This window comes from Mustela nigripes, chromosome 5 (genome assembly GCF_022355385.1).
Source record: "Mustela nigripes isolate SB6536 chromosome 5, MUSNIG.SB6536, whole genome shotgun sequence".
NCBI classification, from domain to species: domain Eukaryota; kingdom Metazoa; phylum Chordata; class Mammalia; order Carnivora; family Mustelidae; genus Mustela; species Mustela nigripes.
Window position 1 is genome coordinate 62440588 of NC_081561.1, and position 72089 is coordinate 62512676.

Sequence of the window (72089 nt, forward strand, 5' to 3'; positions counted from 1 at the left end):
GAGAATGAGGGAACCCGGGGAAGCAGGCTCTGCAGAGATGTAATGGTTCCAATCAGGACGTGTGGAGTTGGAGGTGGCCATGGGATGCCACATGGGACAGACCTACAAGCAGGGGAATGGGAGGCTGGAGATGCATGATTGAGAAGTGAGGGCTGAAGATGGCCACAGGCATAGCAGCGGTCTTTCTCCTGACCAGGCATGCGATCAGCTACATACCCTTAGGACTCAGCATCCCTGGCCTGGGCTATTCCAGTAGAACCCCGCCCGGACTTCCTGCCTTCAGTCTCTCAAGTCCAGTCATCCATTTCTCACACAACCTTCAGTACGATCTTCCTAACAAAATACTGTGATGCTCGAACTCCGTTTCGTAAAGCTCTTCCTTAGACTGCCACTACCGTGGAGAGGTTCTCAGCCTTGGTCACACATTCGAAGCACTTGCAGAAGTGTTTAACAAACTCTGGGCTCTGGGCCACCCTGACATCAGCTCCTTCAACTTTCTGATTTAACAGTTCTGGGAGGGCACCTGGGCATTGCTATTTTTAAAATCCTCTTCCAAAGATTCCAATGTGCAGCCAGAGTTGAGACTACGGACTCTCAGGATGAAGTCCAAACTCCTGGGCATGGTATCCTGGCTTATCTTGCCCAACGCATCTCCCCATGCATGTTCCTGGAGCTCAAGCCCTCTCTTCCCTCGTCATTCCCCGAACACACCATGCACTTTCATGTTTCTGCAACTCCACAACTACTCTTCCTCTGCTCAAAAGTCCTTTCTGTTTGTTGGGTCCATGGATGTCTTTATCCCAGGCTCACTCGATCTTAAGCATCATCTCTGTCTAGAGGGCTTCCTTGCTCTTCTAAGGTAGTGACTACTTTTTCTCGTGGTCCTGTTCCTGGTCCTGTTCCTCTCTCACTGAGCAGACAGATGTGTATTCATCTCTCTGATGGGCTTTGCTCACCCACTTACTGTGGGACTTTGGGTAAGTTGTTTCAGCCCTGCTGGTCACCACATTAGCTGTAAAAGAGATACTGATGTCTATTGTGTGGACTGCCTTCCTTCCCTGCTCCTTTCCTTCTTTCCTCTCTCCACCCCCTTCACACACACTCTTCCTCTTTCTTTCCTTCCTTCCTTTCAGACTTCTTTGTTTTATTTTTTTATATTATTTTATCATTATTATTTTAAAAGATTTTATTTATTTATTTATTTGACATTGAGAGAGAGAAGGAGAGAGAGAGAGAGAGAGGGAGGGAGAGAGAGGGAGCACACAAACAGGCAGAGAGAGAGAGGAGGAAGCAGGCTCCCCACTGAGCAGAGAGCCCGATGCAGGGTTCGATCCCAGGACCCTGGGACCATGACCTGAGCTGAAGGCAGACACTTAACTGACTGAGCAACCCAGGTACCCCTATTTATTTATTTTAGAGAAAAAGAGAGAACGAGAGTGAGCATGAGGGGAGGGGCAGAGGGAGAGGGAGAGAGAATCTCAAGCAGACTCAGAGCGAGCATGGAGCCTGACACGGTACTCAATCTCACAGCCCTGAAGTCATGACATGAGCCAAAAACCAAGAGCTGAATCCTTAACAGACAATGCCATCCAGGTGCCCCCACTGTGTGAGTTTCTTATGAGAATGAAATGAAACAATTTGTGTTCAGTGTTGAACACAGGGCCTGGCACAGAATAAGCCCTCTACCTCTCGACCAGTGCTGCCCAAGAGAAGTACAACAAGTCACACACAAGGAAAAAAAAAAAGGAAAATTAATCTCAGTAGTATATTTTATATTAACTCCAAATATCCCCAATATTACCTTTGAACATGTAATCAACATAAAAGTTATTAATGAGCTAATTTTACTTGTTTTCATAGAAACTTTTGAAATAGCTATTTCACAGTTTTAGCACATCTCATTTCAGACTAGCCACTTTTCAAGTGCTCACTAGCACTTGTACATGGCTGGTAGCTACTGTACTGGACAGTGCAGTTCAACATACCATATCTGATTTTCCCCTGCATCACTCAATGCTTTACATAGAGTAGTGTCTGACCCGCGTCTATGAGATATTACTGCACTAAGTCAGGTAGTTCCAGAGTCATATCATTGGACAGGTTGCCCAGGAGAATAATTGAGACACAATCACAAGTTATGATGAGAGGTTATGGAAACCAGCCAGTGACTGAAAGAAGGGCACAGCCAAGGTGGGGGAGCACCAGCCAGCTCCACGGCGAGTCTGAAGTTAGAAGTCTAGAATGGGGAAGGTCTAGATATTGGTCTTCATGCTGTGGTCACTAATATTTGGGTTCTCTTCAAACAGGTCTCGTGCTAAATTAGTGGCAATCAACCCTACCCAATGACAGCATGGGTGGCCCTTTTTGGGTTAGAATCTTGGGATCACTATGGGAAAATCACTTGAAGCCAGATACTTCCCTCACCAGGCTGAGTTTTAGGGAATTGTTATTAAAACAGACTTGTGTTTCAGTTCTGGTTCTACCATCAATGAGCTGTGTTATCTCAGACAACTTATCCTTTCTGAGCTTCAGCTTCTGCCATCTGTGAAATGCAGACTAATAGTAGCTTCTGTATCATAGGGCTGCCTTGAGGAGATCACACATGTGACCATGTCTTGAGGAGACCATATGCTTCTGACATGGCTCCCTACTCTTCTCACCTCCTGGTATTCACCTCCTATGTATCCCCTCCCTTTGGGCATGGGCTGGTCTTAGTGACTAAATGTTAACCAACAGAATATGGCAAAATGTTGGGGTGCACTTCTAAGAGTAGATTACAAAGACTTTGGCTTCTGTTTTGCTAGCAACTTCTCTTTCTGGTACTCTCTGCTCTCTAAGGAAGCAAGCTTCCAAGTTATAAGATGCTCTGTGGAGAGGTGCACATGGAAAGGAACAGTGGAGGTCTTGTGCCACAAGCTCATGACAGCTCCATGAGAAATGTACTCGCACAGCTCAAGGGGAAGTAAGTTTTGACAACAATGTGAGTGAGTTTGAAAATGGGTCCTTCAGGTGGAGATTTGAGATAAGACTGTGGGCTCCTGGGAACCAGAAGACCCAGCAAAATTGTGCTTGGAACCACAGGAACCATGAGGCAATACATGTGTGTTGTTTTAAGTTGCAAGTCTTGGGGTAATTTATTACACAGAATGAGTAGCAAAGGCATGCATGCAGCAATCTGACATAGCATCTAGAATATAGAGGTGCCCAGTAGCTTTAAATATTACTTTAAGCAGGCGTAGTGGAAAAGTTTGCTCTTGGTAAGGGATTTTTGTCTCATAACACAGAAATTCTCTAAGCTAGGCAGCCTACTGACAGCTTTTATGAACAGCCTGGCTGAAATCAGATTTGCTTAAGGGGAGTCATAATTTTATTTCTTAAATTACATTCATTCTTTCACACTGGAGTTGGCATATACCTACACACCCCAGGCCTGGTTTCCACCCCATCCCATCATGTCCCACTTTCAACCGAGGCCCCATATCATCACACTGTGAGGACAAAAATCAGACCCTTTCCTGGGATGGAGAGCTATAGCCTACCCAGGGGCTGAAATCAGCTTTAGGACCAAGAATAAGGTACAGTCAGCCCACAGGCCCAAGAGGAGAGTTTTGTTTTGTTTTGTTCCCTTGTTTCAGGATTTGGTTGTCCTCAGAGAGAAAAACTAGTAAGAAGAATCCATGCATAATGAAGTTTAGCATCTGTGATCATGGAGCCTGATCAATTGTGAAATGTAATCAATCCCAATGTGCCTTGTCTGGGAAACAAATGTGTTAACTAAAGGGGGGTGGTCCGTGTATCACTGAGAGGAAAGGAACTTGGAGGATCCATGATTTGTCATGTGGTTTTTTTTTTTTTTTCCCCCCCTGTGCTGTCCAGGGCAAAGGGGCCCATCTGGCTGACAGGAACATCCGCTCTGCTTGACAGGCAGGCCCGAGAGGAGCCGGAGCATCAGGCAATCATAACTCACCGACACGAGCCATTAAGTATCAGCCTGCTCATCTCTGGCAGAGTCCTTGCTTACTACGCAGTCTTCGGATGAGAGTCATTCATTTCCCACGTGCGCAGGCCTCCCACCAATGGACATGAGGTTCTGGTTTTCTCAGAAGTTACAGTTCTCCCTGGTACTAATGAGCTAATATTCTGGCTTATTCATCAGTCTCTTGAGAGTTTGCACAGCCTGGGCGGGTCCCTGACCTCTGAGGCACCAACCAGATATAGCTGCTGCCTCTCAAAGTGGAGGACACGTTCCTGGGACCTGGTGAGCTCCTGTGCTCCCTCCGTCTTTCCTGCTCTTGATCCCCACTTTCTCTTCTTTCTCTTCATCTTTTTTTCTTCTGCTGCACCCACCTCCTCTCTTTCTCTTCCTCGGTGTCATGTCTCTGGTATGAATCATGACATAGCATTCTTGGTTAAGCTAACGGATTTTGGAGCCTGTGGGGTTTGAGTGCTGGTTCTGTCATTTAGTAGCTGTGGGCTCTTGGGCAAGTTATTTTAAGGTCTTGGTGACTCATTTGCAAAATGGGAATAATAACACTTGCCTCGTAAGGCTGATACCAGGATGAAATAAATCAGAGCAGCCCCTGGCACTGGTGGGTACTCACTCACTCAGTGTCAGTTAAGTGACAAATCCTGGGTGCCTGCCACGTGACACATTTGTGCTGAGGGTTTGTATAGATGGTTGGGAGACAGAGACCTGCCTCCAGGGCACATGTAGGAAGAATGGGGAGGAGGAGGCAGGGACATCAACAGGTCATTTCAAAGTATGCACTTACCTGATGCTGGCTCACAGTGAGGGGTGATGTCCCCTGGGGACATTTGAGTCTCAATGCTGTCTGTCTTTTCACTGCCACATGGGTCACTGCCTAGTGCCAAGAGGTACACTATATGGGTCTAGGAGCCTTATGTGGGAGGGCGTTTGGGAGAGGAGTGACACCTACAAGGAGAGGCTCAGAGGGCATGGGGAATGAGGTTTGTGTCTGTTGCAGACTTTCAGACGTGCCTCTCATTGGGTGTTTGGGGCTGTTCCCCACATTCTGTACCAGTCATTTGATGAGACGTTCAGAGGTTCCTTCTTGGTTTATGGCTCCTGCAGTCCTGGTGGCCTGCAAATGGAAAGGTAGGTGTGTTGGTGAAGATGTGAATGTAGCACAATCCTGATGAATCAATGACTCCTGTACTGACAGTGGTCTGATTGCTGAGGTTGGAAGTGCCCAGGAGACCTGATGTCCTAACCAAGAATAAAGAAAGAGATAAGATTGTCTCCTTAGAGGTATGGGAAGGGATCCATAAATGTCACCGCTATTCCTTCCCAGGGGCTTTGCAACCTGTTGCCCTGAGTGTCCCACTAAGGGGATTGCTATTGAAGTCTGCTCTCTGAAGACCATTGTCATATTCTACTCTTTTCTCTTTCATCAGATGCATGGATTTGGTGTCTTTGCTAATAGGTGTCACACTTCTAAGCAATTTAAAAAGTTAAATTAATTTCTTTTTGGAACAGGTGAAGAGTTGGCGTGCATTAAAGTCAAAAGGTACTGAAGAATATACAGAAAGTTTCTCCTGCTCCCTCTTTAACCACCTGGTTCCTCTCCCCAGGGCAATTAGTGTTAGCAGCTTCTTGTGAGACTGTCAGATCTTTAGATAAAAGAGACCAGGATTTATAAGATTTCTATTAATTCAACATTTCTTTATTGAGCACCAACCAGGTGCCAGGCGGTAGAGGAGAACAACAGGGAATGGTCTCAGTTCTCTGAGATCCCATGGCGCACTAGGGGCGGAGGCCAACAATTATAATCTGATTTTATTAAAGGAGAAATAGAGAGAGGAAAATAAGCCAATAATGGAGACAGAGGACCGTCTGTAACCCACCTTTTGGATTTTCCAGGCCACCACAATTGGAGCGCTATAGAATTCATTTCTTCCCTGGTAAATGAGCTTTTGACTCTTTCTCTTAACTTAGTCTCATAGAATTGAAATCTATTTTGGATCATCTGCTAATTAAAAAAAAAAAAAAGCAGCTTTACTGAGATACAGTTCATGCAACACAAAATTTACCTTTTAAAGTGTACAATCTCTCATATTCTCCTACACTAGAATCATGCATTAACAAGACAATCAATTTTAGAACCTTTGCCTTACCCTAAGAGGAAACCTCATACCTCTTTATTATTACCCACAATCTCCCCATCCCCCCAGCTACTGGCAAATCTATCTCTATAGATTTGCCTATTCTGGACGTTTAAATGGATATACATGGAGTTATGTAATATATAGCCTTTTATGTCTGGCTTCTTTCATTTAGCATCATGTTTTCAAGGTCCACCCATGTTGTAGCATGCACAAGAGCTTTGTCTGCCTATGATGGCATAATACCCCACTGTGTGGATAGACAACATTTCGTGTATCCATTCATCAGTTGATGACATTTGGGTGGTTTCTATGTTTTGGCTATTATGAATAATGCTGTTATAATCATTCATGTACAAGTGCTTTTTTGAAAACTTGTTTTTAATTCCTTTGGGTGTGTACCTGGGTGTGGAATTGCTGAGCCATAATGTAATTTTATATTTAACTTATTAAGGAATCACCAAATGGTTTTCCACAGCAGCCACACCATTTTACATTTTCACCAGCAGCACATAAGGGTTATAATTTTCTCATTTTCCTGCTTTTAAAATTGGACTTTTCTCCTAGATGCTCCTTCTGGAATCATCTACTTCGCTGCTCACTCTGCTGCCTGTGGACTCACCTCAGGCCTCAGCCCCTACTTACCTGGTGGCTGACCTAGACAGAATTTGTAAATCATGTTTATCTTTTTTTTTTTTTAAAGATTTTATGTATTTATTTGACAGAGAGAAATAGATCACAAGTAGGCAGAGAGGCAGGCAGAGAGAGAGGGGGAACCAGGTTCCCCACTGAGCAGAGAGATTGATCTCAGAGCCTTGATCCCAGGACCCTGAGATCATGACCTTGATCCCAGGACCCTGAGATCGTGACCGAAGACAGAAGCTTAAACCACTGAGCCACCCAGGCACCCCTATTGTGTTTATCTTTAAACTTTACATGTGAGAGCTACAGGCCATCACACCTGTATTCATGTCTGGAGAATGGAAGAAAAGATCTTGGGAGGCAGAGAAAGAGAGGTCAGGTGTATATAGTAGTTGTACTAAGTTCCCTTTTGACCCCAAGGCAGTGACTAATTGCTTCTTTTTTTAGTTTCCCCACTTAAGGGAGGACTGAGTGGGCTCTAGGTGAGTCCAGTGGGCTGGAGAGAGAGAACTAGGGAGCCAAGGACAGAGAGAGGGAAGCAGAAGGTCAAGGACTTTGTCCAGGGTTAAGCCAGGAAGATTTGGAGGCCAGGTGGTATCTAGAGGGCACAAAGGTGTCAGCAGCAAGCCAGGAACCCCAGAGCTAAAAAAAAAAGAGGACAAAGCATGCTCCATACCAGGGGAGGACAGGTAAGCCAGGACTGACCATGCAGCCCCAGCAGAGTGCTTCACAGAGGCTGCTGGATCTTGAGCCCTGCTTGACCTAATCCCAAGCTATGGGCTGCTGGCTTTGCAGATGCAGAGGTATTGCAGATGTTGGGAAGGAAGACTTCTATTACTCCTGGCAGAGGCAGAGGGAGGGGATCTAGGGTGCTGAGGATTAGGAAGTGTGACCCTTAGGGAGGATGGTGGCCCTACTCTGCATTCCTGCAACCTCCAGTCATTCAGCCTTCAGTTGTGCTGTGTGGCTATCCAACAAAGCACTGACTGGTTGGGAAGTGGAAAACGTAGTCATTCCAGCAGCCTTGGAAGCTGGGAAGCTGGGAAGCCTCAGAAGCCAATAGATAGAGGTTGATGCCAAGGTGCAGACCTGTTCTGGCTCACCTGTACGTGCAATGGTAATTGACATACTTATGTACCTTTCACTGTTCTAGGCACTTTACATGTGTTGATCCATTTAACCCTCAGAAACCTCTGATTTGGGTGCTCTAATAATGCTAGTTTTCCAATGAGGAAAGTGAGGCACAGAGTGGTTAAGCAAGAGCTCCCTAAGACCCAGCTGGTAAATGCCAGAGCAAGGGTTTGAACATAAACCTGGACAGTCTGCTTCCAGGGTGTGTAGTTTTTTGTTTTTGTTTTTGTTTTTATTTTGTTTTGGGGGGAGAGAGAGAGAGAAAGAGAGAGAGAGGGAGAAAGAACAGGGGTGGGGAAGGGCAGGGGGAGGAGGAGAGAGAGAATATCAAGCAGGCTCCACACTCAGCATGGAGCTGGATGAAGGGCTTGATCTCACGACCCTGAGATCATGTCCTGAACCAAAATCAAGAGTCGACGCTTAATGGACTGAGGCACCCAGGTGTCCCTGGAGTGAGTAATTTTAACCACTAGGCTATGCTGCTTGTGTCTTTGAACCTTTGTTGTCTCTTTCCCCTGTCCCTTCCAAGGTCCTGAGGAACCAGGGTCCACTGTCTCCTAGATGTGGCTGAGATTGTTCCTCCTCTGCTGCCTTGGCCAACATCCCTCTCCGCCACAATTCTACAGACTCTAGATCTCTTCATCTATCTCTTTTAGCCACCGCCCCCCGCCCTCCACTCCCGCCATTTTTCCTTGTCTAAGCTTATCTGATTTAGCAAAATACAAACACAAAACTGAAAAAGCAAGCAAAGAAAAATCACAAAATTCCAAAACTGGAATGCCCAGTTACTACTGTGTTTTAGAGAACCAGCGAATGATTTTGTAGTGTAATTATGTCCCAGGGGCATACTTATGTTTGGGAAATACTTGTGCTACATAATTTTTTGTTGTCTCTCTCAAGTTAAAGTATAACTAGGGGCGCCTGGGTGGCTCAGTGGGTTAAGCCTCTGCCTTTGGCTCAGGTCATGATCTCAGGTTCTGGGATTGAGCCCCGCATCGGGCTCTCTGCTCAGCAGGGAGCCTGCTTCCCACCCTCTCTCTCTCTGCCTGCCTCTCTGCCTGCTTGTGATCTCTGTCAAATAAATATATAAAATCTTTAAAAAAAATTAAAGTATAACTAGCAGTTCCGTGTTTTATCTGACAAACTTACTCTGTTTTTTGGGCTTTGTGTTGGGGTCACATGTAGATGAAGAGTTGCTGTTGTGAACACTTCCTCCTCCAGATAGTCCCCAGAATGTTCAGTGTCTATCCATCTTATTATGATTCCTGGGGGACCCTGCCATTAGAAGATGGGTGTGGTGAAAAAATAATGAATACTGTTTTTCTGAAAATAAATAAATTGAAAAAATTAAAAAAAAAAAGAAGTCTCTATTAGGGACGCCTGGGTGGCTCAGTTGGTTGGGCGGCTGCCTTTGGCGGGTCATGATCCCAGCATCCTGGGATGGAGTTCTGCATTGGGCTCCTTGCTTGGCAGGGAGCCTCCTTCTCCCTCTGTCTCTGCCTGCCACTCTGCTTTCCTGTGCTTGCTCTCTCTCTCTCTCTCTGATAAATAAATAAATAATATCTTAAAAACCCCCATATGCTTATTTAATCTTATTTCTCTATTTCTGGATTTGAAGACATAGCCTTACCAATCCCAGAGCAGATGAATGTTTATGAGCCCGTGCTTTAAAACCACACCACAGAGTTTTTGAAATTCTGAAGATGTGCTGTTTACTGATCTTCTTCCTCTCCTTCCATTATGCTTCTCTATTTGCTCCCCTTTAAGAAAGAATTTTCAGATTAGTTTTTTTCTGAATCTCCTTTTGGAAGACCCATGCCAGCTTTCCACCAAGTTCATCTTCTTCAGGTGTCCTATGATCTCACATACAGATTCTATCAACATATTTGGAATAAAAGTCAGGCCCATTGCTCTTTGGTTCTTTGGCTCCTCTGTAGGCTTTTATAATAGGTCCTACATTTTGGCCAACATTTCTGCAATTTCACCCTTCAGAGCTCTTGGATGGATGCCATATAGTCAGCAGGATTTATTTACACCTAATTTTTCAATTAGGTCTAGACTGTCTCTACAACCCATGTCTTGCATGCTTCAAAAGATACTTTGAGGGGTAGAAAATTCTCTCCTGACCTTTCCCATCTGCTTGAAGTTGGCTGTCTAGTTTGGGCCTATAGTAGATCCTAGAAGAATCAAAGATGTAAAAAATATGGTCCCTGGCAACAAATAGCCTATAGTCTGGGAAGGAAGATGATAGAGTTAAAAAATCTTTCAGCGGCAAATTACAGAAAAATTAGCTAGAGGTGGATTAAACAAATGAGTTTTATTTATTTATTTATTTATTTATTTATTTATTTTTAATAATAAGTAGTCTGAGGGCAGGTGAATCCTGATGTTGGTTTAGCTCTTCAACAATGTCCTTAGGGACCAGGCCCCATAGGTCCATTTTTAGTTATTGGTTTCTCATCTTTGTGCTCTTTGCCTCATGGCCACAAAATAGCTGCTGTGGCCCCAAGCATTATGCCCCTGCTTGAGGCTGGAACAAAAAGGAAGAGTAGGACACCACCTGTTTCTGTTTCTGTCATTGGGAAGAAGCACCTCCCACCCTACCCCTGCCACTTCTCCCAACCAAACATACGAGACTTGAGCTCATCTATCATTGGCTACAACACATGTCATATGGCCACCCAAGCAGTAAAACAGGCTAGGCTAGGAACATGAGTGTTTAGGCTTTTCACACTCTTTGGTGGAGGTAGGCAAGGTTGGGAATGGGTGTTTGTTTAGCTAATGAATAGTATTCTCCTTGGAAGGGAAGCCATAAAAACATGCCAATGCCACTGACAGCCTAAGGCAGTTTCAATGCCAGAGGAGTAGCACAGATTCAGACCCAGCAAATCAGTTATTCCCCTAGCTTCTTGCTTTATGTGGAGTTTAGAAGGAAGACAGTTGCTCATGAACTGAGATAGCCATGGAACTTAAGTTGCAGCAGGAAGGCTCGATGAGATTTAGACGTTGTTGGGTTGAGGACATTCTAGGTCAGAGAAATAATGGAAAGGACTAGAGACGGGGACACAACTGTCTTGAAGGGCAGTGAGCATGGAGTGTGAGATCAAGTAGAGTAGAAATGTACCCAAAGGATTGATTTTGGTTAATTTTCCCGAAGCTGCACTCTTGAGTTTTTCAGAAGCTGCAGCTTGCCTTACATGCATGGAGAAGAGTAAGCACTGTGTATGGAGAAAGTTCCCAGCAAAGTTCTCTTCAGATGCATCGTGTTTCCCAACATCCTCTGCATGGGCTCTGAGCAAGCACATTTTTGATCTGCTCATGCTGAAGAGCCTCTTTGGCCCCCACTCCAGTTACTGTCCACCTGGTCCTTCTTTCTGAAGCCCACCCTCTACTTCTTATCTTTGTACTCCTTTGCATCTCTGGAATGGTTCCATTGCTTTCATCTACTTTGAGATGTTGTCCTTTGTGCTCAGATGTTGGCAGTTATGTTTCCTCTCTACACTTGACCTTTTTTTGGACATTAACAATCCTTCCACACTCATTGAGCTCTTGACAACTGATGACCTCGGGCTTCATGATTGAAATCTAATCCGGGCCACCATCCTTGACCCAACCCTACAACTAAACTTGGTCAAGCTATTATCCAGTCTTGTTCTTCATTCAGTAAGCATAAAGTAGTCATTGAAAGCCTTGGTTGGGAGAAGTCAGTAAAAGACATGTTAGGAAGCTCTCCATGACAGTGGCATTTAGAAGAGGTTGTGGGGAGGAGATCCAGTGGTGAGCAGAACAGTCAGGAGGCTGCTGCAGTAACTTATAAAGATTTGGACTGGGCAGGGGCAGGGCACATCCCTGATATCAGAAAAATATGAAAGGATGTGTCAGTGGCATTCGGGACATGATGATTTTGGTTTGGGAAGAGAAGAAGAAGCACAACAGGAAGCCAGTGTTTCTAGTGGGAACTGTTATTGGGAATAGCAGACGAGGAACCATTGAACCAGGTTTTGTTTGGTTCGTTTTTAAGAAGATGAATTTGGCTTTGGGCAAGCTTCGTGTGGAGTGGCAGCAGGGTTTCTAGGGGAAGACAGTGTGGGAGTTGAGAAAAGGATCCTGGTGAGAAGGAAAACTTGTAGGTGTTCACTGGGAACAGCAAGAAAGAGGGGTTAGGAAAGAGCAGGGAGAAACAAGGATGGTGGAAGGTCAGGAAGGGGAGGGGAAGTTGGAGAAGTAGTTGCAGGCAAGTAGAATATGTGAGGGTCTGAGAAACCAGAATAGGAGAGTTTCAAACCTGAGGGAATGGCCAGCCATGGCAGCCCACAAGCCTCTTCCCTCATAAGGTAGAGCATTCAAGTCCTTTTGCTGGGTCCTTATCACTTCTAATTTCAGTCCTGTCCTCATGATAATTAAGAACCTTTTCCCGCTCATCAGTTTTCTCCCTTGGGGTGCTTATTTTTACAAAGATAGTTTTCCAATACATTTTAACCTTAGTTAATTCTGAGTTTTTTTTTGTTTTTTTTTGGTTTTTTTTGGTAAAACAAGGGCAGAACCTCTTATGTGGCCGAACAGCAGTGCTGTGACATTTGGTTGCCTTGTAAGGCTTTCGTTTGTTTGTTTTTGCTTCTTAAACATTTTTCCTGGACTTCCTGAGAGATGCTAGTGAACATTCTTCAGGATTCCTGTGACCTTTTTCCTTCTTTCTGTACTTAGCAGCTCATTCTTGTATTTTCCTAGTTCCTACTGAAAGCCTGAGGTGTATCTTACTATGGATTTCTTTTCTCTCTGGTTGTTGGAGTTAATTTTGTGTTACAATGTTAACAGCAGCTAACATTTGTAAAGTGCTTTACAATTTACAAAGCACCTCGCATACATTTTCTTATTGTATCTTCACAGTAATTCTGTGAAACAGTTTAGGTACAATTGTCCTTGTTTTACCAATGAGGCCTCTGAAGACTCCAACAGTAATAGAAGGGGCCCTAGTGATTAAGATCCTTGACTTACTTTCCTTCCTCCCTTCTTCCCTCCCTCTCTTCTTTCCTTCCTTCCTAATATCACATTTTTTTCCTTTAAAAAAAGAAGAAAGACAACATGATCATTTGAGGAAATTTGGAAAGTCCACAAAAAAATAAAGAAGCAGATATACATTGTTATCTACTCCACTGTCCAGGAAATGCTACTGTCAGTACTTTGTGGTGTTTCTTTCCAGTCCCATTTCTATAGATTGGTGAAGATTTAACATGATTAAAAGTTAACCGCATCTTGATGTTTGAGCCTGACTTTTAAGTGTAACATTATATTGTGCACATTTCCCCTTGCCATTTGACTATTTGAAAATCGATTCTAGCATGTGGATATTATAATAATCCATGTAACCATTCCCCTCTTGCAGGACCTTGGAGTTGTTTCCATTTGGGGCTTGTACGAAAACACTTGTGATGAACATATTTTATACCACAAACACCTGTCTGAACATCTGTGTTCTAAGAGTAAGGAAGGAAGGGCTGCATGAAAGAGCCTATCGCTCAACCATATTCCATAGATGTACTAGCTTTTATCCAACAAGAAGCCTATCTTACCACACCTTTGCCAGCATTATTATATTTTAAACCAATTATTAGTTTTATGGATGAAAAACAAAGTCCCATTGTTTTGTTTTACATGTCTTTGTAAATAGCTTATGAGACAGAACTTTTCCCATTTGTTATCTGTTTCCTGTTAGAGAGTCTATCGTATTTTCACTTTGTTATTGATATTTAAGGTTTTATGTGAGTTAAATGGCTCCCTAATTCTTGATGCTCCCCCAGACACCATTCATGTTGTCTTCCCCCACCATAGAATCCATGCTGAAAAGGGGATTTCAGCCTACTATTAGAGGAAAACATAATAAACTGAATCAACTCATATAGAATGCATATGATGTATAGGTCCCCTTCTCCAAACAGCCCTCTTAGGGCCTTGTACCTGGCACATACCATGTAAAGGTAAAAATAGGTGCAAGTATGCTATAGATACTTGTGGAATGAGTAAATTCATGTGGTTCCAAGGGATTAAATCAGATTAGGATGAGGATGGAAAGGGAGAACTCAGTTGCTCAAGGACGGGATGAGCTACAAGCAGTGATGAGATGTCCAGGTAGGGACATCCTGGTCTAAGAGGGACTCTAGTACCATTTCAGGGACTGGAATAGATCATTCCATTGGCCCAGAGGTTTCCTCTCTGCCCATTAATGTAGTTTGAGACATTATACAAAATGTCTTGGTACCTTTGTTCTAGGTCACAAATGGCAAACAGATTTCATCCCATGTGCCAGTTCCTATGGGCTGGTCGTGGTTGCCTGTAGGGCTGGTCGAGTAATATTATGCTGCTGTACTGGGTTCTGCAGAGCAGAACACTGTGATTTAGCAATAATGTCTTCCATGGGGCCTGGAGCAGGAAGGTTCATGTCTGTGTCACCTTTGTCTTTTATTTTTTTTTAAGACTTTATTTATTTACTTGTGAGAGAGAAAGAGAATGAGAAGGGGGAGGATCAGAGGGAGAAGCAGACATCCTGCCCAGCAGGGAGCCCAATGTGGTACTTGATCCTGGGACTCCAGGATCATGACCTGAGCCTTAACCAACTGAGCCACCCAGGTGCCCATGTGCCATCTTTGCCTTAAGAAATCCCTCCAACCCTGTCTCCGGATCCTGCTTACTCATCTTGATGTTCTTGGAGATTTCCCATTTTGAATCAAGTTATTCTCTCCTCATTTGTTAGATTTGATAGTTGAAAATCACTCTTGCTCTCTCAGTTCCTGACTGGCTCTAGCTCTTGGGAGTCCCCTTAGGGAAGAGCTTGCATGGGACTGTGTTTTGGATGTGGATGATTTTTTTTTTTTTAAAGCAAATTTATTGAGGTATAATTGACATATCATCATATCATAAAAACTCATTATTTAAACTGTATAATTCAGTGGTTTCAAAATATATTCACGGAGTTGTGCAACCATCACCATAATCAATTTTTTTTTTAGATTTTTTTAAATTTATCTATTTGACAGAGAGAGATCACAAGTGGGCAGAGAGAGAGGAGGAAGCAGGCTCCCTGCTGAGAAGAGAGCCTGATGCGGGGCTCGATCCCAGAACCCTGAAATCATGACCTGAGCCGAAGGCAGGGGCTTAATCCACTGAGCCACCCAGGTGCCCCACCATAATCAATTTTATAACATTTCCATCACTCTAAAAAGAAGCACCCTCCCTTCCCAAACCATCCCCTTCTCTAGCCCTAACAGCAGTAATCTGCTTTCTGTTTCTATAGATTGGTCTGTTCTGGACATTTCATATAAATGGAACCATACAGTATGTGCTCGTGACTAGCTTCTTTCACCTGGCATAATGTTTCCAAGGTTTATCCATGCCATGTTGTAGCGTGGGTGAGTACTTCCTTATTTATTAGTGCCGAATCATATTCTGTAGTACGGACAGATCATATTTTATCTATCAGTTCATCAGTTGATGGTCATTTGGGCTGTTTCCACCTTTCAGCTTTTGAGGGCAATGTTAGCATGAACATTCATTACAAGTTTTTGTACAGGAGTGTATTTTCATTCCTTCTGAGTAGGTAATCCTGTGCTTAACCTTTTCAAAAGCTACCAGACTGTTATCCTAAAGTTGCTGTGTCATTTAACATTTCCATCAGCATTTCCTGAGGGTTCTATTTTCTCCACATCTTCTCCAAGACTTATTTGTCAGTCCTTTTGACTATAGTTACCCTAGTGGGTGTAAAGTGGTATCTCATTGTGGTTTTGATTTGTATTTCCCTGATGACTAATGATATTGGATATGTTTTCATCATCTTATTTGTTATTTATGTATTTTTATTTTTTTAAGAAATGTCTGCTCAGATTCTTTGCCGAATTTTTAATTGGGTTCTTTGTCTTTTTATAATTGCATTATTAGGGTTCTTGATATATATCTTGGATGTAAATCTCATCAGATAGATGATTTGCAAAATTTCTCTCCCCTTCCATGGGCTATCTTTTCATTTTTTTTTTTTAAATTTCAGTATCTTTTCATTTTCTTGATGGTGTCCCTCGAGGTACAAAAAATTTTTGATGGTATCCAGTTTACATATTTTTTGTTGCTTTTGGTGCCATGTAAGAGTGAATTTGAGTGAATTTTTGGTGCGAGTAGGAATCCAAATTCATACTTTGCATGTGGATAAACAGTTGCCCAGCATCATTTAGTGAAAGATTATTATTTCTCCATTGAATTATCTCAGAACCCTTGTTGAAAATTGATCGACTATATATATGGAGGAACTCATAATTTTATTCCATTGGTCTATATGTCAGACATGGGTGACATTTAAATTTACTCCCACATTCAGGGATTCTGGAAATTTATACAGACTCCTACTATATGAAGTTAGAGAATTTGTTCTTCGATCTCTCTACAAAGTTCAATCCGCCACACTTTGATGAAGTTTGCAGTAGGCAGACTGATGTTTACTTAATAAAGCTTTGGAATGCCTTTGTTTGCAAGCTCTGCAACAGAACGACTCAAGGTGACTTGAGAAATATGGAAACTTAATTGTTTCTTATAATAAAAAATCCAGAGGCTGGTGGCTCTAGGATTAGTTCATTTAGCAGCTCAGTGTTGATAGTACTGTGCTCAGTATATCTACAGTTCTCTTGTTCTTTTCCTCATGCAAGTTGGTGGCTGTAGGTACAAGCATCAGGGTCTCCTATAACTGTACCCAAGGCAAGAAGGAAGGGAAGTTTTTGTTTTCACAGATTCCTCTGTTCTATTAAGAAAGAAAATCTTCCAGGGGGTCAGGCTTCTACCCTGTGTGACCAAGACTGAACCACACAGTCAACTCTAACCACAGTAAGGTAGGGAAAGTGAATCCCAACTCTTAGAAATTAAGCAAAGAAGGCAAAGGGGGGGGGGAATGGATGGAAATGACAACTACCAATGTCTACCTTCTGATTTGGCAGTAGTTGAAGGGGTTGGGATGCATGTGGGAGGGGTGGGGGCAGGGTGGGGTGGAGGGGGCAGGATAGGAGAGATTCCACTGGGTTGAGAACTGGAGCCATCAGTTCTCCCTCTTTACATCAATGATATAAACATTTGGATTGAAAAGTCTGGAAATATATGCGGAAAAGTGAGATGGCAGGCAAGAGAACTGGGAAAGAACACCAAATCTGGGAAGTCCAGAGACAGGGGTCAAAGAGGTAGAAAAGAGTCAAGACTGAAAGCTGAGCAAGAACTAATGAGACTCAGAGCAATTCCTTAGAACCCCACCTGGCATGGAGGCTGGTTTCTGTAAGCTGGCAGGCACAGGATGTTAGTGGCTGGGTCTGGTGGGAAGACCCAGGAGCAAGGTCACCATTTGTGCTGAGCACTCTGTCAGACAACACAAAGATGTCTAGGGCTATCTCCTGTCTTCAGGAACTTTTAATCTCATCATTTCCCCAGTGAACAACCTTGCCAGCTGTGAAAAAGGAGAGGCCATTCCTGTCTTACACAGGCTGGTTCTCAGGGTAGCAAGAGTTCATGTCCTGCCTCAAAATTATAAGCCAGGGAAGCTCAGCTCCCCTGGTACCAGTTCTTAACCCCAGGCCACTACTTTTTAGGTAATGCCCATGACTAACATTTATTGAACACTTACTCTTTGTATAATTTTAATCACTTTTTATTACTAAAGTTTTTCTTTTCTTTTTTTTTTCTTAAGATTTTACTTTTATTTATTTGACAAAGAGAGACACAATGAGAAAGGGAACACAAGCTGGGGGAGTGGGAGAGGGAGAAGCAGGTTCCCTGCTGAGCAAGGAGCCCAATGTAGGGCTCCATCTCAGGACCCTGAGATTATGACCTGAGCCCAAAGCAGACGCTTAACCAATAAGCCACCCAGGCACACTTATTGCTAAAGCTTTCAATCACTCAATGGAGCAGATAGTTTGTTATCATCCTCATTTTATACATGAGAAAACTGAGTCTCTGAGAGGTCAGTCAACTTTCTTAAGGTCATACACAAGGTCAGGTATTTCATTTCAGGCAGTCTGATGACAACGCAAAGGGGAGGGCAGCACTGCCTCCTAGGAGTCAACACCTTTCTGTGGAAGAGATTCTTGTGTATCCAAGAACAGGGAGGGTTGATGCTGGAGAAGATATGCTGATCCTATGCTCTGCAGTCCTTGCCTCTCGGTGCCTGTTTCCTCATGTGTGAAATGAGATGATCATCTGATATTCTCTAGGTCCCTTCTGGCCTGGAGGTCTGTGAGCAGTCTTTTAGAAGGCAGGGCAGCCATGGCTGATGCTTGGATGAAGTTAAACTCCTTCTAGCTCTTAAATCTTAGCTGCACCGAATCCTCATAGTCACAGTGACAAAGAGCCTCCAGTAAAACCCCCAATCATCTCAAATACTGTTGACAGGAACAAGGAGGATTCCCATGGGAGGACCAGGCACCGGGGTGGGGTGGGGGAGGGTGTGATAGAACTGGAAACAATATGTGTCTCTCACGATTCCTTTTCCTTAGGAAGAGGCAGATGTTGCAAGCAGATCAGTTCATTATAACTGTATTTACTGCATTGATTTCCATTGCTTTGATAAGGAAACTTTCCAGCAGGAGAGGCAAGTTGCCTTGGGACCTATAAATCTTGCTAGCACAGCCCTGGTCTTCTCAGGACAGAGCAGCCAGTGTGTTGGTTTCTTCTCCTATGAAGAGGTAGCTCTGATTTGTAGAATGGAAAAGAAGGGCTCAGGGCCCTGTAGTGGGAGGTTCCAGTCCTGGAGTCTTGGTCTTGGGAACCTCCACAGGTGAGGATCTCAGCTTCCCAATCTGTGGATGCAAAATGCTATCGCTAGCAACATGTTGCACCACTAACCTTGAACAAGATACTTAACCTCTGTGGAGTAGGTTTCTTCATCTGTGAAATGAGGATAATACGAGTACTTATAGAATTACTGTGATGAGTAAATGAGTTATTCTATATAAAGCAACTGGTTCATGGTAAGGCACTATAGAAATGTTGGTTCCAAACATGTTTCCTTGGTGAGCCTCAAAGCTTCCTGAGGGCAGGGATCTTGACTACCTGATATAACACCACAACCACAGTGTAGGCTGCAGTGCAGGTTTATAATAGAGCGTCACATATATTTGTTGAATAAATGAAGAATGAATGAGAGTGCTTTGCAAACTGGTAAGTGCAACTTAAGAGAGTTGCAGAATTATTATCTATGGTAGTTCCTGGTTTCTCGGGATTATCGGGTAGCTCAGAAACGAGGATACAGAACATTCTGGGTCTGGTTCATTGGTCTGATGCTTCCTGTTAACTCCTTTCAAGGTCTTGGGGACCAAGCACTGTTATTAGTCAGGGTCTTGAAGGCATAGGTCAGTTGAGAGGGAGGAGGCAATGACTCAGTATTATAGACTCAGTGTATACTTTTGGCCAAAAAACTCCTTTGTTTGTGAAAGCAGGCATTGGCAATGCGAAATCTCCCCATTTGTCAAGTTGGTCTTTACGCAGCATAAAGAGTTTTGCAGGCAGTGTTTCCCACCTGCTTCTGGAAGCAGAATGACAAGGTTGAGGGGGCTGAGGCTCGTTGAAGGTCCAAAGCTGAGACTCAAACTCAGGTCTCCTGACATCAGTCCAGGGACCCTCCTGATTATCACACTGGTGTTGCTTGTAGAGGAGGGGCTGGCTAGAGTTCTGCCTCTTATAAGATGTGTGTGTGTGTGTCCTCGGACAAGTAACCTTTCTCTCTACAAAATGAGAACAGCAGAAAAACCTACCTCTCAGGATTGTAGCAAGAATTATATGAGGTAGTGTGGGAAAAGAGCTTAAGTCAGAACTTGACATGAAGAACATAATCAAGCTTTTGCCCCCCCCACTAGCCCGTAGTGCCGTCTGTCATGTGCTAACAGTATGGAGAGAGATGGTGCACAAAGGGAAGGGTGGGGCAATCCTTGCCTTCCCTTAGCAAATATTTAATTGAGGGCCTCCTATGTACTAGGCATGACACCAGGCACCCGGGAGACAGTGGTGACCAAATGGCGCTGACATAGGTCCAGTGGGACTTAAAATCCAGCAAGAAAGGCAATCATTAATGGAATATCCACAGACAAAACAAGGCCTGCCCCCTCCTTGAGGCATATAAAAGACAGTATTTATAATACATACACAATTCTGGGGAAATGATGCCTAAGCTAAGATCTGAAGGATGTGGCAGGAATCAGAGGATTAAGAGCCTCGTTTCAGCCTCTTTAGGCTTGAGATATCTTGAAAGGTGTGCATGGTGAGCCAGACAGCCAGCTGGCTCTGTGATAACAGAGCTCAGCAGAGGGGCGGTGATGAAGGTGGAGATGTGGGGTCTGTCATCACACGGGTGGGATTCAACCCATGTAAAATGAGTAAAGAGCTCCAAGAAAGAGGTTGAGACCAAAGATACATGAGACCTGGTTCCTCCCGCTTTGGGGAGCTTGGAGTGCGGTTGAATGGGGGAGCGAGTTTCCACATTTGGAAAGTGGCTGGAGGCAGGTTGTCAGGAATGTAAACCCAGAGAGTGAAGAGACAGGTGGAAACCAGTTAGTTGAGGAAGGATGGAGAAGGATTTATCCTGCTAACTGGGGTTCATCAGGAGGAGAGACTGGGTGAGGCTATCACTGCAGAATGCACCCAAGATTTCTCTGTTGCCCCAGCAACAACCCCCAACAGGCTCTCCAGCACTGGCAAGAATTGATGGTGGCCAAGGAGTCAGCACCAGAGGCAGAGGGCAGTGTGAAAGCCTAGTGCCCTTGTGTGTATAGGTGCATGTACATGTGCATGTGTGAGTGTGTATGTGTACATGTGTTTATGAGCATCTTATCTACATAAAACAAACAAATTTTTAAAACCTCACTTTGAAACTTCTGATGTCTAAATAGTTTGAACTGTGTGTTAATGCCATGAAAGCGCAAAGCGCCCTCAATTTGAGAATGCTAATATCTCCTGCAGGTGCTGTTTTGGTTAAATACATTTTTCCCCCTCGGTGCTAAGTATGTTAATTTTTGGAAGTCTCTTATGCCTGGTTCAGATGTTTGTTTTTAGGTCACTGCTGGAGTTACCTGACTTAATGACAAAATGTATTTGCAAAACAATTCCTGAGGAGCCATGGCTTTTATTGGCATTAGGCAAGATTTCTTGTGGTCTTTCTTTCATTCCTTTATTCATCACTCATAATTTAAGCACTGATATGGGGGGGAAGGAGAAGTTCTAGGAAAGCTGGAAGGAAAAGGCTCAAGTGTGAGGGTCTGAGATACAGTGATGAAAGGGCTACAGCCTAGGAAAGAAAGAACAGAGAAGGGTACATGTCAATCACATATACCTAGAAGAGAGTACTATGTTGGGTTAAGTGCCACAGTGGTAGGTAAGAAATGAGATGCTTTCAGCTACAAATAACTAAGAGTGGAATAAACAAGGAGCTTTAATTTAACAAGAGGCTGAAAGAAGGCCATCATTTGTGTTATTTCCATCTAGTTCATCCAGGATTGTGTTTTATTCCGTCCTCTTGCTCAGACACTCTGCTTGTGTTTGGGATGCCTCATGGCCTCAATGTGGCTGCTACAATCACATGCTGGTAGGGTAGCATCCCAAGGAGGTGGGAATGGAAGAGAATTTCTCCTCAAAGCTCTTTCATTCCCTCTTTCTCCTGCTCTTAAAAGATTACCCAGTCTTTGGGGTCCAGGTCAAATGCCTCCCACCCAGTCATCCCATGAAGATAGCCCACTTTTATCTAAATTTTGGTAGTATTTGATTTGTTCCACCTCGCTTCAGCATACACATAGTGTTTTGTGTTATAATTACTTGTGCTTGTGAGTAGATCTCGTTGGTCCCCTTTGAACACTCATGACAAGGAGATTGATAGTGAGGTACGGAAGGTTTAGGAAGCTTGCCCAAAGGTATCTAGCTGAACTGGGATCCAGGCCACAGCATACCCTGTCTTTTTTGATTAAATAATGTGCCAGAGATTTTCTTGTGATTGGTCTGGTTTTCCCAAATAAAATCTGGTGGGAAAGGTACTAATGAAATATTCTGGTTAGTTGGTGAGTGACTGTTAATGTGCTATTGCTCCTCAGGTGTTTATGTGATTATGAGCTTTGTTTCATGGCATAAGTGCCTGCATACCTTTCACCACCACTTTCTCCTCTTGCCAACTTGCCAAATATGTAGTATATGCTCAATAAAGAACTGTTGGATTGAATTGTACTCACACCCACATGCACATCTCCTCTTCCATATGCCTTCCTAATGGACTGGGATAACAGGTTTTAACTTAAAATACTGGGATTGGAGGATGCCTGGGAGGCTCAGTTGGTTAAAGCCTCAGGTCATGATCCCAGGGTCCTGGGATCGAGCCCCACATCGGGCTCTCTGCTCATCAGGGAGCCTGCTTCCTCTTCTCTGTCCCTCTGCCTGCCTCTCTGCCTACTTGTGATCTCTGTCAAATAAATAAATAAAATCTTAAAAAAAAAAAAAAAGACTGGGATTGGAACCCTGATGAGTAAACATGGTAATATATAATGGAAATGATAATTTATTAGCTTCTGGCCACCAACATTTAATTAATACTCCTGTAATACCATTTAGTGCCACTGGATACTCACCATGGAGGAAGGCCAGGCAACTGCAGGAAATATTAAAAAAAGATATAAACACTCAACTTTCTAGGATTCTCATGGGCTGAGGCCCAGAGATGGATATTTGTCCTCATAGAGCCTTGCTGGCCTAATGGCTTACTCATCAAATATTTTTGATCCAGAATTTCCTTTTTCTGCAAAGTCTGTCTTTAAATGCACTGTTGGTATTACATTCTTTGTAGTGATTGCTCTATTTTCTTCTTTCTTTATCCACTGGTGTATCATTATTATCTGTACATCTACCCACCCATTCATCCATCTACTTACCCATCCATCCACTCACCCATCGATCCATTCATCCACCATTCCCTTGTCCACCCCTCCTGCCCTCCCTCGTTTCTTCCCTCCCCCCCCCCCTCCTTCCCCCCCCCCCCCCCATCCCTCTGTCCCTCCATCCACCAATCCCATCCATCAAGACAGCTTGCGTTGAGTACTGTTTTTATATCAGGCATTGTGTTAAGTTCAGATCCTACACAATCTGATTCTCCCTTGCCTTATCTCCTCCCACTTGGTCCTTCACTCTACTGAGTACGATAGAAGTCTTCTTTTTATTCTTTTTTAAAGACTTATTTACTTATTTATTTGACAGAGAGAGAGAGAGAGACATTGAGAGAGGGAACACAAGCATGGGGAATGGGAGATAGAGAAGCAGGCTTCCCGCGGAGCAGGGAGCTCCCAAAGCAGGGAGCTTGATCCCAGAACCCTGGGGCCATGACCCGAGTCAAAGTTAGATGCCCAACAACTGAGCCACCCAGACTATATAAGACAAGCTTATTCCTGTTCCTCCATGATGGAGTATTCTTCTACCAGATTCTTACAAGTCTTATTCCTTTATTTCATTCAGGTTTTTGTTCAAAAGTCCCCAGTAGTTCCCCTACCTCCTGTGGGAGTAATCCCATTTACCTGTTTTGTTTTCCTTTGGGCTACTCGCTGATCACTTGGAATTGTAGTCATTACTTATTTATCATCTATCTCCACCTCTAAATTGCAGCATCCCTGAGGACAATTTTCTCCATCTTGGTGCTGTCTTCTTAGCACCTTAAAGAGGCCCCAGCCCACAGTGGGTGTTCAGGAACTATTTGTCGGATGACTGAATGACCTCGGCCTTAATTCTGTCCCTGACCAATTTACAGTATATGTGTGGAGACAGAAAAGATACCTAAGGAGATTAAAACAAAAGGTGGCTATGGCAAAAATACGATGAATTGTTTCTGATGATGAAATGCCAAGTGAATATTACCCCCACCTTAAAAGACCACCAGACACGTGAGTCAAAGCCAATCAGCAAGGGTAGTTTATTGCAGGTTCGAACCTGGACCTCTGGGCCGCTCGTTGCCGATAACACCGAGAGGTCCAGAGCTGGGTTGGTGCAGGGTTTTTATAGACAGGTACAAACAAGTTTCGGGTGGGGCTGAGCTGATTGATTGATAGTTTGAACACAATTGGGAGTCTCCTGGTGGAATGTTACATTCCTGCTATCAAGCATCCCTGTTAATGAGATTTAGGTTTAGAAGAAATTTAACTTTATTTACTTTTCCTTCTACCTCAGCCTCCTTCTGTTTTTCATGGAGGGGAGGGTGACATTAGGGCTATTGATAAGGTAACTTCTTTGTTGTAAATCTCAAGGATATTTGCAAACCAGGGGAGACTCCTACCTTGCAGGACTGTGATCTCTGCAAGTTAACTATTTATCGTTTTATGGCAGTCAGGGGTGCCTGAGGAATGCTACACATATGGAGGGGAGCGGGTGAATGGGGGGGTGCAAGGCGCCAGCCTTTGCTTTGTCCTTAGCCAGCCTCCTGCTCCTTCAATGATTATCAGTCAGGGTGATTGTGTCTGCCTGGAGGGAGAATGGCTTGGAGGGTGGGGATGCTGTAGCTGACACTGTGGTTACCCTTCTTGCATCTAGACTTTCTTCCCGGTTTACCTGCATCTGTGATGTGGCCATGCATACTGGTGCTTCCCACCTGTGAACTCAGGTCTGTGGTTCTCTGGGTTTTTCTGGTATCATGGGAGCTTGCTCAGCTTGGGTGCAGGGTGACCCAGAGGTGCTGGACGTGAAAGGCTCTGGGAGTGAGTAAATACTTTTGCTTCCCTACTCAGCACTGGGACAACGTGGAGGCATGTTTTCTACAGTCCCTCCTGGTGGGAGGGAGCACAGGTACTCGGAGCAGTAATCCCCCACCCCCATATTAGCTTCCCTCCCTCCCCTGTTTCACTTCCCCTCCACCTCACCTGGTTGTCCTGGAGTAAACCACCAGCATCAACAATTTGTCTCCGGGTCTGCTTTCAGGAAGCTCAAACCAAGAAGGGCAGGGTGGGGTAGAGGCATTTTAGAAACAGTAGAAAAAGTCAGTAACCCAGATTTCTCTGTGGCTCTGACTTTCCAGCAGTCGAGGGAGCCTCCACGCCCGCTCACACCTTGCCTACACCATCGCACACTTGCTCAAGAGAGAAGGAAGCCCTTGATTCCTGGTGGCAACGGGCAGCTGAAGGTAGGGAAGTGGCGAGGGTCCGGGAGGCAGGAGTTTTTCAGTAATATGCTGTGTGCCCTTGGACAGATGCCCTGGGCATCTGTCTTATCACTGACCCCGTGATGTGGGTGGTATGTCTAACCTCTAAGCTTCCTTCTCACTCTGGGGCTCTACAACATTATCTCGCTTTGCTATTCTTCCTTTCTTTCCCTCTCACTCTGATTCCAATCATCTGTGTCTCTCAAGGTCCAGTTTTGGGGAACGGGCTGGTAAAATGCCCAGCTTTAGTTGTCCCTGGTAAGGATGGGTGAGGCTTAATCCATGCAGCATTCTTTGGGATCCTGGAGATGACCATATTCTCTCTGCCTGCAGTGTCATTATTGTTAATAATGATGACATCAATCTACCTCATCAGGACGCGCAAGTGCTTAACTAAGAAAAATGCTTTTGTCGCTGTTAGTAAATATAAAGTGAGCCTACTCCATCAGAATGCCACCCCAGAGGGGGGAGTCTGTTCCCTTCCCTGTGCCCTGATGACTGCTCGTTTGCAATCCTGCCCTTCTTCCAACGACAGCATTTATTTTTTATTGATGTTTCAGCACTTTGACAAATACATTTTTCCATGAAGAGAAACATAATTAACTTAAGTCATTTATATTAATCACAAGGGGGGAAAATCATGCAAAACAGGGGTAATTTTGTATTGAACAAGGCACGTTGTCTAATGAATATAGATGATGTTGATTTATGTGTTTATCCAAAAAGCATCAGTAGGGAAAAAATGCCAACCCCCGAGTCCCACCCTATCCCCCCCAAAAGCTGAAAAAAAATCCCTCAAGTTCTATTTAATGATGCTTCCTGGGTTGGTGGCATCCTGCCCACAGACTGAAAAATAAAATGACTTTTCAAGTGTTTACGGAGCTTGAACAGCAAGAGAAATTCTCTCCCAGCGTGGGTGTCCTCTGCCTGAATCCCAGGGAAGCTGTAATTACTTATTCCTGCAAACACTGGGCCAATGTGGCTGGGTCTATGCAGGTAGGATGGTGTGGACTCTTTCCTACTGCAGCTTTGGGACAGGTCTGAGGGCCAAAACTGCAGGCTGTGGTTGGCAGGGACTCGACCACCAGAGCTCAGATCTCCCAGCCGTGTGGACTAGCTGAAGTAGATCCATTTGATGGGAAAGTTACATCTGGAATAATTCACTGTTGTGAAAAAGAGTGGTAATGCCTCCTGTTTCCAGCCTCGCCTCCCCATGTGTGTGAGTACAGCTGCTGGGGGAGCTCGCAGGTACCAAGAAGAAGGGGAGGGGGAGGAGACAAGGATGCATCACGGGAACATCACTAAGTCACACAGTGTTCGAGCCAGGAGCCGATACCTTACTTACAAAAGCATGGAACCCAGGCCCCTCATTTCCCCACTGAGTAAACTGAAGCCCAGAGAGGAACAATAATTGGTGCTACCAAGCACTCCCTATGTATCAGGCATCATTCTAAGTGTTTTTTTGGCGTTGTAATCTTCACAGTAATTTTAGGGGTTAAGTGCTGTCATGGTCCTCATTTTACAGCTGAGGAAATTCAGGCTCAGAGGAAGGATGGTGCTTCTGCAGGAGCCCACAGAGAGTCATTGGCTGAACAAGACCCCAGACTTTCTGACTCCTCTCTCCCCCCACCCAGGAGGGAGGGAGCAGCTCGTTGGGAGTGTGTGAATTCCCCCAGGGATCTTTTGAGCAAGACTTTGGAAACTTTTTTAGAGCTTGGTTCCATCTCTCTTCTTTTTGTTTTATGTGGGCTGCTCCCTTTGCTGTCACTGTCCATAAACATCCCTACACAATCTCAGAGGACTGCGAGCTTGCCTCAGGGACACAGAGGTGACAGATTAATGAGTTATGAGAGGGTACCTGGGTGGGGGTGGGATCTGGGTTGGGATTATTGGGTGGAGGCAGAGAGTGTTTGAAGGCCGAGGAGCCAGAGCCGGGGTTCCTGGAAGAGCAGAAGGAGGCCAGCCCTGGAACTTGCTGATGGTGTTCCAGTGGTAGCAGTTCCTTTTGCCCATAGAGAAACAGACAGGGCAACCTCTTCCTGACCTGAAATCTGGATTTTTAGTTTTTTCTTCTTGTTGTCTGTTTTTGACTTATCATGGTATCCCCTCTACTTGAGACCCCCAAATAGCAGTCCTGAGGACAATGGATCTAGACCGTCTGGATTCAAATCCTGTCTCTGTCACTTGCTGTGTGACCTTGGAAAACTCCCCTAACCTCTCTGGACTGAGTTTCCTACACCTCCACTAGGGTATAGCTAAGGATTAGTGCTCAGATTTAGGACAGTGCAGCGAATCTATGCATTGGCTATTATAATTATCATGAGAAGAAATTGAATCCCCAGAGTACACACCTCCTTGTATGTGACCACACAAAGTCATAAGCGAACATCAAGTTTGGGCAGACTTGGCTCAGTGGGGAGGAGCAGGGAGCCCAGGAAGGGCTTTTGGGGTGGGTGCGGGAAGGTGGGACCAACCAGAGACTAGTTTCGTGGTTTCCTCGGCACTCTGTGCTCTGAGCCACCATGCCCACGGACCAGGCTGCAATCTGTCTTTGGCCTGGTCTGTGGCTCCTTGCGCAGCTGGGCCAAGCAGGAGCCTGGGCCCCATCCATCCTCGGCTGCTTGGACAGCGGTGCTGGAGAGCGCATCTGTCACTGTCTCCCATGGCATGGGTGAATGGCGTGTCATCTTTGACAAATGTCTATGCCAGCAAGCTCTGCGTGGCTGTGTATAGTTACAGACACTGAAAACGCACAAACACAGACGGGCTGCTCCACACGCCAGCAGACACAAAGGAGGACTAGCGCTACAGATTGGAGGGGCTGGGGAAGGGCGGCCATGGAGAGCGGGACGTCCACTTGAAAGATCTGGGCTCTGCCTCCTACCCTCTCTCTCTCTTTTCTAAAACATTTTATTTATTTACTTGAGATACAGAGAGAGAGCATGAGAGACAGAGCATGAGCCGGGTGGAGGGGCTGGGGGAGAGGGAGAAGCAGGGATCCCGATGGGGAGCTCAATCCCAGGACCCTGGGATCACAAACTGAGCCACAGACAGATGTGAGCCACCCAGGCACCCCTCTGCCTCTTGCTCTTCACAAAACTTTGTGCAAACCATTTCCTCTCCCTGTGCCTGGGTTTTCCTGTGCATGAGGTGGGGATAAAAGTCCCCGCCCTGCACTGTGCAGTATTATAGGAATCCATCAAGATGTTCATCACCCTGTTAGCAATGATAGCAGCTACCCCCTTTCAAGCACTTGCCTTGGGTCAAGTGTTTTGTGCCTATGTGCGCAAGTCCCCCACATTCCTCAAATAAGCCCATTTTACAGATGAGGAAATAGATTTAGAAAAGCAACCTAGCTGGGGGTCACACAGCAAACAACAGAGCTGCGTTGGCGGGCAGGCAGTGCCCACTCTGGGCTGGGATCTGGCAACCTGAATCTGCAAAGGGCCGGACAGTTGATGCTTTATGGTTCATAGGCCATGTGTTCCCTGCTGCATCTACTCAGTTCTACTGCCAGTGTTGTTCGGAAGACTGACAATAAATAAATGCGTGTGGCTGTGTGCCAATGCAATTTTATTTATAACACAGTTGGCCGGCTCGATTTGTCTTTGGGGCTCACAGGCCATAGCTTGTGACCCCTGCTCTAGGCTTCCAAATCAAAGGAGAAGATGAGAACAGAGGACTATGTATGCTTCAGGATACCAGCTCAGGAGAATACCAGCTCAGGAGCTGGACTGCCTGTGTGACAGTCCCAACTGGGCCCCTTACTGCTTGTGAGATCCTGGGCAAGAGACTTAATAGCCCTATGCCTCAGTTTCTCCATCTATAAAATGGGAATACTAATATTGCCCACCCTTCAGGCTTCTTGTTAGAATTACATGGTTAACCGTGGGTCTAGCACATCATAAACATTGGGTAAATGTCACCTATTATCACACCCCAGTGAACATTATCATCGACACTTAAGAGGCTGATGTTAATTTAAATGGTGAGTCAAACAAGATTTCCCAGCTCAGCTCTCCTGGTTCCAGCTTTCTGCTTTCTTCCTGCAAGAGCCCAAGTCCTTAATGGGGGGAGTGGCTGCTTTGTCATATGTTCATCTCTTACACCCCCGGGATGACAGACAAAGGGACCTTAGGCACTAGCCTGCCTTTTACCATAGAACACTGAGGTCCAGAGAGGGGAAGGAACTTACTCGAGGTCACACACAAAAGTGTCAGATTCACTTTTCCTTTCTCCCCAGTCAGTGCTCCTTCCCAAGTCGCTCAGATGGGCTCTCCTGGCTCTGTGGAATGCAAGGCATCTTTCTGCAGGTGAAGTCATCCAGAAGGGGGTGGCTTTCCAATGTCTGGGGCTGGCAAACACAGCAGTGAAGGACAGAGACTGAGGCCAACCTCCTCCTTTCCTGACACAAGCCTTGGAGAGCCCTGTCCATCCGGAGCCCTGAGCCCCAGCACGTCCCAGTTCAAGGCCCTGTCTCCTCACCCACAATTAAGAAGCCTCCATCCTCTGGTCTGCTATATTCTCTGGGGAATGACCAGAGGTAAGATTTCCCGGACAAAGCTGGGAGTAGACACTAGGTAGAATCTGCAAACAAATCACACTTGAGTCAGAAGGTAGTGAGTTCTTTTGCAGTTGGTACTTCTGGTTGTATATTGAGAAAGAGAAAGCAAAATGGTCCAGACAGCAGGCCTGGTAACTACCAACCAGCCAAGCCCTGGTGGCTCTTGTGAACATAAATCATGTAGTACAAAATTGGATTCAGACAAGGGCTCCCTGGGACCATAATGGAACATGATAAGCACATGGATATGAGGAAATAACCCCGAAATGCATGAACATCCTTGTCTGCCAGCAGATGCAAGGGGTTCTTCTTTCTTCATCAACGACAGCTCTAGCCTCACTTTATTCCTCTTGCCTCCTTGATACAAATGATTAAGATATCCAACCAGCAACAGCTCCCTGCTCCCTGACAGCACGCAATCTAGAACAACACTTGCTTCCCCAGTCCTCTCTAAAATCACACAAAACAAGCCCAAAATCTGGACTGGCCTTTCACTGAAGTACCCCATGGTTCCCCATGGAGCATGCTCTCCTGTGCCGACACAGGTTAATAAGCCTCACTGTGCTCGATGAAGAGGTGGACCTGGGGATCTTTGGCTACTGGGCTTTATCTGCGTATTTATTGATACTGGAATGTGAATGAGTGAGGTGAAGCGTTCAATGGTGAGGAGGAAGGTGGAGTCAATCCCTGAGTCCCACAGAGACTCAGGTGCTCTAAGTGTGATAGGTAGCTTTCGTGAGGTAGATCCTGCCATGAGCACTATTTCATTTTATTCTCCTAATGACCTTGGTGGAGTACTAACATTTCCATTTTTAGACAAACAAACAAACCAACAACCCCCCCACACCACCCCCGAGGCCCAGCAAGCTTCAGGAACTTCCCTGTGGTTCTGCAGCTGGTAAGGATGGGTCCAGGAGCCAGGAGTCTCCCAATGCCAAGCCTTCCAATGTAAGGCTAATCTGTGGTTTACATAGCAAGAAGGCCCCATGCACCATCTGGTTCTCACAATTGACACACTGACACCTTAAGATGGGTGGTCTTCTTTAGAACATATTGACCACATGGTCAGAGTCAATCAAGGGGTTTTGGTGGGCAGTCTTTCCATCTTCAGAACATACAACAGCTCTCAGGGCTAGGCGTCCACTACTTGGTCTGAAGGATGCAGCTATTGCTGCTGGCCTGGCACTGGGAGTTGAGGATCAGGGAAGAGCCCCATGGACACTTTTCCTTTAACCCTGACCTTGGATGTGGAGAAAGGTGAACCCTCCTACACTGCTGGCGGAAATGTAAATTTCAGAGTGGTGAAGCCACTCTGGAAAACAGTATGGAGGTTCCTCAAAAAGTTAAAACGGGAGCTACCCTATGACTCAGCAATTACACTACTTGATATTTATCCAAAGAATACAAACATAGTGATTTGAAGGGACACATGCACCCCAATGTTTATAGCAGCAATGTCCACAGTAGCCAAACTATGGAAGGAGCTGAGATGTCCATCAACAGATGAATGGATAAAGAAGATGTGGTGTGTATGTATGTATGTATCTATCTATATGTGTATGTGTGTGTGTATATATATATATATATATATATATATATATATATATATGAATATTACTCAACCATCAAAAGAAATGAAATCTTTCCACTTGCAAAGATGTGGATGGAACTGGAGGGTGTTATACTAAGTAAAATAAGTCATTCATAGAAAGACAAATATCATATGATCTCAGTCATATGTGGAATTTAAGAAACAAAATGGATGAACATAGGGAAGGGAAGGAAAATATAAAAAGATGAAATCAGATGGAGGCAAACCGTAAGAGACACTTAATTCTAGGGAGCAAACTGAGGGTTGGTAGAGGAGAGATGGGTGGGGGGATGGGGTGACTGGGTGATGGACACTAGGAGAGCACTTGGTGGAATGAGCACTGGATGTTATATGAAACCGATGAATCATTAAACTCTACCTCTGAAACTAATAATAAGCTATCTGTGAATTAATTGATTTAGGAAAACAAGTTAAAAAAGCCAAAACCTTGACCTTGACATCTAGCACTCCACATTCACTTTTTTAAGCCATCGCACAGAGGGACAATCTAATCTCATCAAAGAATGTCTAGAGCAGAGTTTTCATGAAGCTCCTTTCCCAGCTATTTGAAGAGGCACCTTCTTCATTAAGTTCCATGGGCCTGCATGTTCTGTGTGGAAGAAGGGACAACTGTAGGGTTGCATGGTGGAAAATGGAAAAGGCAGCAGGAAGGGCAGGAAGTCGGGAACTTTCCAAGTGTCCACTTTACGTTGGACAGTATGTTGGGTGCTTTTCATGGGTATGGGAACCCATTAGAATTGGCTTTTTTTTTTTAAATATACTTTTTGTTATATATTTTATTTATTTATTTATTTTTAAATGTTTAAATAAACATATAATGTATTATTAGCCCCAGGGGTACAGGTCTGTGAATTGCCAGGTTTACACACTTCACAGCATAGAGCTGGCTTTTAGTGTAACAGGAGAAGTGTTACTTGGAGGCAGGTGGCAGTGTGAGGATTTTGGATGTTGAAAGGTGGGTTCAACTTTGAAGCCCACTTCCCTGGTTTTAGGCCCCCGTTGGATAGAGCGTGTACACCAAGCACCCAGCCATTGTTCTTGGAGAACATGGTGATATTACCCAACAGACTGTACTCTGTATAGCCATGGAGATTTTACCCAGTCTGTGACCTTGAAGAAGTAGAAAATGTTTTTCCCTAACTGCATAGGTCGTTGGGGTCCCTGGAGATGCAGTGTGGTTTCGGGCTGAATAACAAGGATTGGGAGGTGTATCTATCAGCTGTTGGGATGGCTTCTCCTGGCCTTGGGAGTCAGCCCAGACCTGTGGATTTAGGTCTGAGGTTCCCTTGAAGGATGACATCATCTCACCTTTCACTGGCTCTGAAGTTTCTACTGGGAGCTCTGGGGATTACTGCAGAATTACTTCTGCAATTCTGAAGCAGAAGTACTCAGTGGGCCTGCCATGTGGTGCCTGCCAAGAGTGGGCAGAAGCCCTGAGCTGAGCGCTCAGCCTGTCACCTCCTGTGTTGTCCTTGCTGTGTCATAGGTGTTCACTGGAGCTTTGCTGGACATCCATAATCTGGTTGCAGCAACTGGGGGGTGACCATCCTGTTCTCTACTACCCTGTGGAACATTGGCCTTTTGGAGTGGATCCTCCAGGGCACTGGGGTCTTCACATGGTGGCTCCCTGTGCCTGGAATATTCTTCCTTGCTCTTTCTTCAGTTGTGGTTTCTCCTTTCTCTTCCTCCTCCTCCTCCTCCCGCTCCCCCTTTTCTTCTTTTTCTCCTCCTCCTCCTCCTTTTTCTTCTTCTCCTCCATCTCCTTCTTCTTCTACTTTTCCTTCTCCTTCTCCTTTTTTTTTTTTTTAAAAGAAAGGATTATTTATTTATACATGAGAGAGACAGTCAGTGAGCATGAGCAGGGGTGCGGAGGGGCAGGCAGAGGGAGAAGAGGCTTCCTGCTGAGCAGAGAGCCTGATGTAGGACTCAATCCCAGTACCCCGAGATCATGATCTGAGCCGAAGGCAGACCCTTAACCAACTGAGCCCCCCAAGGTGCCCCTAGATGTCACTTCTTAGTAACACTTTCCCTGACTACCCCAATGTTCTAACTTTCTATCCCGTTATAATTTTTTTTTCCTTAGGTTTATCGCTATCATAATATGTAGTTTCCTTAAGCATTGTGTGTATTGTCTGTCTCTTGTATTGAGAAATGAGCACCCTTAGGGTGGGGAATTTTTGTCTAATATGGTCATGGCTACAGTCCTCAAGGTTGAGAACCCAGTTAGATGCCTGGTAGGCACGCAATGTATGTGTGTTGGAAGAATGAATGAGTTTCTGTTTCTATTACTTAGAGTTTATATTTCATCAAACACTTTTCTCATTTGTTGATATGATCACATTTTCCCCTTAAATTTATTGGTATAATGAATTATGTTAATTGATCTCCTGTCATAAATCTGTGTGTTACTAGGATAAATCCCACTTGATCATAATGACATTTTGCCAGGTTTCATTTACTGGGGCTTTATTTCCAGTTTTTACATTTATAATGAGAAGAATGATTGGTCTGCAGTTCTTTTCCTAAGCGATCTGTACCAGGTTTTGGTACTAAGGCTATGTGGGCTTCATAAAATAAATTGCAGCACTTTATCTTTTCCTATGATCTGGAAGAGTTTAATTAACGTTGGAATTATTTGTTCTTTAAAGGTTACATAGAGCTCAGCTGTGAAACCATCTGTTCCTGGTGCCTTTTGTGATGGTGGATCTTTAACCACCTTTCCAGTCTCCCTGTGGTAGGTAATTGGTCTTCTCATTTTCTAAATTTCCTTAGGTCAATTTACGTAATTTATATTTTGCTAGGTACATACCCACTCCCAGGTTTCCTATTTTGCTTCTGCAGAGTTGCTGTAGAATTCTCTTTTTATTTTTTATATCCTCAATGCATCCGTGCCTGTGTCTCTTCTGTTGTTCCAATTCTTCACTTTGTTCTTTTCCTTTTCCCTGTAATCAGGCTCCTGATGGATTCGCATGTCCTCAGCGCTCTGGAGAAGCTGAGAGGCCTGGGCCCACACCTGGAACCCACAGGTTCACGGAGAGAGGTGCCTGGGGGAGGCTGGCACGGAGCCGCTCAGGATGGTGGTGGGAGGACCCCAGCAGGCCAGGGAAGGTGGATGGTGCTGGCGGCTGGAGTGTGACTCCTGGCTCTCCCTCTTCCTGGTCGTGTGACCTTGGCAAGATGCTCTGCTTCTCCGCCCTTGTGTTTCCCTCTCTGCAAGTGCCTAGCTCACATGGGTGGGGAGGAGAACTGGATGAATGTATTTGAAGAAAGTGCTGTGTACAGTCTCTGGCAGGGAGTGGATGTGCAGTTAGCCTTAGCCTTCTCTGTGGAAAGAACACCGTGGAGGGAACAATAGGGCACAAGCATTTCCAGAAATCACTGGGTGTGCTATGGAAGAATGGGCTTTGAACCCCCATCCTGCAGATATAGGGGAGGAGTTGTGGTTTGGGGGACTACAGGGAGTGTGACTTCCCTCTGGGGTCTCAAGCTAGTTAGCGAGGGGGTCATCACAGTGACGTGTGTACTCACCACATCCTCCCTGTAGCCCTGTAAGGTAGGTGGTAGGTTAAACCTATGAGACTGGCAATATTCAGCCATTTTTAACCCACATCAAGGCACTTTCATATGGTTCACCCTGATGTTACTATTGCCATCGTTTTTTAGACGACAGACTCGGAGGGGCCAAGCAGCTGTCCTAAGGTCACACAGCCTGTTGATGTAGACTGCACTTTGGTCAAACCAGGGCCATAGAATTCCAAAGCCTATGTGATCCCTCCCAGTGTGGTCAGAAAAGAAAAACCCCATAAAAGCTGTTGCAAAGATATACTGCAAACCCAATTTGAGCAAGGTGGCCAGTACAGATGGTTGCAAAGCAGTAATTGTCTAAGCATCTAGAAGCTGAGCTGAACAGGAGGAGAGGAGCAGGGCTCTGATAGAGAGAGCTCCTGGGGTCAAAAAACCCAGTCCCCAGAGCTCTGGCTTATGAAGGTAGCCACCGTCATCCTAATACCCCATTTGTGGAACTATTACGGCCAGCATCCTACTAAAGAGAAGGTGTTTATTTGCAGGACCTGGGCAGCTCTTGGAAAGCAGGCATCCTCTCACTTATCTTGTAATTACCTTCCTAGTAACAAGCTTCCTGTCAAATGGTTATCTGAAAATGGTTATCTGAACCTGAATTTTAGGTTCTTACACAAGGGATTGCTTATCTAGACAGAATTTGGGGTGGGAGAGATGATGCTATTTATGTAGTTTTGCCTAACATGGGAAAGAGAAAATGGGTTCTAACAGTTATGTGGGGTCTATCCCTCCAGGGGTCAATGGCTGGTGACACTTAAGATGGACCTTAAATGTGGTACTTAATGAAAATGACAGGATGACTTGTCAATGTGAAGGTCTGGGTTTTCGTGAGGACGCACATGGATGTATGGTACACATCCACATTCAATAAACTGACAAGGATATTGACAACACGATGCTGGTCTTCAGGTCCCCATACTAGGGAACGGCTAGTCCTTGACTAGAAGTGGTAGGATGCTGACCTCATGGTCTGACCTGAAGCTCTGTGCTGGGATATCCACCTCTTGCTCTAGAACATTCCTTCCTGAACTTCAGTGCCTGCTCATGCTCTGACTCACATATTCACCAAGAGCCTGAAGAGCCCGATCTCAGTCAATTTCCAAAGGAGGATGGCTTCTGCCCAGCACACTGCAAAATTCTGATTCTGGTTGAGCATGGTGCAGGCCCTGGTGTCCAGTCCGAGAATGCTGAGGGTGCCTTCCCTCTGTTGGGACCAGAGAGACACTGCCCTGGATTTTCTATCTCTGATTATAGGAATGATAAGGGTCATTCATCTCAGTCTGTTTTCTGGGAGGAAGATGGTTCTTGGCATCCAAGCTCAGAACGGAGTGCCCACTTATGGAGCCGAGGCTGTTTCTCTGAAACCCTCTGTGGTCAACATCATATCCTGCCAATCCCCCTTAGTGCTCTAATTTTCAGCACAAGCTGACAGCTTCTTACTGCAAACACCTGCTGCTGTCTCTGGCTGCAGTAGAGTGGGAGGCCGAGATAAGGGACATTCTAGAAGTGTCAGGAAGCTGAAGTCTCTGAGAAGAGCTCTCTGCAAATGACGGGTGAGAGTTAGTGGATAAATACCCCAGTTCCTAGCCCCTTGAGTGGGACACCCCATGACATATTCTGTGCTGTCAGTCTCCTAGAGGGAGGCCAGAGGAACTGAGCTCATTAACACATTCATTCCCTGTCTTACTTTCTCACTCTCCTGCTGCTGCTTCCTGGGCTCACTCCCTAAATAAGCTACCACATCTTTGTCTCAGGGTCTACTCCTGGGGAACCCCACGAAGACATATCTTAAACTTCCTCCTTCTCAGTCCAGCCACTCACGTGCACCTGCTAATTAATTGGGTGGTGCTCTGCAAATACCAGCAGGCAGCTGCCATCCTCTGAGCTCTTCGGTCCTCTTTGTAGCTCAAACCTCTGGGATTTGTGGGTCTAGAGAATATTAGTCAAATGTGCTCATTCTGCCGCCTGAACAAGTCTCAAGCAAACCCCTGTATCACCCACTGTATAGCATGTTTCCCAGCGGGATCCTAGGGGTTTTCAAGGGTGGAGGCACATGTGGGGGAAATTAGATTCACTTGTATCTGGACACTTGTATCTGGCTCACACCTGAGCTGAATGTCAGCATTCTGCTGTGCTAGCTTTTCTGTTGTGGTGGCCCCTCTGGATAGTACTGCCCCAAGGATGCGAGAATGCCTGGAGCTTCTCCATTGTCAGCCCAGCCTTTGTCAAGTGGCAGGCTTTTTGACATTCCTGCATCACGGGGTTGGTCCGGTGCTTCTGTGAGTCCTTGGGTGCAAGGCCTGGCTCTGCATCAGTGAGCTCCTCTCTGCACCGCCTCCTCTAGCCACCATCATCCATGTATCTAGGGTGTCACATGCAACTCGCTTGAACTTCAATCTCCTCTGTCATGGGCAACTCCTTTCTTGTAGTAGCTGAAGACAAGACCCCAAGGGTCATTTTGACTCTTCTCTTCCTGTCATACCTCATATCCAGTCCTTCAGTAAATACTGCTGCCTTAATCCTCCAAACTCTGTCTGATCACGTCTCCCCACCTCCCCGCTGTCTCTCTGGTACAAGGATCATTATTTCTTGCTTAGACTTATGCAGGAGCAGAGTCTCGCACACTGATGCCCTGATCCCACCCCCACCACCCTTCTGTGTATTCATGACACAGCAGCCCTTGAAAACTGAAACCAGTTCCCACCTCTGTCAGAGCCTTCCTTGGATCTCACTCTAGTGGAGTAAAGGCCACATCCTTACAGTGGCTTCATGGGTCATGAGAACTGGTCCCCAGACCTTCCCATGTCTCTCTGACTTTAGATGCCACCACTCAACTCCTGGCTCACTCAACTCTAGCCACACTGCCAGCCATACTGCTCTCTTTGCCTTTTCTCCAACATCCAGCCATGCCCCTGCCTTTTGGACTTTGAACTCACTCTTCCCTTTGCCTGGAACATCCTGCCTCCCGCCCTGCCCCTGACCCTACTCCCCAGAGAGGCTCTCTTACCTCCTTCAGGCTTTCACACAAAGCTTTCCCTGCTGAAAACTGTCTTCACCTCCAACGCGCTCTCTAGCCCTGTCCTCTACTTTATGTTTCTCTCTGGTACTTACTGCCACCTCACACACAGGTACTTTACCTGGTTACCTTGTTATAGCTAACTAGGAGGTAAACTCCTTGGGAATAGAGACCATTCCTGTTCACCATTGTATCCCTGCCATTAGAACAAGCCTTGGGAAGTGGTAGGTTTTCAATAGGTATATGTTAGAAGATAAATATGGGTACAGTAGGTTGTGACCTTGAGTAAGCCTTCTTTTCTGGATCTTAGTACCACCAGGGGACCTGCCACCCTCGGTGATTTCCAAGGCCCTGTTCCTGCTCTTGCTCTTTGGTTTCATGAGGGAGCTGGCTCTAAGACTGGGGATGGCTCACTATTTGTCAGCCATGTCAGGACTCAGCTTTCTGCTTTCCTGGCAGAGGGATCATTAGAAAAGCAGATAAGGTGGACAGGTATATTTACCTTGCTCATCTGTAGAGGTGGACAGTAGAGGCAGGTATCCCAGCATCCACCACTGGGGCACCTGAGATCTATGTCTGGCTGGTCTTTTTTATCTAACTGGCTAAAACCTTGAGGTTGAAATTTTAAGTGCTTGGGGGTGCCTAGGCGGCTCAGTTGGTTAAGCATTTGCCTTTGGGTCAGGTCATGATCCTGGGGTCCTGGGATCAAGTCTTGCATCGGGCTCTCTGCTCAGCAGGGAGGCTGCTTCCCCCTCTGCCCTTCACCCAGCTCATGCTCATGCTCTCTCCTGCTATCTCTGTCTCAAACAAATAAATAAAATCTTTTTTAAAAAAAGAAATTTCAAGTGACTGTAATAGCTTGCTTTCTTTCTTGTGGTGAAACAAGAAAGGAATTTATCTATTTGTTCCCACACTGAGAATACTGCAAACTAGTATCTCAAAGATTGTCTCCAAAGTGCTGAAAATACATCCTGGTTTATAGAAGGAAAACGTGGTACACGGGTGGGGTGGGTACGTGCAGGTGGGCAGTGAAGGGCACATCCATCATGGGAGGGGTCTTGCTGGCTCAGGGCGGTTCTTACTGCTCGAGGGGCTAGTTTCAGGTCCCATCAGGGGGTGCTTTGCCCTCAGGCTCTTTTGCCTGATCCAGGAGACAAGTTGGAAAGAATGGAATCAATTTGAAAGTTTGAGGACAAAATGTAGGTAGTTGGAAGTCCTCTTTCAGGTTTTGTTTTTTTTTTTAATTTAAATTAAAAAAATTTTTTTTCAGTGTTCCAGAATTCATTGTTTATGTACACCCAGTGCTCCGTAGCTTTATGTCCCAGATTGCTGGTGTGTGTGTGTGTGCATGCACGCCTGTGTATGTGTGTACATATGTGCACTTGTACATGTGCATGTATGTGTGAAAGTATCCAACAGCTAATGAATAAGGATCCAGGAATATGAGCCAAAGTAACAAAGGGAGCAAGGACGAAAAAGCCGACTTCAATTACCCAGCCCATCCCCAGATCCTTGGTCCACAGCACTTCTAGGCATTCTGACTCGCTTCCCACAGCTGAGGGTCTACAGACCTTACCTGCTTCGCAGGTACATGAGTGCTTCTCTCTGGGAGTGTGATGGGCTTGCCCCTCTTTGCAGGGCAACAGGGCTGTGCCAAGCCCATTCCAAGCCTGCAGTCCTGCCCTCTGACGTGCACTGCTTTCTCTCTGCCACTCTCACAGCTGCTGCCCAGGGGTCCAAATGGAGGCTGTACTCACAAGTTGAGGGGTTGGGCTGGTGAAGAAATCATTTTTGCAGGACAGAAAGTGTCTCCCCATTACAGCAAGGCATATTTGGGGAAAGGGTGGGGTTGTCCACTGTCATCCTTGCTCTGGCTGGGTTGGCGATGCTGCACCCTGCTGAGGTGGACAGAGACTAAGTGGAGAGCAGGGCGTTGGTTGGGTAATGCCATCTGGGCTGAGTGTTGGCAGTTTTGTGGGTTTGGCAAGTGGGAGACACTAGAGAAGTTGCCAGGTGGGCACTGAGGGAGGAGAAGGAGCTTTGCAGTTTGTCTATGGAATTTAAACTGGATTCTCATTACTATTCCTTAAGAGATGCAGAAAAAATTGACACAAATGTAAAATTACTTTTGGCAACTGGGCTGTGCTCATTTATATGTGAGGCTGTACAGAGAACGCGTCACATGGGACACTAGCTTGTGTTCGGGTTACGTATGCTTGTGTTTGAAAGAGGTGTTTGGATGTGAAAGATAAAGTGTAAAAAAATGGCTGAGTGACAGAGATAGGAAAACTGGGAAGGAAAGAGATAAGGAGAGAGAGAGAGAGAGAAACAAAAGAGGAAATAAAAAAGAAGGATAAAAGGGGAAACAGTATCGGAAAAATGGACAGATGGGGTAAATATACACAAAAGTATTGGGGAAATAGAAATCAAGGAAATTAGGATTGTCTTCTCTCTGTATCCCAGGGCTCTCTAGCACTGTTTCTTAAACCTTTAAACATTTTCAACTGTGGTTAACTACTAGGAATATATTTCACATTGCTACTTGCTATTTATACATGATTGGAATTCTTTTTTTTTTTTTTTTTTTTCTTTTAAGGAACCAGTGTTTGTGGTCTGCTATGAACCACCAGCATTCCTGTCCTGTGTTGTCCCCTCTCAGGATGACTCTGGACTTGAGTTGTAAGACATCAGCAGGGGTAATGGGAGCGAAGACGAGATAAGCTCTTGTACATGGAGACATTTGCCCTCTGGGAAGGTTTGCTCTTGGTGTGTAGTCCCGGGGAACCCAGAAGTCATACTGCAGAAGCAAATGAGCCATACAGATGGAGAGGCCACCTGCTGAAGCATGCAGTCTCCAGCTAACCCCCGAAGCAGAGCTCGCACCCATGTGGATGAAGGTATCATGCGAGTGGGTGCTCCAAGTCCAAGTGAGCCGCCCTGACTCTTGCCCGTGGAGCAGAGATGATTTGCCTTCACTGAGCCCTGCCCGAATTTCAGAATTGTGAGCAAATAAATGTTGTCATTCTAGGGCCACTACGTTTTGTGTTGTTTTTTTTTAATGCAGCAATAGATAGCCAAGCATCCTGACTAAAGGCAAGGCACCATGATAGTTTCTATTGTATTTAATTCAGTTTTATTTTTCAAAAAACTTCGTCGATTTTATGACCCACTGATGAGTCATGATCCAACTTGATGGTGTCTGTTTGTAGACATGACTCCTTCTCTTGCTGCCCTCATCAATGGCTGATGTGTTTGAGATCATGGGTCTTCCAACCTTTCCCTCCATCCTGTTGCTCTTAGAATCATGGCATGCCAGACATGAAAGGCAATCTTAAGACGTCATCCAGTCCAGGGCTGTGTCTCAGAAGAGGCTTCCCTGAGCCATTTGGGTCTCTGAGTAGACGGTTCTACTCAGTAGATAAAATTTTACTCAGGGGAGGTATTTAGCCCTTTTGTATGCCTGGTTCCGAATCCTGTTAAACATAATTTACAGCCAAGCATGGTCTCTTGGTACCCACTTCTGCCAGAAACTGAATTCATCCTTACAAATGGAGAAAGGATATCACTCACCCTCCTGCCAATACCCATCCTTATGTCCCTGTTTCTCAAGTCTCTAGCTTTAAGACGAAAGAAGCATCTTCATATGTCATTCAAGCTTCCTAGAACACAGTTTTACCAAATACATGTTTTTTCCCTCTGATCCAGTGATTGCTACATCATATGCCACCAACCAAATGTAACAGAACCACAGGGGGAGCTTTTCAAATGCATATTCCCAAGCCCTGCTAGGAGGTAGGGCCTCCAAAATTTCTGGAATGTGATGCCTGAAATTCTACATTTGAAAAAAATCTTCCCAGCTTTGAAAAAGCTTCCCAGATCTGTTGGGCATTGGTATTCAGGTTCAAGGATGCTAAGTGCTATGGTCTGGATTAGTGCATTTCAGCTTTTCCTACCACAGGTCATGGTAAGAAACAATCTTACATTCTGTCTGTATGCACAGGCACGTGTGTGTAAAGGAAACAAAGCTTTCGTCAAACTCCACACTTGACGAAAACTGCACTCTAACTTTCTTATCTTATTTTATTTTTTCAGTTGCTGGTTGTAACTCATTAAACTGGTTTTACGATTAACTCATGGGTCACGCTATACAGCTAATAACACAGCCAACCTAAGCAAATACAGGCTACGTGTCTATTCAGCAGACATGGCTCCTTTTCCCGGGCTTTGCTGTAATAACGACCGTTTGGCATGGCAAGCCCACTCTCCATCTTTCCCCAACAAGCCCCTGATTCCACTGCTAGGAGGTCCAACCTGCAGGTAGCACTTACCAGTCCTCTTCCTCTTCGTCAGGGCCTCCAGCTGATCCTGGGCTGGAGCTCAGGCTGCAGCTGAACTGGGGGCCTGGGGCTCCCTCTGGGCTCAGTTTGTTGGAGCCAATAACTTCAGGAGCTTTTGATTGCAGGGAGAAAGAAATAGCAAGGGTGGGACGGTGCAGGGCTGTGACGGCTAACCTCTGCTTTTTCTCCACGATGACTGTTCCGGAGTCCTCAAGGGGCAGGAGTTGGAATTTGCAGCCTGAGAATGGGTCCCTGAAAGGCCACAAGAGCCTCCCTGGAAGGGCAGAGATTCTTCAGTGTCCGGCTGCTGAAGCACCTGTGAGACACCTCTGGGACCCCCAGAAGGGAACTGGAGAAGGCTGTTAGGCAGAAAGTGGGGTGCCCTCATCTGTGTATCTGGTGATTTGGGTCACCTGCTCCTGATCTTCTATTTTCATCTGCTGTCAATTCTTAGGCTGAGAAGTTCCTTGGATCCACTGCAACCCTGGGGCTTGCTCGCTCCCCAGCCTGCCTCTTTCAGACGCAGAGATGGAGACTCTCCTGGTCTACTCTAGGACCTGGGGATGGGTCCTCGTTCCCTGTTCCACTCTCTCTAGACCTTGGACCTGCTTCTCGAGCTTCATCCTTTGGCCAGCTGAGCTGCCATCTTTCCTGTCTGCCCTCAGACTTCAGCCTCTCCATCTGCTCCATCATTTTGGACATTTGAGACACCCACAGGAAATCAAAACAAATTTTAAAAATGTGCCATTTATGGTGGCCAAGAAAGCCAAACTGATCCCCAAATGATTGATTTAGTGGTTGCAGCTGGGCCTGGATGCAGACAGACCGCTAATGAGGTAATTTTTCTAAAGGCACAGTGTAAACAAGATAACGCCTCCCACCCACCCTGCAAGTCTCTCTGGGTTTCCATCCCTCTCCCTCAGTTTTCTGCAGAGATGCACACACCAGTTAACGTTGCTCCACTGTTAGGGGTTGAACTGCGGCCCCGCCCAATGATATGCAGGAGTCCTAACCCCTCAGTCTTTCTGGATGTGGCCTTATTTGGAGACAGGGTCTTTACGGGGAGGTCACTGGGGTACAATGTGGCCATTGGGGAGGGCCCTCACCCAGTATGACTGGTGCCCTTATGGAAAGAGGGAAATGGAGACACACAGATATGCAGAGAGAGAAAATGGTAAGAAGAGACACGGAGAAGATGGACATCTATGAGCCACAGGGAGAGAGGTCTGGAACAGATTCCCCCTGTCACCCCTCAGAAGGACCCACTGTGCAGCCAGCCGGGTCCTGGACTTCGGGCCCCCACAGCTACGAGACAGCACATTTCCGTTGTTGAGGCTCCGTGCTCTGTGGTATGTTGTGACAGCTGCACCAGCCAACTAATGCCCACGTGTTTAAAGTCTTTGGCTTTTGTCTTCTCTCAGTTGGTGATTCTCCTTTCTGAGGTAGGACAGCATGGAGAAGGCAAAAAGGGTGGGGCAGAATCCCCGGGAAAGCATGGGAAGGCTTGCCCTTCGGGGCCCTTCCAGAGCTGTGGCTGGACCCACTGGGGCGCCCTCACGTGCTCATAGGTTTTTGTGGAATTTGCAAACAATATGCAAACTGCAGTCAGTTATGATTGCTGACATTCCTCACTGCAGCTTTCCATCCAGCGCCCTTCCAGCCCATCTGGTGGCCTTTGAATGGCCACACGGTATTTATTCCCAGACCCAGATAAAGGGAATTAGAACTGAGAATACATACATGGGGTTGAGTGAGATATATGTATGATTTGCAGTTACTTCCACATGTAATCCACATATAGGCAGGGCACCCAGGAGTGCCCCTCTATCTTCTGTCCATTCACCTCGGGATGTGACATAAAGGTATAGACCAAGTTCTATCAGTATGCGAACAGGGTCCAAGGCACCCAGCACCCGACGTATGTGGGCAGTGGAGAAAATTCAGGTTTGAAATATGGAGGTGAATGCCAGCCAATGGGAATTCTTCCACTCATTAAATGTGGAAAACATTCTAGGTCCTTATAAGCATGTATTAGAAAGCTGTGCTAAGCAGTTAGTTAATATAAATTTATTTTTCTGGATTGTGTGATTTCTGTGGCATTTGTCAGCTTCTCAGAATTTGTAATTTGTTCTCATTTCTTCCCTTATTTATTTGAAATATTTGCTTTTGGATCTAATTTTGTGTTCATATCATGGTGTTTTCCTTAGTATATGTGCTGCAGAAGGGAGCACTCATGGTCTTTTCCTTGAAAGGGCTTCCTAAGATGGCTCAAGTTTCAGTCCCACCCAACTTCGAGCTGGCCCTGGTTACGGGAAATGAACAGGGAAGGGGGGTGTTGTGATGGGCAGGCAGAGCATTGGTGGAAGGTGAGGGGGGCATTTGGACATACTTTGGAGAGGGAAGCAAAGGTGGAGGAAGAAGCTGAGGACAGTGAGCTGGGCTTTGCACTGGGAGACAGAAAATCACCCAGCCAGCCCAGCCCTGCCACTCAGTTTGTCCCATGCTCCAGGGAAAGTCAATTTCCCTTCCTGAAATTTATTTTATTTTATTTATTTATTTGACAGGCGGAGATCACACGTAGGCAGAGAGGCAGGCAGAGAGGCAGGCAGAGAGAGAGGAGGAAGCAGGCTCCCTGCCGAGCAGAGAGCCTGATGTGGGGCTTGATCCCAGGACCCTGAGATCATGATCTGAGCCAAAGGCAAAGGCTTAACCCACTGAGCCACCCAAGGTGCCCCCCCCTTCCTGAAATTTCTTAAGAGCCGTGTGTCTTGCGGGGTTACCTCTGATACACCTTAGGCTCCAATTTTCTAGGATCCTGTTATCTCCATCACTAGGGGAGAAAATGGAGTCAAAATTGTTAGTGTCTGGTGAAGCCATCTTCTGAGGAAGGAGAAGCACCTGAGGAAGACCTCTCTGATGAGACAGGACTTGCCAGAGCTCCAGCTAGGAATCCCAAATGACAGGTGTGGTTTTTGCGGTCACTCACTCTCGTCTTCACTGGTTCTGTTCTCCAGCAGCTACACACCAGGCAGATCCTGCATGCCAGCCCTCCACGGACACTGGGGAAAGCACAGTGAAGGAGACAGCCCCTCCTTCGAGAAGCTGGCATTCTGGGCAGGGAGAGAGGTCATCCACTGTATCACAGAGGGTATCACAGAGGTGCTCTTGCTGGGGCTCGCTCATCTCTAGCGAGGTGTCTTAGTGATTCTGGAAAACGTGGGTGTGTGTGATCCAGGGGTATGACCCTGACCGCACACTGGAATAATCAGAGAAGTTTTTAAAGTAAATATATTTCCATGGACCCATCTCTGGAAAATCTTGGTTAGTTGGGGGGTGGGTGCAGCAACATTTTAAAAAGTACCCCCCCAAGGTGATCATCACATACAGTCGGAGTTGAGACTCCCCTCTTCCATAACCTTCTTCTCAAACATAATTGTGCACAGGGACACTTATGGATCTTGGTTGGGGTGGGTTCTAACTTAGTAGGTTGGGGTGTGTGGGAGGTCTGAGATCCCAGGTTTTAAGCAGCTCCCAGGCAGTGCTGACACTGGCCTCGAAGCAGCCCAGCTCTGAGGTCTGGCTCTCATGTCCTCTGATCTCATTTCCACCTACGTTCCCCTTGTTCTTCCTGCTCCAGCCACACTGGTCTTCTTGCAGATCCCAAAACACTTTGGGTCCACTCACTCCTTGGGGTCTTTGCACACACTCTCTCTGGCACAGTCATCCCCCCAGATGTCCTCATGGCTCGCTCCCGCACATCATTCTGGGGCCCGTGACAAAGCACCCTGACTGAGAGTCATCCTTCAAACCTTCTCAGTCTATTAAACAAGGGAAATGGATTTGAAATTGAGCACACATCAGTACAGCTTTGGGAAACCACTTGTATTAATCAACATTGGTTTTATTTTTCCATGTTATGTAATGATGCTTTAAGTTCTCTTACTAAGCGGGGGTGGTGGGGCAAGTTGGAAGTAATGGCCCTGGTCTGTGGCTCCTCCAGCAGGACCCCAGGGGAGGGCTGATGCCTGGTTTCCCCAGAGTCTCAGGCAGGCTCTCTCCGGGGGCTATATCAATAGACTCTCCTTCAGCTGGGACCCGTTTAGTACCTAGAGAATCTCCATCATGCCTGAGGGTGGCAGATACCCCAGAGCCTCAGGATCCCGTGAGCATCTTTCCAGGAGAATAAAGGACATAGGTCAGCAAAACCTAGGAAAACACTTACCCTGCTCTGGTGGGTAGGGTAGGGTTAGGTCTGATGATGTGGAGCTGGAGTCCTGTGGTAACCTACGGATGCACAGCGATTTGGTTAGGAGGTCTTGGGTGAATAAACTGGGTATGGTGACTCCAAGACCTCCTGTTAGTCATTTCACATAAAAGAATGATGACCCAGTGCTGGTTCCTTTGTCCAGAACAGCAATGTTCAGTGAGGGGCTGTCCGTTGCATGCAAAGAGACCCAAGCCTGCTGCCCTGTGCCTGGCACACAGTAGGAACACGATGTAAGTGCATTTGAGTTAAAACTATCAAATCATGGCACTTTGGCTCCTCTCTGTGGGACCACAGATGATTCCCAAAATACCAAACCCACCTCAAAATGTTAAAATGCACTTTAGCAAAATTGCAAGTTACCATGCAGTTACAGTTACCTGGAGCTGTTGGGCCCAGAGCTCAAACCCTAACTGTCACGCCTGCTCTCCACCACCTCGGCGGTGGGTGGAGAGGGGTATCTGAAAAGGGAGGGGCTGACCAGGAGGGGCTTCTCTGCTTGTTCATCGCATCATCAGGAATGTTGGGCCTGAAGTGAAGATCACACCGGCCTCTCATCGCATGGCAAGAATGTGGTCTTTAGGAAAGGTTGGAATTGCCACCTCTTTTGTTCGGGCCACAGCGATGGATTTGCCAGGGAGAGGACGGGTGTGAGGTGGAGAAGATGGGAAAATGGTGATCCGTGAGTAGGCAGCAGTGAGGTCTGTGAGGAGAGCGGGTTGGGGGGTTTGGCTGCCACGGATCAGCCTTGCCAGCAAGTGAGGAGCTGAGACAAGGGGAGGCAGAGGGCAGGGGGTGGCTGATGAAGGGCCTTCATTCAAATGTAGGTTCTATTCGGTGAGTCCTAAAGAGGTATGGAAGGTTCCTGAGCCCTGGGAGGGTGGGGGGTGCCCAAAAGAACACAACTGCGTTTGAGGACAATCAGTTTGTCAGCCAAGGGACAGGAAGATGAGTTTGGAGCAGAGACATAGGTTCCTGGTTCCTCTGTGAATTCTGGGGAGAGGTCTGGGACTCAGGCTGACCTTGGCACCTGGACCAGAGTCGTAACTCAGTGTGGAGCTGGCAGAAGGAGGGGGGCTTGAGAATGGCTTGAGAATGGAGGGGGTTAAAGCTAGCAGCATGTGAGGGCCTGGCCTCCAGGCAGACAGTGAACAGCCATCAGGCCCTGGGGCAGTACTGGCCTGATTCAGCCTCATCCAGTCACCGTCCTCATTAGAACACTCAAACCTAGGTGGTCCGTCTGCGGCTGCGTGCTTTTGTGCTAATTAATTTATCCTCATCAGAGGGCGCCATCCAAGTGCTCGGTCCCCTCTCCAGGGGTGGATGAACCAGAGGCCAAACTTGCTAAACTTAGATGGCGTTGTAGGAAGGATGATGTGGGGGTCATTTGTTGTCATGAATCATGGCTATATCTTCAGCAGGTGCCCTGTGCAGGAAGGCTGGAAATCAGAGATATATTTTTGAGACTGCTTTATAACAGCCCATGAGAATCTCCTTCTTTGTTTTATGCTTCCCCGAAGCAGAGCCTCTGAACCATGACTGCTTCCCAAACAGCAGCCTTGGCTGCAAATCAAGACCGTCTTGCACCTGTAGGATGCAGGTGGCCAGAGGGGGCTCTGGACGAGCATCAGTCTTTCTCTGCCACGCCTTGGGGTCCCCACATCAGCAGCAGCCACCTGTCTTTGTGTTGGTTGTGGCCACAAAGGCAGAATAAACCTATCCCCGTAAAGCAGGTCTTCATTCTTGCCCTTTGTTGCTTTTCTACTCACTCAATTGCCACCCAGCTGGGCACCCGTCCTCTGTGAACCTTCCATCCCAGCCCGCGAGACGGCTTCCTCCGCTGATCCCTTCAAGGCTAGACTCACTTGGAAGTTACCCCGTGCCTCTGGTTTCTTCTCTTACCATTTCTTTTTTCTTTCAGGTTTGAGCCTCTTCTTAGCCTCCTTCAATAAATTCATTCTTTGAAAGGAAGGACCGTGTCTTGTACTTAGGGTGACATACGATCTTTCATCCAAACCAAGACACTTCCAAGAGTGGTATAGATGTTGCTGGGGCCTGCTCATATTTTCTTGACACTCACTGTTCTTGTACATTCTGACATTTTCCTACTGCAAGCTGGAGGCCTTCCTCTATTCACTGGAGCAGCTGGAAAGACCCGAGCTAACTCATGAGCCAGGGGCAGCTGTGGCCAGTGACGAACTGGAGCTGGTGTGGAGATCCCCAGCTTCCTCCTCTGGGACAGATCTGTGGGCTGTTCTCCACAATCTGCCAGGGTCCCCCAGTGGGCTCGCATCCCAAGTGCTCACGGCGGTAACCAGCTCACGATCAGGCCCTGGACTGGTTCCTTCCCTTCCTGTGAAATTTCCCACACCCACCTCCCAGGGATAACCCTGGGCCATAGGGATGTGTGGTGACCCTTCTCCCAGGCCTCTTGGTCTGGCACTGCCTAGCATGGCGCTGGCCCAGAGCACTCACTCACATTTTGCCAAATGAATGTATGAATGGGTTTAAAGAATGTTTCGTTGTACCCCTTTGAGGGCATGCTGGCCAGTTTCTCCATTTCCCATGTCTGTGCTTGTTCACACTCTGCTGTGTACCTAATTAGAGCTTCTTGCGTCTCCCCCAACCCTAGGCTCCCACTCAGCTGATGACCTCACGTCTTATTTCACTGGGGACACAGAAGTCATGGGAAGGGACGTCCACGTGTTCTCCCGCCTGCACCCATGCTCAAGTACCCTGCCCGGCTGCCTGTTACTACAGATGACCTGCCCACACGTCCGAAGCTCTTGCACCTCTGCCCCCTCTGTTTCCTGCTCCTTGTCTTGGTCTTTGCTCAGGTGCTGCCGCTCAGAGAAGCCTTCTCCAGCTAAAATCGCATGCCTCCTCTCAGGCCTCCCCTCTATTTTCCTCTGGAGCTCTCCTAAACCCTGGTGTCCTGTATGTTTTGCTTGTCTTTGTTGTCGGCTTCCCTCCCCGTGTACACTCTATATAGACAGGAGTCTTTGTTTTGTTTGTTGTATTAAGAAAGGTTTATGGAAAGAAGAAAAGCAGGAAAGCTTTTGAGAGAGATAATGAAAACCATTTAGAGCGTAAGGCCAGAAATGGACCTTGAAAGTTAACCTCCCTCACCCCTTTCTCATTTTATAGAGGAGGGAACAGAGGCCAGGGGACCCCAGCGGTTAGGTGAAGAGCAGAATGGGAATCTCTCTGTCTCAGAGCCCATTTGGGAGTCTATCCCATAGCTAACCATCACAGAGTGAGGGCCTAAACTCTAGTTCTGTGACCCTTGGGTAGGGGGTGGTCAGCTTACTCCCAGTGCTGCTGTCTGTTGGTCACTGTTTATGTTCTCTAACGTGACATTAGCTCCCCGCTAGAACCAAAGCCCTTGAGATCATGAACCAGGGCTTCTTCCTTTGAAATTCCCAGTGCATGACCCAGTGCATCCTGTGGTGGGAGCTGGAGGCCCCGGGAAGCCTCCTGCCCTCCTCTAAGCTCACTGGTTTGCAAAAATCATCCGTTATTATTGAGCTGCCTCTATGTGCTAGGGGCTTCAGGTATGCCAGGAAGGTAGGCACTGTTGGCCCATTTTAGGGATGAGGGCACTAGGGCTCAGAGAGTTGAGCAAGCTGCCCCAAGACTGATCAAAAGCAAGTGGCGGTGTCAGAAATCATTCCCTCTCCAGGATGGACAGAGAGCCATGGGGTGGGAGAAGGGAGTAAAGATGGTATATTAGAGAATGTATATTTGCCACCTGCTTATTCCCTGATGCCCAAAAGTCCCACAGGAAGGCACAAAGTGGTCCTTTGAACAGGGCCAGTTCAAGGGCTCAATGACTGAGGGAGATTCTCCCCTGAGACAGAGTTTGGATCATGCAAAGAAGTGGGATGGAGGGTACCAGGTCCTGGAACAAGGCAGGGGGCCCAGAAGGTGCTGAGGTTGTGGGGACAGGCAGGAAGGGGTACCAGACACACCGCCTAGTTCACAATTTAGCTGATGGCACAGGACAAGGAGTCAACAAGTAATGATTGATTGCTTGGTTGATTATCTCTGACATATCCCACTTTAGCCCCAGAAACAGGGCCTAACGTGCCAACTGTCTGCTCGATGTGGGATTTTAGCAGTTATGATTTTCAAGTTGGAACCAAATATAGACCCACATTGAGCTGGATAGAGCTCTTAGCCTGCAAGTAAATCGCACAGCCTTCGGAGCCATAAACAAGCTTAGATAAATAAAGGCTGGGTCGATTTCCTGGCTGTGAATCTCAGAATGCTCCCTTGGAGGTGTTGATTGATACACTAAGACTCAGAAGTGAGCATCGCACCTGCCTCATCAGGAGGCGACAAGTGCGCACACCTTCCCAGGCAGCTCAGCGGAGGCAGGGCCTGGCCTAACTTGGTGGCTGCTGGGCCTCAGCGGGGCCTGTGCTCCCAGCCCCCAGAGCACGAGAAGAGAGAGACAGATGTCATCGAGTCCGAACCCCTGGCTTCCCTGAAGGGGAAACTGAGCCTCAGGGATTGGCAACTTGCCCAGGGAAAGGGATCATTAGAGGCCACAGTGGAACTGGAAACACCCCTGTGCCCTGTAGGTACATCCCTGGGCCTGCTCCTAGGCCATTTCGGGCAGAATGAACGTGTCCATGTCTAGATTTCTGAACACTCCACACTGAGGGCATGCTCTGGACATCCTTCTTAAAGGCAGGGCCACCTGGGCAAAGGCTTTTGCTAGCCGTACACCTAGAGAAGGTTTCTCTGAACTTAAAAGGAGTACATGAACGGAGTCTCTTGACGCTGCCACTCCCGGGACTTGTACTGGGAAGAAAGCGGCTAGTACAGTCATTTTTGAACAAGAGAGCTACACCATCGCCTGGAAGAAAAGGAAAATATAACAGAAGAGAAAAAAATAGTCCCTTACCATGTGATATCGGTGAGTTTCTCCTGAGCTGCTGCGCTTTTTCAAGACTTTACCACTTCTCTCCCAGGCTTGTACCATTGCCTTGTAAAACAGTGTTTTAAAGAAATTGTTAAAAGGTTTTAAGTTACAGTAAGATGCAGAGAAAAGCACGCCGTGTGCCTACCACCACAATTAAAAAAAAAAAAGCTCACATCTTCTTATTCCATACCTGTGTACATTACGTACACTCCATGCATGTATACGTAATATAGATACCACGGGCATTCTATACATGGGTGTGTATATAATCTTATAGCTGAAGCCCCTTCCCACTTCCCCACTGTCCTGCTCCCACCCTCCCCTCCTCTGTCACTGATAGCCTGAAATGGTTCTGTATTATTTCCAGCCATGAAGGTACAGAATTGGTCTCCAACTGAATGTACTTTTTGTAGCTTAGTATTTTTTTTAAACTTTATTTATTTATTTGAAAGAGGGAGGGGAGGGGAGGGAGAACGGGAGAGGCGAAAGAGAGAATTTTAAGCAGGCTCCACACCCAGTGGGGAGCCCAATGCAGGGCTTCATCTCATGACCTTGAGATCATGACCTAAGATCATGACCAAGAGCTGGACGCTTAACAGACAGAGCCATCCAGGTGCCCCGAGTAACTTAGGTTTTGATTCAATGTTATGTTTTCAGGCTGTAGCCATGTTGATACACGTAGATCCAGTTTCTTCTTTTAATTGAATTAATTTTAATTTCAAGCCTTCATTGGAGTCCAGTGTATTAGCTTGTTAGGGCTGCTGTGACAAAGTGCTAAAGACTGGGTGGTCCAAACAACAAAAATTCATTTCCTTGGGGCGCCTGGGTGGCTCAGTGGGTTAAGCCTCTGCCTTCGGCTCAGGTCATGATAGCAGGGTCCTGGGATTGAGCCCCGCATCAGGCTCTCTGCTCAGCAGGAGCCTGCTTTCCCCCCTCTCTCTCTCTGTCTGCCTCTCTGCCTTCTTGTGATCTCTTTCTCTCTGTCAAATAAACAAATTAAATCTTTAAAAAAAATTCATTTCCTTGCAGTTCTGGAGGCTAGAGGGGGCAAGATGAATACGTTGGCAGGGTTGGTTTCTTCTGAGGACCCTCTCCTGGGCTTGTAAATGGCCACTGCTTCTCCCTGTGTCTCATTTCCTCTTCCTAGAAAGACATCAGTCATACTGGATTGCCTCATTGTAACTTAATCACCGTTTTAAAGACCCTACTTTCTGTGGTATATATATGTACATATAGACATTTAGATACACACAAGGGAATACTAGGCAGCCATCAAAAAACCATGAAATCTTGCCAATTGCAATGACGTGGATGGAACTATGCTAAGTGAAATGAGTCCATCAGAAAAAGGCAATTATCATATGATCTCACTGATATGAGGAATTTGAGAAACAAAACAAAGGATCATAGGGGAAGGGAGGGAAAAATGAAGCAAGATGAAACCAGAGAGGGAGACAAACCATAAGAGACTCCTAATCTCAGGAAACAAACTGAGGGCTGCTGGAGTGGACAGAGGTGGGAGGGATGGTGTGGCTGGGGGATGACATTGGGGAGGTATGTGCTATGGTGAGAGCTGTGAAGTGTGTAAGACTTATGATTCATAGACCTGTACCCCTGAAACAAATCATATATTATGTGTTAGTTTAAAAAAAAAAAAAAGACCCTATCTGCAAATACAGTTACCATCTGAGGTCCTGGAGGTTTAGGATTTTAACACATGAGCTTTGGGGAAATTCAGTTCAGCCCACAATAGCCATCATGTTGGTAGTTTCTCTCTCTCCTTTTCTCTGTCTCTCTCCCTCTCTCTCTACTATCACAAGCAGTGTCATAGTGACCATCTTTGTATATGTCTCTTTGAACACATGAGGGGATTTCCCTGGGACCAGCACTGGAAGTGGAGTGCTGGATGCAATGGTGTGTATATTGCAGCTCGATTAGACGAGGACACATTGCTTTCCAAAGCAGGCCTGTAACTCATACTTTCACTAGCAGCGTGCGAGTGTTTCATGAATGTTCAGTATGGCCAGACTTTCAAATTTTGCCAGTCTGATGGTGGTGAAATGGAGCCGTATTGTGATCTTAATTTTAATTTCCTTGATTGTTTATGAAGTTGACATTTTTATGTTTATTTAATGGCCATTCATATTTTCCGTTCTATGAATCACCTGTTCATACCTTGGCTTATTTTCCTATTGTTCTATCTTTACTGATCTGCAAGAAATTTGTATATATTCTAGATACCATTCCTTGCTTAACTCTAGGGATCTCTTCTCTGGTCTCCTTGCTTCCAGGGTCTCCACTTGTCAATTCTTCTTCAAGGATCTTTACCCTCTTCCCAGAGACCACAGGATAAGATGCAGACGTCAGGCCCTCATGACTGAGCTGAAGCCTGACTTTCCAGCCTTCCTCCCCAGCTTCTCTCCCTGTAGATTCCAACCACCCAGGCTGAGTCCCAGCTCCAGGAGCATGCATCACGTTTATGCTTCTAGACCTTTGCATGCTGCTCTTGCTGCCCGGAATATCTGGCCTCTCCTTTGCTGACTGCAGAAATTAGATATGCTTTTCCAAATCCAGCTCTGATGTCAGCTCTTGGGTAAGGCCCCACAGTCCCTTCACAGTGGGAGGACAGTTTGTACATACCATTACCATGTTAACTGCACCCACTGTTTTAGGGTTGGTTGTTGAGCTCTATTTCCTTGGCCAGATTGTGAGCCCCACCAAAAGCAAGCAATCCCACCCCCCCTTTTCATCTTCATGTTCTCAGTACTGATATATAGCAGTGCTTGATGTTTGTTGAATTTTTTTTTTTAGATCCTTAGTGCTATTTAAAAGATTACAATTATTAATGAGTAGGCAGCTGTAATAGAATTGTTTAGATTATTCTTCCTGCCTGAAATTTGCTCATTATCCCTAAGGTCATAAACTTGGGTTCACAAAAAACTCTGCAGGATATACGATGGACAGATGTAGTTTAGCTGTGTAAGCCCGAGTTGGGGGATTGGAAGAAAACCCACTGTGAGTAAACACTGAGAGGTGGTTGCTATAATAGTTACAGCAATGCTAAGGCATAGCAATGAAAGGGTAGTGTCTAGAATGAGACAATAGTCTGCTCTCTTCTCAGATAAGTGTCAGAGTGCTATTGGGTTCTGAGCATGCTTTAAGAAGGAGGGACAGACCAAGTAGAGTACCTTCAGGAGGAGGCCAGCCAAGAGAGTAAGGAGATAAGATTCCATGTCACCTGAGATAGGACAGAGAGAGTCCAGGCCGTTTATCCTGTAGGCTGGAGTCACCAGAGGTTATATAACTGTCTTCACACACCATGCACAAGGGGCTGTCTTTTGGAACAAAGAATCGAATTGTCCTATATCTTTCCAAGAGAGACAACCAGGGCTGATGGAAGAAATTTATGAAGAGATGAACTTTTGCCAAATAGATTAAAACATTTTAAGCATACAGATGTGAGAAGATGGTTTCGCTGTTTCGAGAAGGGAGGACTACTCCATTGGGGTGGGGGGAAGTATTTATGAAATAGCCTGGTGACCAGTTGGCAAGAAATGATGTCTAGGGAACTTGGGGATCAAATGGTGATTGGGTTTGGATTACATGACCCTTATAGGCCTTTCCAAAGCTGAAATTTCACAATTCCATGACTTTGAGTCAGATGGATCCAAGTGGGGGACCAAAGTCTCAAAACATCTTTGAGTCCTGCTAAATGAAGTTTATTCTTTGATAGGAAGGACCTCCAGCTAACAGTCTTCTGTTGTCCCCTGGTCCTAAGCCCCATCACCATCTTAAGCAACTCCATGTCTATATAGATGTCTGAGACAGTAAGCTATCTGTACTCCCAGCCTCCAAAGATCTTCTCCACTCTCTTGGGTACCTACTTGGACAAACCCTAGAATAACAATGCCCAAACTATAATGTATGCTAGAAAAACATGGATAACTTGTTAAAAGCATAGTTTCCTGGGCTGTAGGAGTATAACATATGATCGAGGTTTAAGCCATAAGCACACTGCTTTCCTATGGATCTTGTGATTGGTCTGGGGATTGGCATGTAAGCAAATCAGAGCTGATGAGATTCCATCAGACAGTTAGGGTAGATGGTGGTACTCTCTTACATTGGCTGAGACATTATTAGGTTTCAAGCTATCACATTCCTATCATGTTAGCAGGAAGAGCCTAGAAGCAAAGCCAAAATGTGAGAAGATAAATTTGAGAGATAGGGAAAATCTTGTTTAATGATAAAATTTGAGTTCTGAACCCAAATACACCCAGAGCCAGACTGTCCCTGGGATTTGTGATTATCTGCATGAATTCATTTTGTCTTTTGTTTAAGCCACTTGAATTAGGTTTCCTGTCACCTGGAAGTTTCTAAGTGATACAAACGTAAATACTATTCCTTGCCCACAGATTTGATTGGGTTGGGCTGCCAGAAGAGGTGGGCTTAGTTTATAAAACTTGTGCTCTTGCTAAAGTGCATGGCTGTCACCCAAGCTCTGCTGGGTCAGCACCTACCTATCATGTATTTAAAGCTCCATTAGGTACTGAGCATTCTTCCACATCTACAAGTGATTGAAATAGAAGACTTGATCCTTCCCCTCAACAAATTTGTGCTCTATCAGGTGCAAGACAAAATATGAGGCAAGTGTCAAGTGAGTTATGTGGGGGTAGGATCTTGGGGGCACTCATTGTGTATTGGGTTGGTCAAGTAAAAATGCATGGACAACAGGGTGTCAACAAGTTCTTAAAAAGTATATGAATAGAAGAAAGGAAGGAAGCTTTATGAAAATCTGGGAAACCACTTTTCACCCTGGGCCTGGCAGAATGGCTTCTGCAAAAAAGGTGGCAAGAAGAAGGTTCATTCTGTCTTCAATGAGGTAGTGACCAGAGAACACACCATTGACATTCACAGGTGCATCCACGGAGTGGTTTCTGGAGAAGCATGCCCCTCGGGCTCTCAAAGAGATCTTGCCGTGAAGGAGATGGAAACTGTAGATGTGCATGTTGAAACCAAGCTCAACAAAGCTATCTGGACTGAAGGAATAAGGAATGTTCCATCCTATATTCACGAGTAGTGGTCCAGAAAACAGAAGGGGTATGAAGGTTCACTAAACAAGCTCTATACGTTGGTTACCTATGTACCTGTCACCACTTTCAGAAATCTACAGACTGTTAATGTGAATGAGAACTAATTGCTGATTATCAGATAAAGGACTAAAACTGCAAAAAAAAAAACAAAACAAAACAAAAAAAACTGGAACACCATTTCTAAGCAGCTTATATAAACTTTGAGTAATATATGGTCCACGGAACAGAAATAGAGTTAAATAAACTTCCATATAATTATATCATATAGTGTGCTTTGGATGAGATAATTGTATAGGCAGACAGATGTACCTGGGCAGAAAGATGAAAAATCCAAAAGGCCTAGGAATTAGAGACCTTTTGGGTTACTAATACACTAACCCAATGTAGCTAACAGTGGTATAAAATGTTTAATTGGATAAATTACATGCTTTGAAAGTTGCCAGGTTGTGTGTGTTCCTCTGGCTCTACAGGTTAATTGCTCTGTTAATTTGGAACAGGGCTTGCCTCCTCTAAAACTGACAGTGGATTTAATCTTCATAGTGTCTCTCTTACTTTCTTGGGAGAGCTGGGGTGGAATGAACACTGGACCATGTTCCATGCCTGTTCCTGTTTTTAGAATGAGGTCAACCAGGGTCCCCTCCACCAGGCCTGCTCTCCTGTCTCCCAAACTAGGAGCCCACCACTTCCTACCAGCACTGAGAATGCTGGGGCAATACCCAAAGACTCTCCAAGTCTTTTACCCTGGTGACTTGGAACTTTTGTGCTGTGTAGCTCCATACTTGTTTCATATGTGATGCCAGAAGACCCTCATTTCACTTGTTTCTGCTCCCCTTATTCAGCTAATTCATAAGGGCCTTGGGGAAAGGAGCCCACTCTTTTTTTTTTTTTTTTGCTATACCAATGTCCATTACCCTCTCCTACCCTAAGGCCTCACCCAGTGCTTCGTCTATACTAGACACTCAGTACCAAGTTTGCAGAAGAAATGGATGTGTATATATAATTATGCCACTAGATGTTGGAAATTCACCTGGAAACCCCAAGTCCCCTGGGGTCTCCTTCTTGAAGCACTGTCCCTTGGGTCCAGATTTTATTTGTTACTTATCCTCAGCTATATTCCAGCAAGTCTATGTTCTATAGGTCATCATCACACTCTTCAGAGTGCAGTGCCTGAGACTCTTGCTCATATATCATATATCATTAGACCAAAAGACCCCAATCCTACCAGGGGTGAGACTTGGGAGGGGCACAGGAATGATGGGGGCAGAGACCCACATCCTGCCTCAGAAAATAAATACAGATCTATAAAAGGATTCCATGGAGGTTAATGATGGCTTCCCCTGGCAAGTGACCATCCTGTAAGAGCTTATTTCTGATGTCAGAATTTTCATCTTTTGGGATTAAAACATTGTTTTGTGTTAAACTAAAAGCTCTTTTCACCCATCCCATTAAACGACTATGTATTATTATCTCAGTGTGAAGGAGTTTGTATGGGTTTTCAGGTGTGCAGAGCACAAGAGGGAGAAGGGTCTCAGAGGAAGGGAGAACTAAGTAGGATACACCGTTGGAGTGGAACATTCCAAAGTGACAGGGTCAGGTCAAGTGCACAGAGGGCTTGGAGGTCACAGCAGGGAGAATGCGGAGGAGCTTTCTGACTGTCAGCTGTGAGTCTGGAGTGAGGGAAGTAACTGAGTCATGGGATCTGGATCAACAAACCTCATTCATACCTTCCTTCACTTATTCAATACATATTTGCCAAGTGGGTAATTCAGTGGCTCATGTATTAACCAAACGATGGCATTTTTTAGGGAGAAAGAAGTCACTATTAATATCTATGCTGGGATATCGGGCGAACCAGGATGTGTGGTCACCTTAGTAACATCTGCAAGACTTCATGCAGGACAGACATAAACACCCTGCTGTGCTCAAGACACCTGCAAATGAGAGGCAGGATACTGACACAGTGGTAACAAAGATAGCAAACACCCAGAGAATATTTTTTTAACGTGCCAGGTACTGTGCTAAATACTTTCTGTGACTCATTTAATCCTTCTTGTCATTGCTAATGTTATTCCCATTACACTGTGAAAAAGGAGGGAGCAGGCCCCAAATGGAGTCACTTTTGCTAAACCTGATGTCAGTAAAACAAGACAACGCTAATAACCTCATTGAAGCTTCAACCCCATAGGAATGTAAGCTTTAGCCAGTTAACATGGAATTGTCCAGTCAGCACTAGGAAAGCAATCTACCCCCATAGGCTCTTTCCATTACCCTTAGGAGGCTGACCTTACCTGAAACAACACAAGTGACCCTTAAGTGGGTCCACTTAGATGCAGGAATTTTTTAAATAAATTCAGTACAATACCGTAAATGTATTTTTTCTTCCTTATGAACTTATGAATAACATTCTCTTTTATCTAGCTTTTTTTATTATAAGAATACAGCATATAATTTATATTATACACAAAACATGTATTAATTGGCTCTTTATGTTTCATCAATAGCAGGATATTAGGTATGTTTTTGGGAGAGTCAAAAGTTATATGTAGATTTGCAACTACATGGAGGGGGATGGTTAGTGCTCATAAACTTGTATTGTTCAAGGTCAAATGTACATTTTTTGCTGATAATTTCCTTTTTCTGCCCTCTTCTCTGCCTTTAAAATCTTCTCTCTCCTATAGCTCTGTGGGGCTCCTTTCTACTTGGACGGATGGGACAGGATGCTGGACGGGGTGCTGCCCGCCTGATTCACGCATCATTTAATAGAGCCGATTTGATCTTCAAATATACTCAGTTGAATTTTGTTATTTAATGACACAGATGTGAACACTTGCCAGCACCAAATGGCTAGGCAGAGGGAGAGCCCAGAATTCCCAAGCAGGTTGGCTGGTTCCTGAGCCAGGCTCTTCTGTACTAAGGCAGTGCTGAGGGGTTTCTGAGGAGGGGGACAAACTTCCATCTGGGGAAACCAAGTTGGGTTTCCTGGTAAAAACAGCATTCAGCTGCTCTGTAAAGTAGATGCACGGAGAAAAGCATTCCGGTGGTGGGGGAAAAAAATGGCAGGATCAGAAGCATAAAAACAGGAAAAATGATCATGTTTGGAAACAGAAAGGATAAGGTTTGGGCCAGGGCATTTTGGAATTCATAATAGCTAACAACTCTTAAAGTCTTACTAAGTATTTTGTCTGTTCATCACCACAGCACCTTGTGAGGGTGTCACTATTTTTATTCCCATTTTACAGAAAAGGAGATCGATGCTGTAGGAGGTGAAATAACCGGTCAACCATGGGTCAGAGATGATGCTGGGAAGCCCATTCTAGCAGTCTGAAGTCAAAGGACACACTCTTAATCTTTAAGATTGTACCTTCTCGTGGGATGGGTGACAGAGGACACTTGCTTCTGACTAGGCTGAGGAGAGCTTAATTGATCATGGGTGAGGAATAAGGACACGGGAGGTGGGTGGATGAAGGGCCATACTGTTGTCATTCTGTTTTGGGTGAGAAGAATCAGGAAAGCTCATTTTCATGGGGCTGTGCTGGTTTTTAATTTGTTGGAGGAGGGAGTATTGGTCGTGGGTGTCCTGCTTCAAATCTAACTCAACTCCAGTAATTTCTCATGAAGCCTACTGTATGGCTTTAATTTTCCCTTTATATAAACAAATGAGATTTTCTAAGCAAGGGATTCAGGATATTAGAATATTAAGTAACTTAGCTGGCCTGTCAAGAGGGTCAGGAAGTGAGATGAATGTGTATCATTATGGTCTTCAAAGTTGCCAGGAATCTTCTGTCACCCAGTTCTACTGAAAATTCTGGTTTCCTCCAAGTCCTTTGAAGAAATGGGGAAAAGGGAAAAGGGAAAGGGAGAAATGTCCTTGATGTCCGTTGAATGGGAGGAAAAGGACTTCCTTATCAATGCTGTGATTCTTCAGCAATGTCCCCCAGCCAGGCTAAGGTTGTAGATCATGGGTCAGCAGTGAGAGGGCTCACTATCTGGTCCCTCCCATGAAAATGCATTTCTATTTCAGCAAATGCCAGCTCCCCCTGAGTCTGGCACTGCTACTTAAAACGTGGATGGGTTTCCCCATCCCTGGAGGGCTAGACGGTGTTGGCTTGACATTTGTTGCCCCTTCTTGGGTGCCATACCTATGGGACCGTGTTTAGCTCACCTGGCCCAGTGATTAGGGTTCTCAGAAGTGTTGTCAGCATCTCAGACCTAGTAACACATGATTATAAGCTGTTGTACCTTTTTGTAGAAATCAGCTCTTGGATTAAAAAATCTCACCTGTTCTCTAACATTTGTGAGATAGCGCTGAGCAAGAGCTTGAGAAATACAATTGTCTAAGTACAATGGGTACTTTCTCATCATTTCAAATGCTAGCAATTATAACTCTGGTTTTCTATTCTTCTTCGAAGAGAAACTATTTACATTCATTTATTTATTCAACAATTATTTCATAAATGCCTCCTGTATCAGGGACTAAGTGCATGGTGTGGTCCATGTGAAAAGGGTAGAAACGATCCTAGCCGCATGGGACTTGCGGTCAGAGGGGATGAGCATGACGTGAACAAAATCACACAGACAACAGAGTGAAGTTGTGAGTAAGTTTGTGAGGGGAAGTGCACTCGGTGTTTCAGGCATGACTTCCTGCCTGCGTGTGCGGTCTGGGCAAACATGCCAACCTAAGTTTTTTCTCTATAAAACTTCAGGTTTTATACCATTGTGTCTGAAAGTCCATTTCCAGCGCTATTAGATTCTCAGCGGGTGCAGCACATCTTTTCACTGGCTTGACTTATTTGCCCCAAATGAATGATAAATTCCAGCTTGATTCCTGGAGCATTTCAAGAGGTGTTTAGTGATGAACCCAGAGAGAGGGAGCTAGGGCACCCCTTTTCCCAACCTGCTGCTTAAGCATCTGTGAAGAGCAGCAATGAGCCCACCAGCAGCTGCCAAATTCCCCTCCTCCCAGAGGCTGTGGCTGCGGTGAACTCACTTAAGATGGGGTGGTTTGCCTGCTGCTTCCTTATAAATTGAACCCAATTAGGGAGGAAAAAGGGTTTTCTTCTCTTTAATATTAAGAGGATGGCACATGAGGTAATGCATGGCCTCTCCATCTCTGTCTGGGAACATCAGCTTCCCGTGCCCATGCCCCGTTCCATCACCACCATCTCTCACTCATCACTGGGTTCTGAGCCAACCCAACAGAAACTCAGTGCAGGGATCAGAGTTCCGCTCCCTCCAGCTTTTATTATTTCCCAACTCCTCTGCTAGGACTCTCACTGATGTCCATGACATGGGCTCTAAATAGAGACTCAGCAAAAAAGAAGGAAGCTTGTCACAGGTTCACCACTGCTTTGCATTGGGACATGAAATATGAGACTAATGGCTTTTCCTTATTCCTAGCAGCTGCTGCTGCTGCTCTCTTTATTGGACAGGGAGGATTAGAAGGAGTGACCCTGAGTGTCACTGAATCTGGCTGATCTACCATGTTATGACAACCTGGCCCAGCAAATCAGAGGCAGCTTCTAGGTACCATCATTTTCCTTCTGGCATCCTGCTGGTGAATGGTTCATGTAGTCCATCAGAATCTCCCCATGGACCTGTCCCAACCCTCAGAGTGCTCACAGAGTAGCAGAGGCCATACCGGATTATTTCAGGGTCTCCTGTGGTTACTGAAGCTTGGTGTTGAAGATGGGAAATGTGGAGCAGGTGGTGCCTTCCTACCCTGCGGAAGCAAGATATCTTGGTAGCTTATCAGAATTGCCGTAGGTGAAGACCACAGAGAAGCTATGGCACTTGTCAGTGCAGGACACAGTGGGGCACTGATGACTTCGTCACGTGGCATTGCCTCTAGGTGAGCACAGGCACCCTTCTGTAGGTGAGGGGCACTCAGGGTGGGAAGGCTCGTGTGAGTAGGTAGGCCCACCCAGGTGCTCTACATCATGACAGTCGGCCAACGAGGAGTCTTAATGCCATCTGCAAAATCTCTTTGCCATATAATGTGTTATGAATATGAGAAAACCACTGGGAGGCAGACATCAGAGGGCCATTGGAGAGCTCTTCCTGCCACACCAGCTATGTGGACAGATGATGTTGTGCAGGCAGTAGTGAGGTGAGAAAGAGTTGGGGCGAAAGGCAGCAGAGCAGGCTCGTGTGTACAGTCTGGGCTTCCCAGTGGACATGGAGCCAGGGAAGCTGAGGAGCACTGGTGCTCCTACAAAGCTAGAGAGCCTGGGACTAGGCCTTCTTTCCTCTGCCTCTGTCTGGCATGGTGAGCTTCAGGCACAGGGCAACAAACCCTTTGGATTTCTCCCTTGCTTGCCTGGTGAGGTCAGAGGCCACCACCGAACTGGAAGTCAGCACAGAGCAGCTCACCCTCACCTGTACTGAGATCAGAGCAGCAAGTCTCACGAGCATGAAGCAGAGGGCCCTGAGTGGCTCATGACTGAGGGTGTCCCGATGGAGGGAAAGCCAGGACGCCCACGTGGGGTTTGTGAGGGGCCCACAGTCACCCCCTTGCCAGAGTTAGCCTCCTATCCTGAACTCTGATCTGGTGTCCACAGGTGGCCTATTTCCTACTGCCAGGTCTCCAGGTGTTGATGATATGTTTAAGGCCATCTGTGGTCCCAAGTTATCTCCACTCCAACGTGAGGTGTCCTCCGGGGATCGTGCCAGCTTTAAAAATACGTCACTCTGGAATAGGCTCAGGCATTATCAGTCCATAAGAGCTCACTGTTAAACACACACAGCTAATGTTCTATTATTATCTCTGCTATAGGGAGGGGCTCATTAGCTCCTCGGTTCCTTTCCAGCTTAGGAATAGGAAATGAAGGAGAAAGTTTTAGGGGCAGACTGGGGGAGACATGAGTCCCTGAACCCTGTTAGGGCCGATTTAATGTTAAAACCTGTTTAACTATTAGAGCCTGCTTAGCCAGAGCAACTCCATATTGCCTAGGTAGCCATATTGTTTTTTACATCCACGGACTTCATTCTGGGAATAAACACCCCAGTAGTTCCTGGTATCTGTCTGGGTATCGATTCTGGGAGTAAATGCCTTAACAATAGAAGCCACGTACCTTGGGTCTATGGTTATGTCCTATAAAACCAGCCTGTGAGAACTGGACGGGGTTGCTTTCTTCAGAGGTGGCCCTGGCTGGTCAGTCTGACTTCTAATGCTTGGTATAGAATAAAGCTTTGCATAGCTTTCACTTTGTCTCAGTCTCGTTCCCCTGGCCAGTCAGTCTAACTTCTAATGCTTGGCATAGATTAAAGCTTTGCATAACTTTCACTTTGTCTCAGTCTTGTTCCTTTGATAACGGACCCCAACAAACCCCAGATCTGGGAGGGACCCAGAAGTTCCGTGGTTCGGCCTGTCGTGTGTAGGCGGTCTCCTGGTTGCATGGTTATTCCAGTCTTGCTGGGAATAATTCCAGTGACCACAGATTCACTAACAATCAGCTAAAGTAACCCATCTTCGGATCCTCGAATTGTCACGTCCTCCTTGTAGAGATTGCTATCTCTGCCCTATGGCATACACACATTGTTCGACCCTGACCCTTGGGACCTCACAGACTGCTTTCCTTCACATTCCTTCTGTCAGCAAACTTCTACTGAGCTCCTGTTATGTGCTGGGCAAGCTGTAGGGGTTTTAGAGAATAATATGACTCAGGCATGGCACCAGCAGCAAAAAGGGAGCCCCAGTGCTTGAGGAGGGCAACCAGCCCCTCTCCACATTCCCTCTTCTCTGGTGGGACAACCCAGACCATCCCAGAGTCTGAAAAACTGAACATTTTTTCAGAGTTCCTTCAAAGAGAGACTCATTGTGGTTATTTGTTTCCAGACATGCTCTAGCAGAGGCTCCCCCTTCTCTGCACTCCCAGGGTCCCCACAATGAAAGCAAGCTTTCACTGTGGGAAGGAAATCTGCCAGCACAAGCTAGACGCTCTGCTCCTGTCCACCCAGCCTAATGGTAGGCACATCACAGGCCACCACGAAACACTAGCTGTGACTCAGTTACCTCATCTATGAAATGGGAGTAATAGTAGTTTTCACCTCATAAGGATGCCTGAAGATGAAATGCGTTAGTATGCAGCACGGTGCCTGGCACACAGTGAATGCTCAGTGAATGCCACCAACATGATCACCATCGCTGCCATGATCCTGTTAGTCATGCCTTTGGAGTGAATGGAAAATGAACCCCTTCCATTTTTCCTTGGCGTGCACATTTTTCTTTTCTTTTTTTAAAGATTTTATTTATTTATTTGACAGAGAGAAATCACAAGCAGACAGAGAGGCAGGCAGAGAGAGAGAGAAAGGGAAGCAGGCTCCCTGCTGAGCAGGGAGCCCGATGCGGGACTCGATCCCAGGACCCCGAGATCATGACCTGAGCTGAAGGCAGCGGCTTAACCCACTGAGCCACCCAGGTGCCCCCGTGCACATTTTTCTTACCTGTCTTGTATTGCATAGAAGTGGAGGGTTTGCTTTTAATCCTGAGGAAGCGATCTTATTCGAGCTGGCTCCTGTTTGGTCTGTTGAGCTGATAGAAGCAGCTAGCCATCCTTGAGCACCATCACACATCATTGCCTTGCATGCTTACAATCTCTTGGAGGTAAGTATTCTTTTCCACTTGACAGATGGGGTAGCTGGGTCTTGGAGAGCTGAAAGTGCCCCATGGCTACGTAGCTGGTAAGTACCAGAGCCTATGGTACAAACTCAGGTCGTGATATTTCTATTCTACTTACTGAATCTTGGATGCCAGTGTCCATTCCTGCCACCAGCACATGTGCCATCTCCCAACTGCAGGTAACCCTCAAGTAGTGGATTCAGTAACCCTCCGAAACCCTTGTCCAGGCCACTGCTAAAAGTTTTGAAGTTCCCAGGCCTCCAGGTAGAACCTGAAAGGACAGGTGTGAGTGAGCTATGCAGAGGGAGCCTTGGGTAATTGGAATCGTGGAATGACAGAACCCAGAGAAGAGGGGATGAGAGGAAGTGAGGATGAGTAGGGACACGGAGCTGGACTGCCAGGGGTCAGGACCACCACCCACTAGCTGTGTGATCTCTGGGTCTCAACGTCTTTAGCTGTAAAATGGGGACTAAAATAATGGCGCCTCCTTTATTGGTTGGTTGTGAGGATTAAGTGAGATACATTTTATAAAGTTTTCAGCGCAGAGCTCAATCTGTGTTAGGCATGACTATTAAGATGATTGTTTCCCACGTGTGGTCAGTGATGGCTTCTCCTTCATGGAGGGCAGAGCTGAGGCACAGCCTGGCAGCTTGAGGGAGGGTAGGGGCTGGGGGCAAACCCCATCTTACCTTCTCCTTCCTGGCCATCCCTCAGTGTCCACTCAGACCCAGACTCTAACTCCCATCCATGCTCTTCAGCTCAGGCCAGGGTGCCTCTTTTCCTGAGCACACACACCTCAGAAATGCTACACACGTTGCCAAGAAACCACCTTCCTCATCTATTTTAAAACCTTGTCAAGCTCCCTGTTTAATGTTTTAAAAGGTTATGTTCTAAAGAGGGACATGGTTAAGTAAATTATGGCACATCAACCTGATGGGATATTAAGCAACCATTAAAGTGATAATTATGAGGATTGTGTAGCAACATGGGAAATGCTTACAGATTGATACAAAATGAAAAACAGGATAAAAAAGTGGATTACACCATGATTGTAACTAATCAAAACTACATACCTATGAACAAGCCCGGGAAAACCATGGCATTACTTTCCCTTTCTTTATTGCTTGTTCTGAAAGACCCTTCCCCCCAGTTGTTAACTAATTAACTGCTCTTTTGCCTTTCTGTAACCGCTTGGCTTTTAGGGTGTGACACTTGTCTCCTGTTTGAACAAGATACCTTCTCCTAATAGCTGAGGCATGGTCACATAGGCAAGGGGGCTGCATAGTCACGTAGGCAGGATGTCTTTCTGATAAGGTCAAACTTCCCCTTTTTGTTTCCCCTTCCCGCCTTTCTCTTCGCGCGAGGGGGTCTTCCAAAGCCAATCCGCTAACACCAAGTATGCCTTTTTTCAAATGTTCAAATTGTCAGCCAATTGGCCCCGTCCCATCCGGGACTTGTTTGTACCTGTCTATAAAAATCCTGCACCACCCCAGCCAGGTGTGCTCAGCTAGCAGGAGCTGCTGACCACCCGCAGGCGCGCGCTGATCACCCGCAGGCGCCTGTGTAACAATAAAGAATCTCTTGCTGTTTGCATCCTGTGGCAGTGTTGAATTCTTGGGTAAGGGGATCCGCGGGTCTTTCATTTCCTTCCTCCCTCTTTCTTCCTTCTTCCTTGAATTTCCTCCCTCTCACTTGCCACAAGGTTCTAAACTACTCTGGGCAGACACCATGCTGATCACCCAACTGAGAGAGGCGAAGAGACAGTTTCTGCCCTTAAGAACTCTCACCAGAAAGACAAATCTGCAAACAACCTCAACAGGTCAGAGTGTAAATCATTCAGTGTGACAAGGAAAGTAATTAAGTCTGATCAGGGGAATCAGCAAAGCTTCCGTGATAGTATCCTAGTAGCTGAATTAGAAGGTGTTCAGTTAGAGGGGAAGAGAGTTCCAGGTAGAGGGAACAGCATGTGCAAAGTTGTGGAGATGTGGGAGAAGGGGCCTCACTTATGGCTCATTGATCCCTGGGTTCTGTGTCCAGTAGGGAAGTGAAGGGACTACACATCCACCTGACATTACCCTCATGAGTCAGGGAGGCTCAACCTCACAACTATATCTAGGATCCCATCATAACCCTCATATTCAGGAATTTATCAAAATCATTGTGAATCCACCTATAGCTTCATAGGATCTATGGAAGTCGGTCAGGAGAATTTCATGGAGTATCTAGCCGCCAGTCATCCCAATCACCCTGGAAGCTAGTTGGAAATAGTAGTTCACCTCTGTTAGGGGTGTTCGGGCATTATTGGTCAGGCCCATGACCCTCATTTCAGAAGTACAGAGATTGTAGCTTAGAGAAGGGAAGTCAGTGATTTATTGAGTCACCTAGCAAATCACCCAGCTCTGTCTCCAAAGCCAGTGCTTTGTGTAGCACACCACATTCCCTTGCCAGTGAAAGCAGTCTAACCTTTTCCCTCCCACGAACCAGCACTTCCCTATTGGCCCTTTTCATGCGAGGAGTGGATGGCCTTTCCCAAGACTATAAGAGGTTGTGGACAGACCCTTCTTCCCACTCATGACCTTCACAATTATGTCCCCACAACTTCCATCTTCCTAGGCAAACCAGTTAGCATAGTGTCATACTCTTTCTGCTCAGGAGCAGCCTTAGGGTCTCAAGGTCACATGATCCTCCTCCACCTCCAACACCTTCTTGCTTCTTCGAGAAAGGAAAAGTGGAAGACTGGGAAAAGAGTCCAAGGCTCCCATGCTCCTTTCAGCTCAGAAGTTGCCAAGAGAAAAATCCTTCCTGACTCTGCAACTCAGCCTTCTTATTTGGCAATGGCGGGGGCACTAGGAATGTTTGAACTAGTGACCTCAGGGCCCTCTAGGCCGATGACCCTGTGACAAAGTTTTTGAGAATCTGCAAGTGGAATGGTAAAGACTAGCTACTGTAGATAATCCTGCTTTCTTCAGTTTGACCTGCATGCTTAGGGCATACACTACAGGGACCTGGGGTTGTGATGAGGCCACCACTGGAATCGCACAGTGGAAACTGGGCTATCAGGTACCTAGACCAATCTGGACAATAAAGGGTCTTTGGGCCATTTGCCATTTGTTTTTCCACCTATAAATTTGTTCACTTGCTTTGGCATTTATGTGGTTTTAGAACACTATTATCTTGTCAACACTGTTCTACAGCATTGACATTATCTCTTAATTACACAATTACTTTGTTATGTACTATAGACCTAGTAATAAAATATTTGATGTGCTCAAGCACAGACTGGGTTGTTAAAAATATAATTTGAGTCAAACCGTTTTATAAAAATCACTAATACGTGTCACACTCAGAAAATATCTTTGTTGTGTTCTATTTATTCCCCCATTGAGAAGAAGGACAGACTGAGGCCCCGAGAGGAGAAGATGGCTACTGAGGCTCACACAGATGGTTATTAGAATGAATTTTTCAGATGGGAAAGCCCACCCTCCATCACACAGAAACTAGGCAGAACTAGGGGCTAGAGCTCAGGACTGTTAATCCTGAGGCCACCACATTCTCTTTTGTTCATAAGGAGGTTATGCAACTTTCCTTCTGCCTTGTGTCACCCACAAGATCTGTCCAGGTCAGCCAGTCACCATGGTTCTGGAAGCCAATCCCCAAGGAGCTGGCTTACTCTAAGGACCAGGTCCCATGTCTCACAGATGCTCAGTGATTGAAGGAAAGAACGTGACAAAGTCCCACTGGCTCGGTCTCTACTCCTTGTTAAGGAGTCAGGTCTCCAGCAAGCTACTAGTAAGAAGCAAATTGCCAGCTGGCAGAAGTGAGGCCTAAAGCCATTTGTGCAACTGGCTACAATTCATTTGTTAGCCAAGGAACTGCTGGAGGGAACCACTTATGAGACAGGGAGGGTGGCTGAAGGAGAGTCTGCGAAAGAGACAAAGAGTGGGGTGCCCTGAGGAACATGGATGAGGACTTTCTGGGGCTGGTGACAGCATAATAATTGTCCTAAGAGAGGTAAGATTTACCCTTTGATGAAATTGACATTTCATCTCATCTCTTCCCATTGCTTTTGACCCTTATTCTAACCCAGACACAGCAGACACTTGGTGTAATTCCCCTGTAGTGACCTCAGAGGGCCTTGCAGGTTTCTTTTTCTTTCTGAGGTTGGAGGCAGCCCTAGGATTTCCCCAGAACAAAATTTCCACAGTCTTTATCTTATTTACTCCCTGTGGTTAGTTGGATTGTGTCCCTCAAAAGACATGTGGAAGTCCTAACCTCTGGAACCTGTGACAGTGACCTTATTTGGGGAAAAGATCATTGCAAATGCAACCAAGTTCAGATGAGGGCAAACTGGGGTAGGGTGGGCCCTAAATCCAATGACTGGTATTCTGATGAGAAGAGGGAAATTTTGAACAAGAGGAGATGGCCATGTGATGACCAAGGCAGCAGCTAGAGTGTCTACAATCTCAGGAACACTGCCAGCATCCTCCAGGAGCTGGGAAGAGCCAGTGAGGGATCCTTCCCTAGAGGCTTCAGAGAGAGCACAGCCTTGGCAATACCTTGATTTCAGACTTCTGGCCTCCAGAACTTGAAGGGAATTAATGTTTCTTGTTTTAACCCACCTACTTTGTGGCACTCTGCTATAGCAGCTCTAGGGAACTAACATGCCACCTCTGGGCATCACCTCATTCTGTTCCAGAGACAGAATTGTCAATTTGGCCTTTTCTCCCACTAAATGCTTCCATGTTTTCCATCCACTTGTTACTTCTTTTCCCTCTCCTTTCCCAACACTCATGTCATACCATCTCCCTGTCCCCAGATGTCCACCTCCTATCCTCACCCAGGGCTTTCTTGCCCAACCAGACCCAGCGCAGATAGCCGTCCTCTATCATAACATCCACAACCCTTTCCAAAGTGTATCTGTCTTTTATCTGGACCACCACCACATCACTGCTTTGAATCTCTCTTTAGTTCCCACAGCAGAGGGGGATCCCAAGAAGAAGAAGGTGGGAGAATACAGAACAAGACTTCTATGGGTTGAGCTGTGACTCAGGGGTACTGGTGGGGAACATCATTCCTTCAAAACATGAAGCTGTTTCTTCAGACAAAGGCCCAAACATCACAACAGTATTTTAGGAGCAGAAGTTGTCTCTCCTTTTTTTCCCCTCAGTTCAATGTGTTTCTAGGTGAACCAGGGTCAACCACAGCTAGGTCTCCCTCTGGGCCCACTAGCTCTGTTTGGCAATGTCCAGCTGAATTTAGTCAGAAGGATAGACCACAGCTCCACCACTAGAAGCTCAGACACAATGCTTGCCAACATCAGGGTCCATCCCACAGAGATTTTCTCTGTATGTTGTCACAAACACAGAGGTGGAGAGGCTCATGGAGATGCAACACATGCGAGTGTACACATGCACCAACACACACCATTTTGTCTGTGCATCCATCATTAGATCAGACTGTACTGTGTCTGATCATCAAGCATACTGTGTCTCATGCCCTTCCTCAGGCTGTTCTCCCTGACTGGAATGTTCTTTAACAAACACAAGGCTATGCCTCTCAAGTCTCAGCTCAATTGATGTCTTCTGGATCAAACTTTCCTGAGGCCCATTGGTCTGAACCAATCACCCCTTCTCAGTGTCCCTGGGCGCTGCATAGTTGCACCCATCACGCTGGGATGTTGGGCCGTCATTGCCTGAGGGACTGCACCATGATCCTTCCATAGAACTGGGACAAGGACTAGGTGGGGCTTAGGTAATCTTTGTTTAGCATATGAATAAATGAATGAACCCCTCTGTTACTTCCTGCAGAGTGTTTTTGTAAAATGGATTAATTTTCATTTTTATGAAGCAGATTGTACTTACTTGTATAATAGGTACCCAAACCCAAAAGTTCCAAAAGGGCATGTGGTGAAAAGTTTCCCTCCCACCCCATCCTCTAACAGCCCAGTTCCTCTCTATAAATTGCAAGCTGACTCCTGTTTTGTGTGTAGAATTTCTGCTAATATACATGTACATGAACTCCTTTACCTCCTTTTAACACAAATCATAGCAGCTTGCTTTTTCACATTTTACTTTCTAATGTATCTTGTAGATCTTTCAGTGTCAGTCCCTTGAGAACTGCCTTGTTTCTTCATTGACTGTGTGGCATTCCACTGTGAGAGTAAACTGTGATTATTCAACCAGTCTTCTAAGGTTGTTTCTGGTCCTTTGCTGGTACAAACCGTGCTGCCATGGATAAGCTTGTGTATTCATTGACAATACTTAATCTTGAGAAATTGCTTTCAAATGGTAGCACTTAGGGCTCCAATAAGGTAGACAGAGTGATTTTCCTGGCATTGTGGTAGTTCCTGTTAAGGGGTTCATTCAGCATTTGTTTCTACCCCTGGCTAGTGTGCTGAGTCTGAGAAGCTAAAAACTAAATTTCCCAGCCATCCTTGCAGGTGGATTTAGGGTATGATTTCAGGATCCACCAAACAGCTGCCCTTGGGTGAGATTTTGATTCAGAATTGAGTTGCTGAGCAAAGGTTGGCAGTGTTTTGCCAGTGGGCATCATGGCATAGGTACCAGGTTCTGCTGCTCCCAGCTGCAGGGGCATGTGTCTGACTGAGGGGAGGCAGCAGCTCCTCAGCTGGCCCAGTCCTGTGGTGTAGTATGGGGAGATGAGCTGGAAGCTCAGCTTAGTGCTTCCTCCCCCCCAGATTGTGGTCCTCAGATCAGGAGCAAATGCCAAGCCCTGGTCCAGCTCTGATGAATCAGCTGTATTTTAAAATTCCCCTAAATGATTTATATGCACATTCAAGATTAAAAATTACTGGCCTGGACTATAGAGGATCTCAGCTAACACGGTAATTATAATCACCTGGGAAATATTGAACATTCCAGAAGCTGAGGGCACACCTTTGATTGATTAAATCATAATCTCTAGGAGTAGGGCCTGGATATCAGCATTAAAAAATCCTAGGTGAGTCTAATATGCAACAAAGATTGTGACCTGCTGGCCTAGAGTAATAGTTCTGAAACT

General features: G+C 45.9%; 1 long non-coding RNA gene and 1 pseudogene across 1 annotated transcript; both read left to right on the plus strand.

The window, feature by feature from the left end:
• Positions 1-4189: 4189 nt before the first annotated feature.
• LOC132017304 (uncharacterized) lies at positions 4190-40847 on the plus strand. The gene is made up of 5 exons (XR_009404227.1): positions 4190-4258; positions 24938-25042; positions 33885-33970; positions 34189-34276; positions 40428-40847. It is a non-coding gene; the product is annotated as an uncharacterized LOC132017304 (long non-coding RNA).
• A 12039-nt stretch (positions 40848-52886) lies between these two features.
• On the plus strand, positions 52887-56556 carry LOC132018641 (large ribosomal subunit protein eL31-like; annotated as a pseudogene).
• Positions 56557-72089: the final 15533 nt, after the last annotated feature.